The following is a 72089-nucleotide window of genomic DNA, read 5'->3' as shown; positions in this document are numbered from 1 at the left end:
TGGGACCCTTTAAAGGCATACTTGATTTCACATCCAATTGACGCCGCTTGCAATGCCCAAATCCCTGAGAATGAAGAGGGTTGACAACCTCATATCCACACATATAGGTTGCTTACATATTATATGCTGAAATTGTAGTCTTCACCTGCATGGATATGTCCCCTGGGGATAGTAGGGTCCTCCCACATATGTACTTGACCGCAATGCCTCTTACTTGAATGTTGATGTGCACGATGCTCTGGACTTAACTACTGATGTGTGCTCCTTGCTCTCCTTTTTTTTCTTTTTTTTTCCCTTTGTTTATTTGCAAACCATGGCTCTACCTGTGAATAATCCATGCTGTATTGGCTATTTGTTCTCGTAAACCTAAATACAGATTGGAAAAAAAACTATTAATATATTGAAATATTAAATGAACAAAGAATTAACATTAAGCAATTAAAAATATAAATTTCAGGCGTGGCTTGGCAAGCCAACATGGTGGACATGGGCTGAGAGCGCTCCGTCCAGCCCAACTGAAAATCCTGCATTATCCTGCCTCTCTGCTGATATCCTGCCCTCTAAACATACCCACTGCTGCGCTGCCGCCGCAGCCCTTACCTTGGCGAAAGTTGGCTGTGTGGGAGCCGCTGGGGAAGACGATTTGTATGCAGAGACGTGGTGAGGCCTAAGGAGGACGCGGTCTAGTGTGAGGCCGGGGGCGTCGCCTGGACTGCCGGCTGACTGGAAGTGGGGCAGCCTTGGCAGTGTGATCCCAGAGCTGCGGGACCGGATCATTGCTGGTACCGTTGGGCGCTCCCGTGCTGTGGCCTCGGGGCAGGTGGCTCCTCACGGTGGCGGATTCAGTGTGAGCTGCGCAGCAACTCGGCGGCCGTGTCGGGCTGCGGTGGAGGCAGAAGAAATCAGGCTGCCGGCGGACGATCTCCGGAGCAGGCGGTAAGGGTGGGGGCCTGTTGAGTTTTCCTCCCCCCCTGTTCTGCATCCCCTTGATTCGGTGGCAGGCAGAGGCGCTTCCACGCATTAGCGCGGTCCGGTCACTTCAGAGCCCCTCTCCTCCTCCCCCCCTTGAGCATTCCTCTGGCGGCACCAGCAGTCATATCGGACTGCGAGGGAGTTGGTGGTGGCATTTGGGGAGGAGCGATTCACTGGCGGCTTGTTTGGATCAGAGGGGACCGTGGTGATGCGGCTTTCCTTCCCCCTCTATTTTTCCAGTGATCCTCGGGGGGTATGTCAGCGGCCGGCCATGTGGATTATTCTGGTAGTGGCCAGAGTGCATCGACCGCCCCATCCCTGGTGAAGAAGGGGCCTTCCAGCATCAGGGGCAAGATTGGTTCCCATGGTTGACGTTGGTGGGGGCCAGCGCTGAGTACTGGTGCACAACGCGCCGGCCGGGATTGACGCTGTGGCTCCTCTGGTCTCTTCCCCCTCCTCCTCTCTTCCCCCTCTCTTGGAGAGGGGTTCGGCAACCTGGTCGGGCCGCGAGGGGGCTCATCGGTGTTGTCAGGAGGTGTGCAAGCTGATCTGGAGGGTGTTGGAGGGTATACCCGTGGACACCTGCTGCCTGGTGGGTGGACCTTATCCCCCGCATCAGAGGGGCATTCGTGATTGGCTTATTGGTCCAGGTGGACTGCCGTCAGGTCCTTTAGCAGGTGCCCTGGACAGTGGGGCTTCTGCTCGATTTCTGGTCCCTGGTGGTGATCTTTTGACCTTCTGCGACTGCCCTGATGGGGATGGGCATTATTCAGAGACGGTCATGACACGAGATAGGGTCCGTGGAGGGCCGTATAAACAGGGCCCTATAGACAAGTTCACAGGCCTGGGGGCCACTGGAGGGTCCTCTGGGGATCACAAGGAACTGTGCCAGACAAAGCAGCACTTATGGCAGCCATTACACAGTCCAGGGATATATTGGACGCTAAGATTGGGGCGGTGGGGTCGGACGTCATGTTATTGCGACAGGACCTGCGGAACGCTGTATCCCGTATTACGGAGGCCGAGACTCACATCTCAGGGGTGGAGGATGATGTCACCATGCTGAAAAAGCGGGTGGCAGTGCTGGAGACCACCCAGAGGGGCCTAGCTTCGCGAGTGGAAGACGCAGAGGGAAGGGCAAGACGCAATAACCTCCGCTTTGTTGGATTTCCGGAGGGCTGCGAGGAGGACAGCATGGAGCAGTTCCTCACACAGTGGCTGGAGAGTTGGCTTCCACCATATTCTATGTCTCGCTGCTTTGTGATTGAGCGTGCCCACCGAGTGCTTATCCAGAAACCTCCCCCTGGGGCCCGCCCAAGGCCAGTCATCACAAAGTTTTTGAACTATCATGACAGAGATGTTATTCTAAAGCAGGCACGTTCCAAAGAACCCCTACAGTATGATAATGCTTGTATCCAAATCTTCCCAGACTACACTGGGCTAGTTCAGCAGCAGTGACAGTCGTTCCTGGTGGCCAAGGACTCCTTGAGGGACCTCAAGCTCCAGTATGCCCTACTATACCCTGCTCGCCTGCGGTGGTCTATCGCTCCCGTACCCACTTCTTTGACTCACCAGAAGAGGTGTTTAAATGGACTGATGAAACGGTGCAGGTGCGGGCCCATACGCCACCTGGAAGAGAGTCTGATTCCTCCTCATCGGAGGTTGCTTACCTGAATCGGAGAGGCTTAATTAAGGGCACATTTGCACAAAATATGTATAAACTTTGTGCATGGTGTCAAGGTAGCATGATAGTGTTGTTGTGAAGTTGATTCTGTAAGCAAGCATACTTTCTAGGAGCTTAATCCAGACTTTCACAGATGCAGATTGGTGTCAGAAGTCATCGTGTAAAAGTGAAGGCAACTTTAGGAAACACAGTTTATATGTAAAATGGCAGTGATTCCGTCCAGGCCTAACTGGGACATATGACAGCACTTTTGAAGTAACTTACACATATAACTTACACTTTTACAGTAGCTTACACTTGCAACTTACACTTTTGTAGTAACTTAGACATGTAACTTACACTTTTGTGGTAACTTACATTTTTGTACTATGTCCAGCACTACACATGGCCAACCACTGTTATTGCACCACCCTCTCCAAGAAAATAACAGAGGTAGGAACTTACAATAAAACCCCATAAGAAATAATATTAAATTAAATTAGACTATTGAAAATAGTTAAAATATATATACCCTATCAGACTCCTCAAGCAGGCACGCAAGCGTGCATGGCATAATCATAGGGAACACCTCCTGGCACCTAGACAAAGTAGGAACGAGAATGAGGAACGCATAGTATGTGTCACTACTTTCTCTACAAAAAGCAATGCCGTGAAGAAGATCATTAATCAGCACTGGCACATGATTTCAGACTAATTGGGTAACATACCTCCACCTCTTCACGCATTTAAAAAAGCCAAAAATGTGAGAGACCATGTCTCTAAATCTTTGCTACCGACGGTGGGCATTGCACGCCAAACGGTCCTATGGGCCATCCCTTCGGTAAGAGGCCACGTAAAATGTGGACAGTGTAAAACATGCCCGATGGTACAAGAAACGAAACAATTCACTCATAACAATCAAACACACGAACTGCAGGACCACAGTAACTGCAATACCTCGGGGGTCATTTACACTATCACTTGCCCATGTGATTTCATGTATATAGGCCAGACTATCCAGAAAGTCAAGTGCCGCATTTTACAACACTGCAGCCACATTCAATGCCAAACACAGGGGTCACCTCTTGTGGACCACTTCACTACTTTTTGGCACACACCAGATAGCCTCAAATGGTGGGTCATAGAAAAGGTGGAACCGAACCCCAGAGGAGGAGACTTTAACAATGTCCTGAGCACCCGTGAATGCAGGTTCATACATTTATTTGACACTATTAAACAAGGCCTCAATGAGTATGAGGAGATAAGCAAACAGGTCTCGGTACTTAATAATGGCTAAAGCACCACCAATACGGGCCATCCTTTGATTCGTTGAGTGAGGCCCGCGTAGCCACACACCACCATGTACCTGCTACACTGTTAACTCACCAATTTACTTGTGAACTATTGTTTAACTATGCCTATGTATTATCCTTGACTCTATTCCATATGATGTTTTTTTAGGCTGCCAGATTAACCAGGGTACACGGAATTGACACTACAATATGAGGCCCTCCTATACCATACTAAATGCCCCAATATGCTGGGCTGCAAAATACAAGACCAACAGTTTTTATCTTCTCTATATTATGCGATTGTTAATTCACCAACTCACCCTGTACCCCTGTTTTTTTGTCTAAACTGTACCAATGTTTTGTAAAGTCTCTATGCACATACGTGGCGCTATTACTGAGTACACAATTTGTATTGTGGATAATATAATGAGACCTCGAACACATGTGAAGGTGCTCACTGTGCATTCTGATTATCACAATGTGTTCAATTAAGTGACATGTGAATGAATCGTCTTAGTGTAAATAATGTATATATTGTTTTTAACCTGTCACAACTAGTACACACAATTCACGGTTGTCATTATACTTGAAATATCCAACTTGATATCTATTCCTTGCCGCTGCCACCGGCGGGCAGTCTTTCTTCCATGTTGAGCCATCGCCCAAACCGGTGTGAGTCTCATGCTAGCGGGACATCCTATTTAACGTCCTCGCAGTCCAGCCATCAGTCTGCAGTCTTCCCAAGCGAACCTTGGACGCCGGTTTTTCGCATTTATGAGGTAAGACCAGAGATAATTCAATGGAAACCGCTCCCCTCTCGCATTAGGCCACTTCCCTAACCATGGCCCTCTTTCTTTTCCAGCAGCAGCATTTAATGCTTTAATATTGAAATCAGCGCATTTCCCTTCACTTATGAGTAAGTGCACTTCCTTGTTTCACGTACTTTTGAAGACCCCGTACTTAGATGCTAATGTTTTAATTCTCGAGATACGTACCTAAGATCTAACAGCCCCCGTAACCAGGGATGAGTAGGCTCAGTACTTTGACTTGTCCAGCTCGAGCTATTAACCACTAACCAACCTGCCCCCTCAACCTATGATGAGGAGGCGTTCTGCCCTTTTTTAATGCTCGGTAAAATACTGATTTATTCTTTAACACTAGCTCCTCTGAATTACAGATGAGTACGCTATCTGCTATAATTAGACGGGACGAATCCCCACTACCCACGAGAGCTCACAGGTAAGCCTAACCTTGATTGAGTATACTACAACCTTGCCTGAGGAGCGTAGTTTTTATAGTTGTGCACATCCTTGACCCCTTCCATTTTACCCCGTAGGTATGTGACTCTGACACTACACCGGTACGCAGGTTGACCACCCCGTCCTGAGGAAGACCCACAGGCTGAAGCCCCCATTCACCCCCTGAGCCCCAAGTCGGGTCGAAACATCGACACCCATTTACACCCTACCTGGACCACGAGTCCCCATTTACAACGTGCCACACAAGAATTTAATTGTGTACTGTTTAACAAACAAATGCAACCTGATTGGAATTGAAAGTAATGTGGCCAGGTAGAAAGAGGACTGAGATTGTATGGTCAGTCCAGCTAATGAATAAACTGTCAATTGTCCTTCTATCACTACTTTTGAAACTTCTACTCACCCTCTCAATACAGAGCACTCTCTCTTCTTGCATGTTCCTTGGTGCAACCTTCTCTTCTGTACCTCACCTGTCCAGTAATTACTTTACTGATGTTTTTGAATATGATGGAATTAAAAAACCTTGTAAAAAACCTCTTGGTTGTTGCACTTTAGTGGACTGAGTGTAATTATTATCGTGAGCCGACAGTGTTGAGGCTCAAAAAGATTTAACAAGTAACGATTGTAGGCTGTGTTTAAATCATTTACGAATTAGGTTTAGGACCATTGTCTTCCGTACCAAACCACAGGGTGGGCACAGGGCGGGCAGCAGGCGCAACAGAAGCCAAGGCCGCAGGCCAGCACAGCAGACAAGTAACCGCTAGGCAGCATGCACCAAGGGGACCACAAAGGACCGGCCGCCCAACAACGCATTTCCTGGCAAGCCCGTCAGGCCAGGAGACCGCGGGATAGGACGTCGAGGGCAGCCCAGTAGCCCGATGAGACATCCAGGAAGACATCAGCAGGTAAGAACCAGCAATCCACGTCCCATTCTGTTGGAAGACAGAAAAAAAGAACAGGCTGCATGCTGGTCTGGTAACGCTTATATACTCCCAGTGGGAGGGAGTGGGCTGGGTATCCCAGCATGCTCCTGTTCTTTTTTTTCTGTCGCGGAGATAGTCATCTCCAATTAGTTATGGAATGGGACGAGGACAGGAGGGACCTGGGGGTAATGACCCTTTATCATTGCAAGTACAGACATTGCTCGGATTAGCTAAACATACATCTCACCCAGATAACAGTTGAGTAGATATAGGAGAACAACTAGGTAGATTTTGACAGAGATGTTAACAATATTTAGAAAGCAACAAGTACTGCAGGAGTGAAGTACTGAGGTTACAGGCACTACACAAACACTTGCACAGAAGCAACTGTCATTAATCCTCAGAATGAACTTATGTGCAGCCCCCAGAGAAATAAACTGAAATCCCATTTTAGCCTGCCAGAAAAATCTATCACTTAAAAGTAATTTATGTTCACTCTGCACCATGGGATAAACACCAGATAATGAAAATATACCACTCAATGGGGATGGTACCAAATCCAAAATTAAGCTAGCCATGGGGACTCATACATGCAACCTTCCATAGCGGTGTCATCTGAGGCATTGAAGTAAATACAGTAAGAGCATGGTGCTTCTCTTAAGATAGACCTGGTTATAAAACTGAAATAAATCATTGGTAGTATAGTTGAAATATGTTTTGATAATATAGGAAGCGGTGCACCTCTTTTGGCCATATACCAGATATATTCTCCAATTGCATAATATCACAAGGAAGTGAAGTTACCAAACCTCTTAAGTTTCTGTCTCTGTGGAAAAGATGCCTTGTGAACAAAACCACAAAAAAAATCTAAATCTGAGAATGAAACAAGCACAAAAGTAAAGAAACAGGATACACAAATGTCCTGTGGGGGAACTCTAAAAGCTGGCATTGATTTTGAAATAAGAAATTTCAATATGATCACAAAGATGAGGAATGTGGGGCTATAACTTGAAAGACAGGAAAGAAATAAAGGCTCCAGTGAGGTATATTTCCTTTGATGATTACTAATCACACTCTTCATAGGATCATGGAGATAAAGACCAAACTACTCAAAAATGCTCATAATTCCTAAGGACTCAGAAGGGACAAACCAATCAGCAGGGGTGAGGGCATTGAAAAGAACCAAAACAGAGATAGCTCTTTCAAATAAAAAGAGCCACAACCTTGAGACAGGATGCCTCACAAAGAGAGAGGGTCCCTGTTGAAGAGCGGGGAGTGATAAATAGCTGCACTCGATATTGTAACAGAAATCACAACAGTCCATCTGGGGCTTAAGCCCCTCCCGATTAAAAAGGATACTAAGGAAACACCCCAAATGAGCATTTAAATTAATCACATTTTATTTATGAAAATCAAATCTACAAGGGGCAAGGAATGGATGATTTCAATGACGTTTTGTGGACGGAATTATCGGACTCCTATGATATTGTACTAGCTGAGGTAGATTGCCCCCCACAAGTTATAACAGACGTAACAACATTGTAATGGCAATCTTTGCCTCACTGTGCCCTAGCCACTAAAGGACCAGCACAACACAAAATGGATGTCACAAATGGTCTAGTGCTAAAAAAATAATTAAAGGATAAAAAAGCAGCTCCACACATAATGTTGTTATAAAACTAACCCCAGAATAAGAAATAGTACGCCATGAAACTGGAAAGTAAATGAGATTTTAAACATTTTTTAGGTTTTAGATGGATTGCAATATTGGTAAAATATTGCATGTTCATCAGCAATTTACACTCCTATATTGTTTGGCATAAAACAAAAAACATTTTTCAGATTGGTTATGGACAATTAGAACTTGAATCAACATTGAACATCCTATGCAGTATAGAATGTTTATACTATGGGATTTATACCATAAATTACACACAAAAGATACAAAAACATAATTGGTATAGCAGATGAATTTGTTTTACACAAGTTATAGCTGCTAAATCATATTTCTTAGCAGCTTATACATTTGGTGGGATACAATATGAATTTAATCTGTAGTATCTTTATTGTTGATTACTTTGGTTTAACTGTTAGATTACTTAAAATAATAAGAATATAGTTTAAAAAGCAATAAACATTAAGAGCATTAATAGACAGTGATTATCTAAATGTGTCCATGGGAAAGAAATAGAATCCTTATAATTCCTCAATATCTTCCATTTAAATGAGCAATATATAAAGTAAAACGAATATTTATTCAAAGTAAAGAATGTAGAAAATTACATAGGATTACCTGGTATTTGAGCATTATAATTTCTTTCACCACTGTGACAAATTAAATACTGCTGCAGTTCAATTCAAGATTTTCCCCTTTGAAACATGCTATCAAACCTCGGCAGCATGTGTGATTGTCCAATGTTCATTCATTTAAAAAAAGGCCTTAACAGATTGCTTCGGTTATCAACAAGAATTAGTCATACAAACAATAGATGCAAGATAGTTTTCGAGTGATAACCGCACAATCTACAGCTTTCATCAACATACTCAGTTACCCAAGGTGGGGCCTAATGTTTTGTTGTAAAAATATCATATCGATGCTGGATGAATTTTATATTTAATTTTAGCTGAATATGTTTGCCCGATTTATACTTGGCTTTTGACTTTGATATGGGAGTCGATCACCAACCATGCATGAGAGATTTTGCAGAAGAGGTACATTTCTTGGATGAATGAAATGTACCTTGGCTTTTTATGTGGCACTTTGTTTTAAATATTCTGTGGTATACACATATCTCTATTCGATCTTCAAATTTCCCAGAGATGTTTACAGTAATCCATTTCATGGGCTTCTATACGTCAGGTTATACCCTGTTATGTCAAATCGGATATGTTGGCTTAACATATGCTCCTTTGAGATTTTTATTTTATGAAACAATTTGACAAAAGTGAATTGTCTTTCTAATGTACACTTAATCAAGCCAAATTTCAACTATATCTAGGCTAGCGATGTATTTGAAGGGAGGCATGTGTATGTGTATATACATTGAAAGTCATCTTATCCAGAAAAGGAACCTAAACGTGACTCTAAGCCATAAGTTAAAGATGGTAACATCTTGTTTTCCTTGCTTTTAATATGGGATCAAAGGTGGGTCTCACCGTTTTTGCCTTAAGTGCTTTGAAAGTGTGGCCTAAAGAGTTAGTCTTAATTCACAATATTTGTTCCTTTTGTTCCTTAAAAATTCTTAACTTGTGAAATATAATGCCAAGGTAGCTGTAGCTCCTTACATTTTCTTTTTTTCTGTTCATTGTAGAAACACAGAACCTTTTTATTTTTAAACAAATCTTTATTATTTTCACATTAAAACAAATAAAAAGCAGCTGCAAGGATTTGATACAGAGAATAAATAGTGCACTTAAAATGCTACAAAGGTCAAGCAAATATATAATAAATAAAGTAAAATTGACATGCAAGCAAATACAAATTCTAAATACATTAAAAATGTCAAGCCAGCAAATACATACAATCAATAGGTTGAAAATGTCAAGTAGGCAAATACATCTAAAAAATAAGTTTAAAATGTAATAAATAGAATAAAAATGACCAGGTATCAAATACATTTAATAAAAGAGGTTACAAACGACAAGTAAACAAGAACATCTATCAATATGTTATGTTTAGCAAGCAAGTATATATAATAAATACTGCAAACACCTATCAAATAGTTTTTAAATGTTTTGCAAGTGCATACAATAGATATATTCTTAGTGCAAAACATAATCCAACAACCCACTAGATCCTTACAGCTTCCAACTAGCAGTCATCAACAACCTGATCCTTCTCTTAGCCCTTGTCAAACTGCCAAATATTGAACACCATAATGGCCACCACAGTGATACCAAATTCCTCCCAAACCAACCTCGGGCCTGAGTATGAGTTTGCCAGTCTCGCTGCTTGCTGTCACTGCCAGCCCCCTGCTGTGAGACTGTCAAACCTGTAGTCATGTCACCTGCTAGATTACGAGTGAATCCTGTGCAGGTGGTCCTGCTCTGCCGGTCTCATGGTGGTGCCTTTCTAAGGCTCAAAGGAGAGCCATAGAATGGCAGCGTCACAGCATGTTCCTGCACAGGGAGAAATGCACCATGTTGTGCATTTCTTCCTGTGCAGGAACTGGGGGTACAAACATGCAGGGGGGCACAGCATGTACCCCCCCTGCATGCACCCCGGCACAGAGTGGACAGGGGTGAGTTGCCTCACCACCACCCTTTCCATGGTGGTGCTCACTGCCATGGATAAGGTCGCAGTAAGGAAACTCATAATATGCTTGGCGGTGCCGCATCGGCACTGCCAGTATATTGCGCCCTCACACCGCTGTGCACCACTACCACAGGATCCGTGATCCCGGCAGTGGCAGCGGTCCTGTGGCAGTCCCACTGCTGCACTCAGAATACGGCAGTCGAACTACCAGTGCGGCAGTGTGCAGACCACCACCATGGGTGAACTTCTAATCGGGTCCTTATTTCCCTCCATTAGATCCCCTGGAAATACCAGGTGAGTCAGAGTCAGTATCCGGGTCAAAAAGCAGTCCACCGGGTGTTCTCAAACATGTGCCCTTTCAATCAATCACAGCCCTCTTTTCAACTCCCGAAACGACACAGCACTGTCAAGTCCCACCAATGTAACCCATTCTTTTCACCATCTGGACATGCTAGGACCATGTGCTGACTTCCAGTGCATAGTGACTTCATGCTTTGCCAGATCCAGTGGTAAGTCAGTAAATCTGGTAGTGATCTTCCTCTTTTTGGGCTGAGGATATCTCCCAAGGAGGCAGGCTGAGGGAGTACAAGGGATCGTCCGTAAAGTTATTTCATTTACACAGGCCATTACTGCTTCCAGAACCTGATTAAGAACGGTCATCATCATATGAAACAGTTCTAACCCCAATTCTCCACATCTTGGACACTTCGCTGTTGTATTTGCATATAAACAGTTGATCCTGACAGGTATAAGGTAGGTCTATGCAGAATGAAAAAATTAATTAATTAGAACTAACCTGAGACCGCTTATATGCGCTAAAATCCTCTCCCAGTTCATATCCTCAATCTGAAGTTCTAGGTCTGCTTCCCATTTCACTTTCAATTCATGAAACAGACACAAAACAGCCTTTACACAGCCCGTTGCAGTACAGAGAAGCTGACACATAGGATGTGTTGCTGGCTCGGTCTCATCGATTACCCAATGACTTCTAATTGTGGCAGTCACTGCTCTGTGTAACAAGAATTGGCCATCTGGAAAACCATAGTCTTCTGCAAAATCTTCAAACTGGAGTAATACTCCATCCTGGTATAAGTCACCTACACAGTTAACCCCATAGTCAGCCCACCCCTAAATGCCCACCAACGCATGTACGTGAGCCACCATCTTCATCCATTTAAGTGGGAGATTGGGTGAATCAGGCATTCGGATCTGAGTCCACTGAAGGTAGTGCCGCCAGCACTGTTGTATTACCTGGAGTTCCTGTGAGGTCTCGAGCAGCTGCCAACGGGGAACCAAAAGGACCTGCAATAGCTCCCAGAAGACTGGTGGTGAGCCAACCACACCCTCCCCCTGATTCATCATACTATAAATCCCCATTTTTAACCACTAGCTGGGCTGCTAACCCACTAGCCCACCTTCACCACAGGGTGCTCAATTTTAAACAGAACCACCCTACGCCGACCTGCCCCCAGATCAACTCCAACAGTAGTCTCTCCAGATCCCATTACCACCAGCGAGACACCAGCAGTGGCAGTGTGGAAAAGAAATAAAGCAATCTCAGGAGAGCCACCATCTTTGCCACTACAATTCTGCCAGCCACAGATAATGACAATGTCATCCAAAAGCTTATTTTAGTTCTAAGTGCTCTGACAGCTGCCCTAACATTTTCATTAAGCAAGTCTTGCCAGCTATGGTATATTTTAACTCCTAAATATTTAATGCAAATAAGGCTCCAGGCAAGACCTCATTGATTCTGATGAGGGTTGGCATCCCAACAGAGAGGAAACAAATGAGATTTCTGCCTGTTATTATGCAAGCCCGAAACAGCCCCAAAGCACTCTAACAAGTCTATTGCACCAGGCTGTCCACTCCAACATCCAGGAGATAGAGTAGCATATCATCAGAATATAATGTCTCATAATGGGATTGCCCTCGAACCTCTAACCCACAATAAAACCCCCCAGTGTGAGCACCGCAGGCAAGGGGCTCCATTGCGGTAGTGAATAATAAAGGGGAAATCCGACACTCCTACCTGGTATCACACACGACATTATAAGGTTCAGATACTGTACTACCAGAGCACACCCATGCCAAGGGACCCATGTAGAGAGGCTTGATCCATTGAATAAACCCAGTACCCAGTGCCATTCGATCCATTACTTGATACAGGAAGTCCCAATTCAGACTTTCAAAGGCTTTCTCAATTTCTATTGCCATAATAGCTGCCACCCATTTATTTCGAAACTCATCATTTAGGAGTGAGATGGGTCCCCAGACATTTTGCACTGCATTACGCCAGGAATAAAACCTGCTTGATCTACATGAATCAAAAAGGGCAAATGAGGCTAAAGGCAACTCACAAGGATTCAACTAAGAATTTCAAAGTCCACATTAAGCATGGACAATTGCCGGTAGACTTTGACATCCTTGTAAGGGCACCCAGGCTTGAGGAGTGAAATGACCATAGAGTCGCATGTAGATACCGACAGATGACCTAGTTTCTGAGCTGCAGCATAAAGCACAACAAGTTTAAGTGTCAAACTATTAGTATTAGCCACAAAAAACTCCACAGGCAGGCCATCAGCTCCAGGAACCTTCCTGCGTGCCATGCTTTTAATTGCAACTCTCACTTCATTTATAGTGATATCACCTCCCAAATCATCCACATCCTCCTAGGAAAGTACCCACAAGTGGCTAAGGGCCAGGAAATCCTTAATGGCCTGAGTAGGTAACCGGGGCACAGGGGCATAGAGAGAAGTGTAATACTCCCTAAACCTTGCACTCATGGCAGCATGGGTATATAAGGCTTTACCAGCGTCCAAGTCGAGCTACAAAGCCAAGGAGTCCCTGACATTCGATTTAATAAGCCACACCAAAAGAGTGCTTGTTTTTTTACACTCAACATGCACGCAGTCAAATATTCCCTATAATCAAAACAACAGCCTCTCAACTTGGGCTGCCAGTAATTCCCTAGCCTCCAGAAGTGGATACTTAAGCACTGGATCATCTGGTCTCCACTACTCTTGAGCCCAGAGTTTCCTTTCCTGAGATTCTACTTCACCTACAAGCGTTTTAATCAATCAATCAGCATTTGTAAAGCACAACACTGTCAACCCTAGGGGTATCTGGGTGCTGTGCCTCAGTCAAAGAGCTAGGTCTTGAGTCTCTTTCTGAAGTCTGCCAATGAGGGTGCTGTACGGAGCTGCAGGGGAAGGTCGTTCCAGGTCTTAGCAGTGATGTTGGAGAAGGAGCAGTCACTGCTGCAGTTGTGATGGATGGAGGGGTTGTGTGCAAAGGCGAGTGAAGAGGAGCAAAGGTGTTGGAAGTTCAGTCGATGGTTGATTTAGGCCAGCCCTTGGTCACGGAGGGCTTTGTAGGCATGTGTGCGGATCTTAAAATAGCATCTCTTCTGGATTGGGAGACAGTGGAGGTCTCAGGTGGAGGACAAATCTGGCTCCGGAATTCTGTATGGTCTGGAGTCTTCTAAGGAGCTGGGTGGAGATGCCAGCATAGAGGGCATTGCCATAGGCAATGCAGATGGTGAGGAGGGCCTGAGTGACGGTCTTTCTGGTGTTGGCTTGGATCCATTTGAAGATTCTGCGGAGCATGTTAAGTGTGTGGAAGCAAAAGGAGTGGACTATATTGATGTGTTGTTTCATGGTCAGTTGGCTGTCGAGCATGATGCAGAGGTTGCATATATGGACGGTCAGTGTGGGTGTAGGTCTGAGTTCTGCAAGCCACCAGCTGAGGTCCCATGCAAGGGTGTTCTTCAGGAAGATCAGTACTTGTAGTAGGGGTCTGACATCTGCATGTTACCCTCTGTGCAGGAAGGATGCTGTGGAGATGGAGGTGCTGAGGATGCTGGTAAGTTGCATGCTGATTGGGTTTGTTGTAAGGTTGTAGAGGTGGTGGGAGCAGGGGTCGAAGGGCGCCTTGGAGTGGATGGAGAGAGAGAGTTAGCACCGACAGAAGCGGAATAGAAATCGAGGAGATAGTTGAGAAGTAAGCGTGTAATCATCCCTTGACCTTAGAACACGAATAGGGGGCGCAGTTGATTTTCCAATAGGAGATGGCATAGGGGTCAGACCCCCGGTGCCCTACTCCTTGCGAATACACAATACTCACGCTTGTTATGCTGAGTTGAGGAATCAGCCGAAGATTGCTGCTGTTTTCCTTGTCCTGAAGAGGCCAAAAGGAATTGATTGGCTGAAACACGTCCGCGTCGACATTTTGGTTTTACAGAGGGATCCTAAATAATTTGAGTGTGTGGGGATTTAACAACTTTGCATTGCTGTTGAGTTTGTGGAGATATTGATTTCCTTATGCAATGTATATGCCCTCTGGGATGTCCACATTATTGAAAGGTGGATCCATAGTCATATGTACAGAGGTGTTGTTTTGTAAATATATATTTTTTGTATATGATCAGCAAAAAAACGAAGCAAATGAGATGTGAATTCAAACACATATGAAGGGATAATTAAAAGTGTCCTTTTTCAAAAAATACTGTTCTATTTTTTCCTCCATACCACGTTTCCTTATATTGGAGTGGATGGAAGACACAATGGCTGAGGTGGTCAGGATGGCAAGCGGAGACCAGGTGGTAATGGTTTGGCTGATATTCACTGGTTGGTACTATTCACTGGGGTTGAGAGTGTTAAGATGGAGGTTGATATTGTTGTAGATGTTGGTGATCTTGCTGTGGAAGTAGTCTGAAAGGGAGTCACAGAGTTCTTGGGTGGGGTGGATGGTGTTATATGCCCAAACCACTTCCGCAATACAGCAACCCCTGACCACCACCTTAAATGCATCCCACTCAATCAAAGGGGATGTTGCAGTCCCCGCGTTGTCTGCAAAATATGCATTCATGACTTCTCCTATATTGTTTTTAAAGACCAGATAATCCAATGCCTCTGCTCACAGCCACCAAACTGGCATTCGAGCAGGTTCGCGCTCCTAATTCAGAAAGGCCAATACTGGGTTATGATCTGAAACAGTTCAACACAAGTATTCAATACTGTGGACCGCACCATGTGCTGTCGGGGAGGACAAAAAAGTATTAAGCTGGACATGAAGTTCATGCAAGCCTGAATAAAAAGAGAAGTTGCATGCCACAATGTGTGGTTGCCTCCAAAAGTCCACCAGACGCCACTGGCACTGCCATGCAGAGAAAATATGAGTCAACCGGGACACCAGGGAATCCCCCAAGGGCGGATGTGAATGTTCCAGTTCAGGATCTCAACACACTTCAAATCCTGTCCCCCAACAATAAGGTCTGAGTCAGAAAAAAGGTGCCAAAGACCAGGACAACTCTGCAAGAAGCCCCCTGATCAATGTTTGGAGCATATATTCCAACAATAGCAAGGTCATGACCAGCTAATCTTCCTGAGATGATCATGTACCTACCCTCCGGATCTATGAGTGCAGCTGTTTTATGAAAGGGTACCCCAGGTCTGACCCATAACAAAACACCCCTGGCAAAAGCAGATACGTCATGGCATACACCTGGCCCACCATGTCTTGTGCAAAGCCAATCCTTCAGATCTAATAAGATGGGTCTCCTGAAGTAGGGCCATGTGAATACCTCGCCTCTTAAGATAGGAGTACAGATTGTACCTTTTAAACATGCCATTCAGATGCCAGATGTTCTAAGAGATGAAGTTGTTCCTCTTGGGGGTCACCATTCTGAGCAAGCAAGGATGGATACCACTGAGCCCACACAACAGAGTCCCACCTTACAGCTCATGCCATCTGAGAGCAGCAGGCAACTTTATCTAAAATCTAAAAAAAAAACACCCACTCCTTTCTCCAGGACCAGAAGCAAGAAATTACTCCATGTTCAAACCTGTTGGATATCATCCAATGCACGTGCATGTATAGCAAGCAAAACAACAACAAAAAGGGGGGGACTCCAACCAAGGCAATTCCCTGCCTCGAAGCACAACATCTGCCAGATACAAACACGATACCCATCTCCAATTTGAGCCCTTCCCACACAAATCACAAACAATCACATCAGCATTCCACCAGTTTTAGATTATCTCATCCCATGTGTCAGGCGTAATCTTAGGCAATGATTCTGAAGAATCCCCAGAAGAGACAGATGATTGATCGGAGTCCGAGTCACGCAAATCACAACCACCACGAACAGATGGTGCCGCAGAACTCCCTCCACTCAAAGCAGCCACAGTTTCCATGATCTGTCTTTGTTCATAATGCTCTTGCAACAAAGATGGTGAAGCCTCATGTATATCCCTAGTATTCTTCATAGGGCCTCTACTGCTACATTGACTTCTCCTGAGCTTGGACTCCTATTTTCAATGTGGAAGATGGACCATCAACTTCCCAAATGGACTGCAGAGACAAGAAGAACTGAACCTTCTCACCACTGTTCACCCGCAGCCTGGCAGGGTGCAACATGGCATACAAGATACTAAGTAGACGAAGGGGCTTTTTGGCATCAGTAAAATATGCCCTCTGCTTTTGCACTTCATGTGTGAAATCTGGGAAAAACATTATGCTATTATTCTCAACCTTAATGTCATAACGTACCCTTGCCTGCTCCAGGATATGATCATGATCCTATAGTGCAAGAACCATGCCACTATCAGACAGGAAGTTGCTCCTGGCAGATTGGGTAGGGAATCAACACGATGAGCTCGTGGAGAAAGACCCTCTAGAGCCACATTTTATTTAATCCAAACCTCTAGGAAACTGGTAATATTTGCAGCAATGCCCTCACTGCACTCCGGGAGCCCAATGATTCTGATGATATTTCAGCATGGTCAATTTTCAGTCTCCTCTGCTCTGGATTCCAAAACTTTTAACTTCTTATCCACAATCAAAAGCCTGGATTGCACTGAGGTATTTCAGGTGAGAGGTCACCTATTGCATGTTCAGTATTGGAGACGTGCTCAGCCAACCATCTCTGGTCATTTTGTAACAGGCCTATATCTTCTACCATGGAATCAATCTTTAGCTTGAGTGACTCCCTAGAGGCAGCAATAGCCTATAGTGCAGTCCAGAGTAGGCGCAGTTCACTCTCTGCCCAAGGACACCTCATCTTCTGGATTTTTGCCCAGAACACGAAAGCCCAACACCAGAGAGGGGCCAGGTTCGAATTACTCCTCCTGCTTACTGACTTTACCCACATAAATGTCTTCCAATTGAATAGAAGTGCCCATTTAGGGATCAGACACCACAGGCTTGCTACAAGTCGGATGAGGCACAACTGTAGCTATAGCAGCTAATCAATTCCATCACTTTCACAGTCCACAGACCCCCCAGGCAGGCGAATAACCAAGTTGTGGTGAAAACAAATTGCAGCATATGCAGCTGTGGCCTCAGGAGCCGGTCAAGTCAGATGCAGACACCCCTCACAATTTGGGTCTATTGTCTAGGGGCCCACAGCGACCAAAAAGTAGATTGAATATATGATTGAAGGGGCCCCAGTCATCACAGGCAGCTCGCTCCCCACCCACCTGCCATCTTGTGACAAAGCCCTTAATGTCAGCAATGTGAAGCGGGATGCAAGCAGACAAAAACCAATTCAGGGGCAGGCATCCCTCATAATGCAGCAACCCAAAAGCAGATTGAAGCAATGATTGAAGCCTAAGAAGGGGCCCGGAGTGATCACAGGCAGTTCACTCCCTGGCTATCTGCCATCTTCAGGCAAGGCCTTCACACTGTCACACTACAAGCAACCACTTCAAGGGGATTTAGGATGCCAATTCAACCCAGGCGCAGGCCCCACATACTTTTCTTGTCAAAAACATTCAAAGTTATGTTTGAAGCCAGAGAAGGGGCCTGCAGTGATCACAGGCACTGGCTGTCCACCATCTTGTGACAAGGCCTGAACACGACACACTACAAGCGGCAACTTCATGGTGATGGAGGATGCCAATTCAACCCAGGCGTCGTTCCCCCTCACAGTTCTTGTCTAATAGGATTTAAGTTATATTTGAAATTTGAGAAGGGGCCCGCAGTGTTCACAGGCAGTTTACACCCTGGCCGTCTGCCATCTTGTTACACGGCCCGCACACCAATACACTACAGATGGCAACTTCAAGTTGATGCAAGATGCCAATTCAAATCAGGCATCGACCCTTCCCAATTCTTGTCAAAAAGCTGCAAGCAGACTAAAGATAATGAAGCCTGCAGAGCAGCTCAGCCCCAGGTGCGGGTACAGGGGGCAGTTTCATGCCCATCTGCCATCTTACAATGCGGCCCCCGCTCAGCGGCAAACTGACACACTACAGATGATGCATTAGGGCCAGCAGTATGGGCAAATGAAATCAGGTGCCACTCCCCTGTTCCAGCAGTCAACACACTCATCCCTCCTGCAAATGCTCCTCCAGCAGGCCGGATGGGAAATGTTTAGGGGCAGATTTACAAGCTCCTTGTGCCTCCTTGCACCGCCATTGCATCACTTTTTTTGATGCAACTGCGGCACAAACAATGCAGTCTATTTACAGCGTGACACATCTAGGGAGATGCATCAAGTTGTAAATCCCTATGTCACATTATACTGTCAGGTATAAAGTATTCAGGGTGGGCGTTCCCACGCAGGAATGCCTCCTAAAAGAGAAGCAGTAAAATCTACGCAGTACAGTAAGTATAGGCCTCAAAATACATTGCTGGAGTTGCATCGTGCTTGCGACACAACTCCAGTAATGTGTGACTTTTGGGCCAACAGATGCAACAGAATTTCTGACGCATCTGTTAATCCTTGCGCCATGGAGCACTGTCTTGTAAATACAGAGCATCCATGGTGGCGCTAGGACATTTGACGCTGGCGCAAGGAAACTGATGCATCTATGCAGATGCGTCAGTTCCTTGTAAATCTGCTCCTCAGTACATACGGTCCACCATCTTAATAAAACACCCACTGAATGGGCTAGAGCTCAGAGTGGCCGATCATTCACAGGAAATCACAAATGGTTCAAATTAGTACATCCACACGAGCTCTCTGTTGCGCAGGGATCCAAAATAGCTACAGATGAGGTGGAAAGCAGTCAGGATATATCAGATGGTGGCATGCAGATGGGAGTTCCCTCACTCTGTGTCTGTCTCCATTGGCGCCTGGCCACACTCCCCCCAAAACACAGTACCATGCTTTCTTATCTTCCATTCACCTATCATTATATTTGTGCTATCCAGGTTTATTTCCATTTGTTTTTTCACTGTGCCAATTTTAACCCATACCCACTTATTAATGTATAATAAATGAAATGCCTCTAGTATATGTGGATGTATGTCCAATTGATAGAGCAGATTTCTTGACACCTTATCAAAAGCTACTTTAAAGTCTACAAAGCATGTACAAAGAAGGCTTTTCAAGCTTATTCCCTTCTCTATAAATATGGAAAGAGCTAATATTTTCAGATTTGTGCCTGAGGGTGGAAGCCACTTTGTGAGATGGGGATTCAGATTTACTGAGATAACCACAACTCAAGATCTTGCAAAATTAAATTTGCTAAATATTTGACTTTGATATCCAGGAAGGCAATTAGGCAGTAAATAGCGGGATTTGAAGTGTTTCCCTTTTTGTGAATTTGCTTGAGAATCTATCCGTGCGAAGACTCTTAGATGGTCGGAGTTTGTAAACATTGATTAAAAAGGAGAAGAGATATTAAGCCAAAAATCATAGTTATAGTTAATGAGTGTAGCAGGCAGTCTATTGAGGCACAACATCTTAAAATCATTGAAACACTGTGTAGGAAATCAGCCTTTTCTGTGTGGCCAATCCCAATTTTTCACCTTTTGCTGGACCTTATGTTATTGTTAGTTTTTCGACTGAAAATTTAGGTACTGCTGCCTAGGGACCAATGTATATGTTTTGCCCCCAAAAAACATAGAGAATTTGGATAGTCCCAGGTTGGCATATTGCATTCTCCGAAATGACCATAATATGTGATGTAGAAACTGTATCCATGGCATGGAAAGTTAAATGTCACCCTTGGACTACAGCACTTATCATGCCATTCACTAGAGTGACAAGGAAAACATGGCTGCTCGGCTACCACTGGTTGTTAAAGTAACCACGCATGCATTTACAATGCATGCCTTTACAGCACATCCAATACCACAAAATTCCTTTATCATGCATTGCCTTTACAATACAATCTTTTTCCATACATATGCCTTTACCATACATGCCTATACAATGCAATGCACAAATATAAAAGGTAAGTGAGTATATAAATATATCTATATATATATATACTAACAGAACTAAACCTAATATATATACATACATATATATATATATATATATATATATATATATATATATATATATATATATATATATATATATATATATATATATATATATATATATATATATATATATTACCTACTGGCGGTCGCCAGTAGGTAGTTATAGTTAGGACCCTGTTTCCATATGAAAAGCGCAACATTCTATTTTGAATAACTTTGGCGCCGGTTGACGAATCCTCGCCAAATTTTCAAAATAGGTGGGGCACTGAGCTCCGCTCCTACCCTGAAAGTCTCGGGGGGATTCGTCAAGCGGGGACTGAGATAAAAGGGGGGTCCCAAAACGCGTTTTTCCCATGCATTTTTCCATAGGACCTTTAGACACAGCTACAGCCCGAACGGCTGAACAGAGTTCCTTGAAATTTGGCAGAGAGGTAGTCCTCAGGTCAAGGAAGTGCCTTTTGTAGGTCTGGTGTAAATCTGTTCAGTAGTTCCTGGGAAAATAGCCTTTAAATCAATATATATATCTGAGCCAGCTTACGGTGCGCTTACGGTGCGCTTACCGTACGCGTACGGTGACGTGCGCGAGCGCGATTCTGATTGGCTGATAGATCTTAGTAAACATTCGAATCGGTCGAAACCAGGAAGCGGCGGCCGCCATTTTCTCTCTCGCACTCTGACAGGGGATTGAAAAACAAAGGGCAAAAACATGTAAAGGGGCTGTTTAGACAGCTCCCAAGCACCTAGCCATATTGAGGGAGTCCCCAACGATCCCCCAAGTGAAAAAAGGCAATTTCTTTTTTTCGTAAATTTCGCCGATTACGCTTACCGTACGCGTACGGTAATAAATAATAAAAAAAATAAAAAAATATACACATTCTCACCACCCCATGTGCAAATGGTGCACGCAGTGCACCATTTGAGCTTGGCATATCACAGCAAAGCAAAACATATATTTTACCTGTCACAACGATGCTCATCATATGTCCTCCATGTGCGCACGGTGCGCGAAGCGCATCGTGCGTTCATGGCCCATCTAGCGTAACGTGGGCACGCGGTGCGCAAAGCGCACCGCGTGCTCACTGTGCGCGCACGGTGCGCGAAGCGCACCGTGCGCGCACGGAACGAACTGCGTTAAGTGGGCGCGCACGCCACGAATGGCGTAAAGTAACTTAGCATTTAAAAAAACGTACAAATTCACTGAAAAAACCATAGGTTTCACACACGTTATAGTTTGGAATTAGCATTTAAAAAACCTTGCAAATTCACTGAAAAAACCATAGGTTTCACACATGTTATAGTTAGCTGGACATTTTACTGATAAAAAACCAATGAAATTCCCCCGTTATAGTTACTGTAGGCAACTATAACTCACGCAACCGTAATCCTCTGCTGATGACATATGTGTCTTTATGAAAAAAAAATATTTGTAATATATGTATAGCTAAAATTTAATGGAAGAAGACATGGGCAAATAAGTGTCTAAATACAGTATTAGCATCAGCAGAGGATTACGGTCGCGTGAGTTATAGTTGCCTACAGTAACTATAACGGGGGAATTTCATTGGTTTTTTATCAGTAAAATGTCCAGCTAACTATAACATGTGTGAAACCTATGGTTTTTTCAGTGAATATATATATATATATATATATATATATATATATATATATATATATATAATAATAATCCTTCTTCAACAGTTTCTTTATAATTTCTTTATTCTTTTGGTGAGTCACTTTTTACAGCAATACAGCCAAAACGTGTTTCGCGCACATTTGCGCTTCTTCAGGGCTTTCACATAACTCCGCGTAGGTCAACGAAATCTCTCTAGTCTTGTTGCTTCTATTTCCAATCTGGTTTATCTGCGATAATACAGCACAATTATCAACAAAGACTATGTTCTTGACTAGTCTTAAACATGACTCTCAAGTGAACCATTCATACGAGCTGAACTCAAAATTCGAATATTACCCTGTGAAGTATTTCTACACATCACTCTTCATAATGTCAACAATCATAATGGTTTCATACTTGTATGACCCCCTTGATAAGGGTCACGCCAGTTCTTTTTCCTGTCGTCTATCTCCCCGTCCGGTTCAGAGTGCATGAAGAGTAATTTAGTTTATTCTCTGCCATGGTTTTTATGGCGGTTCCTACTCCATGAAAACCATGGCAGAGAGGAAACAAAGAGGGCCCTACAGGGTCCCCTGTTGCCTCAGGGCAATGGGATGGATGGAGAGGTGCACATGTTGTGCGCCACTGTGTGAATGCACTCCAGTACCTGCATGGCATGGACTGCACCAGTCCATGCGGTGCAGGTACTGCCTTTGATGTTCCCATTGGGGTGCCTATTTCATAGGCACCACTGTGGGAACGCCAAAGAACCATCCGCGAATGCTTGTAAAAGTTGTAATCTGGAGGGCATGCGCACTTGGGTTTGGCGGTGCAAGAGCGGGGCAGCAACCTGGCGGCCCTGCTCCCATACCGCCAAACACAAAATCAGGCCCTTAAACCCTAAAAGCACACTTTCTACCCAATACTCCTAACCTCTAAAAACACCCTTACCCACCCTAAACACTAAAAACACCCTTGCCACACTATACCTCTATCCACCTCTAAACCCTGAAAACAACCAACCCATCCAATACCCTTACCCACCCCTAAACCCTAGAAAACACCCTTATAACCCTTTACTCCTACCTACCCCCTAAACCCTAAAATGCCCTTACCACCCAATACCCCTACCCACTCCTAAATCCTTAAAAAAAACCTTACCACCTAATACCCCTACCCACCTTAAACCCTAAAACCACCTTTACCACCCAATAACCTTACCCACTCTTAAACCCTAAAAAAATACCCTTACTACCCACTGCCCTTATCCTCCCCTAAACCCTAAAAACACCCTTCCCACTGTATACCCCTACCCACCTCTAAACCCTAAAAACACCCTTACCACCCAATAACCTTACACTCCTCTAAACACTAAAAACACCCTTACCACCCAATACTCTTAATCATCCTCTAAACCCTAAAAACACCATTAACGCCCTACCCTCGCCTACCCCCTACATTATAGTTAAGCCTTGTTTCCATAGTAAGAAAATGTGTTCTTCTGCAAAAACATTGGCACCGTTTGATGAATATTCGTGACATTTTCGAAATTAGTATACGGAGATCCATCAAGCAGGGGCTGAGAAAAAGAGGGGTCCCAAAAAGCATTTTCTATGCAAATCTCATAGGGGTTTTAGACATGATTACAGACGGAACTGCTGAACAGAATTATACTAAATTTGGCACAAAGATCGCTGTTGGTGAGGGGCGGCGCTTGCCTGGCTCCAAGATGGCGGCTTAGCGAGAATGCTCGGTGCACGCTATTAACACTATCCTAAAGGAATCTTTAATTCCGACCAAAATTCACCAATTCATTGAAGTGCCCCTGATTGAGCTGTGCGGCAGAAGTGGGAAGATAAGTTTGGAAGCGATCGCCTCGCTGGAGCTCGAAGCACATCGCTGAAATCATTCTAGGCGGAGCTGCGGCCTAGTTGTTGCCGTGTGAGGCGCATCTGGGCCAACATCGCAGAGCCTAGCTGAGATGATTCCTGAGCCTCGGTGGCCAAAGACGTCGCCTACCGAGTTGTGAGTGGTGAGTGGGTGGTTCTGCTGGCGGTCGAGGCCGTGGACCTGTGGACTGCGTGCTGCGGAGAGATCGAATGAGCCTAAACGGCTGCGTTGCCCACAGACTCACCGCGGGGTGAACAGAGAAGTCCCCCCCAGGACTTGGACACGGCTAGTCTGCGGGGTGAAAACACAAGCCGAGAGTAATTGCCCTCAGCTGCGGGATAAATCGCATGCCCCCATGACCCCCCCAACCTCGCAGAAGTTGTGCACTCTGGTTGGGCCGCAGGACAGGCCCGGCCCTAATCACTGGCAGCACACAGCTGGGGGGACACGGCCCGACTGCGGAGTCTGCAGGTGAGCGTTGTGTGCTTGCTCGAGAAGGCTTATGCGCCTGCGCATCCCTGGGTCCCTCCGAGCCCGCAGACTGAGATCCGGGCCCAGCCCCACTTGTTGAATCACTAAAGCAGAAGCCTGAACTGTGTGGGGGTGATGAGGACAGGAAGAGTGCTGTTCATATGCATAGTGGGTTATAGTACTCCATTGGCAAAGAGCAGAGAACGGCGCTGAGACAAGAGACAGCTGCTGGATTACTGGTGGGGTTACCGAAGCGGAGAGTCGTTCACACAATCAAGTTGCGAGGCCTAATGAGAGGGCAGTCTGTTGCTGAGGTAACACCTGTGATAACCCCTAAACGGACATAGCGACTGCAGGAATAGTGCGGCGCATATACGAAGTCCAGTGCTGAGATCGGGCATGGGGGCCCAGACGGCAGCTGCGGGTGAACTTCGGTCCTAAAGCCTTGAGAATCATAATGGGGAAACCAGATAAAACGCAATCCAGATTGCAATTTGAACAATGCAAGTCAGTCAGAAATAGAGATGAGGATGCCGAGAATGAGACAAGAGTGGGGAGCCTCGGGATCGGAGCTGGGAGAAGACCTGCGGAAAATCTTGTAAACAAAGCAGCAGGGCCTCTCAACGATTGATGGGAAAATAGACTCGCTCTCCTACCGCATGGACCGTATGACGGAGCGATTAGATAAACATGCGGAAAGAATTGACATGGTAGAACGCAGTGTTTCGGAGGTAGAATACCAACAAGCGGAAACTGTGAACGATCTAAGACAGATGAGGAAGCTCCTGGCCACTTTACAACTCAAGACTGAAAACTTGGAGGCACGCTGTAGGCATAACAATTTGCGCATAGTTGGACTGCCGGAGTCCACTCCAACAGTCAACATGGAGCTATTTGTGGAGACTTTACTTACCAATTTGATGGGCCGGGACACCTTCTCTGATATTTTGTCGCAGAGCGGGCGCACCGTTCCCTTGCGCCAAAACCTCCACCAGGGGCCTCTTTGCGGCCGCTCATAGCTGGAATACTAAACTACCGGGACAGGAACTCAGCACTACGGAAAGCAAGAGAGTTGAAGTCGCTCTGCTATCACTCGACCCGGATTTCACTATTAGGGTGCAAGAGGCAAGGCAAAATTTGCTCCTATGAAGAGGAAATTGCGTGACTTAAAAATTGAATATGAAATGCTCTACCCTGCTCACCTGAAGGTCACAATTGACAGCAAAGCGAAGATATACTCGGATCCCAGCAACCTGCAGCAAGCTTTGAAACATATGGCTAAGTACAAACATGACCGACGACCACCCGAGGTGGCTGAATCTGAGGAGCATAGTACTAACACACTGGATTAAAATGACTGACAGCATGGAGGGTATTATTTTCACAAAGTAATGGCTGTTTGAACACAACACCAGCAGGCAGGCAGCAGTAAACAGTGATATGAGTACAACCTAGCAAGTAAGGCGGAATTATAGATTTTATAACGCATAAGAGTAAGGTACATTCCCAGTAAAAAAAAGGGGCACTAAAGTGTTTGAATGCAACATGTCCTAACACCTAAGACCAGGAGCTGTGGGAGGCATGTAGACACAGGACTTGATACAGTACCCTAAATATGGAAGTTGCTGACATAGATAGAGTAAAGTTTGGAATTATGGCATTGATGGCGTGTGCTCCAGGGCTCCACAGGGCTGCTTGGCATCTTCCTCCCCAATGTGTCTCACATACTTGGATGAGAAGTTAAGTGGGGTTGATTTGCAGGGGGGGTTATGGGTGGGTACCATAAAAGCATGTCAAAGTTTGGGGGACTTGCCGTGGGTGGGGGAGGTGGGCATTATGGATTTGCAAACATGTAATGAAAGTAGCCTGTGGAGTATGTCTAGGACAATGATGGTTAACCCCTTCGATGCTCATGACGGAGCGGTTCCGTCATGAGCATCGGTTGAGCTGTGCTCATGACGGAACCGCTCCGTCATGAGCACAGCCCCTGGGGGAAGTGCTGGCTCTCCCCCCCTGGGGCATCGATCGTGCCCCCACAGAGGGGGATGGCAGCAGAAGAGTTTCCGCTGCCACCCCCGAGCCCCCCCACGCTTCCTGATGACGTCAGCGCGCACAGCACGCGCCGGCGTCATCAGGAAGCGTTGGACGCGCTGGAATTCATTTCTTCCAGCGCGTCCAACAGGAGCAGGTAGGTGTTTGGCTCCGGTGTGGCGGGGGGGGGGAATTGCGAGGCCTTGAGGCATCGGGGGAGAGGAAAGAGTATTTCTTCTCCCCTGATGTCTCAATGCTGGGCATTCCTGTCCCACGATCGCGCACAGCGTCGCGATCGTGGGACAGGAATGCCCCCACTAGACCCCAGGGATCTCTTATTTGGCCATTTTGGGAGCGACCCCTTGGGCAAGGGTCGCTTCCCTGGGGGATAATTACTACGCAGACTTTTCTGCCCCCCCTGGGGGCAGATCGGTCCACTTTCGGTCCGTTTCTGCCCCCAGGGGGGGCAGAAAAGCCCACTAGACACCAGGGAATTTCGATATATTGATATGGGAAGCGACCCCTTGGGCAAGGGTCGCTTCCCTGGGGGATAATTATTGCTCAGACTTTTCTGCCCCCCCCTGGGGGCAGATCGGTCCACTTTCGGTCTGTTTCTGGGGCAGAAAAGCCCACTAGACACCAGGGATGTCGTTATAGTGAGATGGGAAGCGACCCCTTGGGCAAGGGTCGCTTCCCTCGGGGAATAATTTTTGCACAGACTTTTCTGCCCCCCCTGGGGGCAGATGGGGGCAGATCGGTTCACTTTCGGTCCGTTTCTGCCCCCAGGGGGGGCAGAAAGGCCCACTAGACACCAGGGATGTCGTTTGTTTGATATGGGAAGCGACCCCTTGGGCAAGGGTCGCTTCCCAGGGGGAAACATTTATGCTCAGACTTTTCTGCCCCCCCTGGGGGCAGATCGGTCCACTTTCGGTCCCTTTCTGCCCCCAGGGGGGGGGCAGAAAAGCCCACTAGACACCAGGGATGTTGTTTTGTTCATTTGGGAAGCGACCCCTTGGGCAAGGGTCCCTTCCTTGGGGGCATAATTTTCTGGAAGACTTTTCTGCCCCCCCTGGGGGCAGATCGGTCGACTTTCACTCCGTGTCTGGCCCCGGGGGGGGGAAGAAAAGCCCACTAGACACCAGGGAATTAGTGTAAATAAAAATGGAAGTGACCCCTTTGGCAAGTGTCGCTTCCAAGGGGCAATTTTTGTAATATGTATTTGGCCCACCGGCCCCGGGACAGAGTAGCCTTTTTTTTTCGTGCTGTTTTCTGCCCCACCTGGAACATAACCCGATTGACCATTTGGGTAGTAACATAGCATGTTGTAATGTTTATTGTTTTATTTTTTGTGAATTGCAATAGTAATGTTTTTTTTTTTTACATTTTTGTTCTAGGTGAAGGCTTTTGCTCTTTTCAGTTTGCCGTGTTGTTATGGTGGTTCTGCTGTTTGTGTAGTTTGGTAAGAGACTCTTTTTTGTACAATGTAAATGTGTTTGATTTCTCTGCATGAATTTCTTTTGCAAATGGTGTAATAATAGCAGTAGGTTTGTTTTTTGAGTGTCAAAAACTTTTTGCATTGGTGCTCGATGTGTATTTTGTTGTCTTGTGAGTAATTTTTTTTTTCTTCTTTCTAGTTGGATATCGTTGGTTTTTGCTGTGTCACTGCAGAGTAGGTTTCTGGTGAGTGCAGCTGTCTCTTGTAATTGAATTGTATAGTTTTTTAGTACATTGATCTTTGTGATAAAGGTACACATTTCTTTACTTACTTGGTTTGCACATTGTTGGTTGTTGTTGACTTGTTTGTGCAGTCTTCTATCTTAGTAAGTATAATGGCTAGCCGCAGGATTACTGCTCAGCAGGTTGTTGGTTTGCTGTTTGAGTCTTCCTCTGATATTGGTTCAGAGACTGACTCTGCATCTGAGGGAGAGGAGGCAGGGGACGATTCTGGCAGTGAGTTGTCTCTCCATATGGAGTCATCGGATGATGAAGATACTCTTAGTGCGGATGAAGTGCCTGTGTTAGAGGAGGAGACTGATGTGCCGATAGTGCGGCAAGAGGCATCTGGGCTGCAGCCTGGTGCTGCAAGGCTTCCCGTTGGTGTAGTGCGGCAAGAGGCATCTGGGCTGCAGCCTGGGACTGCAAGGCTTCCCGTTGGTGTTGTGCGGCAAGGGGCATCTGCAAGGCTTCCCTTTGAAAGTGATGACCTCTGGGTTGCCCCTGGCATGGTGCAGCCGGCATTGCCAGAGTTTACTGGTGTTCCAGGGTCTAGAGTGAATACTGAAAACTTTTTGCCGGTAAATTTTTTTCAGTTGTTTATGGACGATGTGTTTTTGGCAGAGATTGTTGAGCAGACTAATTTGTATGCCGAACAGTTTTTGAGGGACAACAGTGCCAGTCTTAAGCCACACTCTAGAGCTACCCGGTGGACTCCCACAAATGTTGAAGAGATGAAGAAGTTCTTGGGTTTAACTTTTTTGATGGGCTTGCTAAGGAAGCCATCAATGTCGTCATATTGGTCTAGCAGTCCCTTGATGGCAACGTCTATTTTTCCGGCAGTCATGACTCGTGACAGGTATTTGCTTCTGCTTCGGATGATGCATTTTGTTGATAATGGTTTAGCGTTGCCACGAGATCACCCTGACTGTGACCGTCTTTTTAAGATTAGGCCTGTCCTTGATCACTTTGTTGATCGATTTTCTGAGATTTATGCCCCTGGGAAAGAAATTGCAGTGGATGAGTCTTTGGTGTTGTTCAAGGGCCGCTTGGTTTTTAGGCAATACATTCCTAGTAAGAGGGCACGCTATGGAATAAAGCTGTATATGCTGTGTGACAGTAGGACTGGATATGTCTCTAATTTCAGGGTGTACACCGGTAAGGAATCTAGGATTAACCTCCCTGGTTGTCCGTCCACTTTTGGAGTGACTGAGAAAATTGTTTGGGAACTTGGTAGAGGATTTTTTAACAAAGGCCACCATTTATATGTAGATAGCTTCTACACTGGTGTGCGGTTGTTCAGGGAATTGGCCAAAGTGGACACTCTTGCTTGTGGCACAATCCGCTCTAACCGTAAAGGTTTCCCGAAAGAACTTGTTTGTCAAAAGCTTGTGCGGGGACAGTGCAGTGCGTTGCGTTGCCAGGAGCTTCTTGCTGTGAAGTTTACAGACAGGAGAGATGTCTACATGCTGACTACCATCCATGATGAAAGCACTGCACCTGTGACTGTTTGGGGTCAGGTCGCTGAAGCACGCAAACCTGTGTGCATTTTAGACTATAATAGGCACATGGGTGGTGTTGACAGAGTAGATCAGAGGTTGGAACCTTACACTGCTCTTCGTAAGGCTTACATTTGGTACAAGAAGTTGGCTATCCATCTTTTCCACTTGGCAATGTTTAATGCTTTTGTTGTGTTCCAGGATTCTTGCCCTGAGTCAAAGATGACTTTTGCTAAGTTTCAGGAGTCTGTAATAGGCAGCCTTGTTGTAGTGGAACAGGCAAGTGTTCCTAGAGTTGGATTGGTGGAGGATGTTGCTAGATTGAAAGAACGCCACTTTCCAGATCACATTCCTCCCACACCCGCAAAAGATTTTCCCAGTAGGAGATGTAGAGTCTGTTGGCGAAAAGGTTTGCGGAAGGAGAGTCGTATGTACTGCCCCGACTGTCCTTCTCATCCTGCACTGTGTCTCCCTGCTTGTTTTAGAGCGTACCACACGCGAAATAATTTTTGGGAGCATTCATGAGTGGTAAAGTCAACTGCCTGGTCTGTATTCTTTGGATAATTTGATTCTGTTTCAAGGTTGGTGTTAGTGCAATATATTTAGTTGCTGTTTTTCTGTTAGAAGATTTGTATCTATTTGCGATTTGTTTTTATTTTTTTCTAAAAAAATCCTAAATGTGATGGCGGTGTGTGTAGGCTTGCGCTTGGCTGTTGGTGTGTGTGGACTGGCACTTGGTTGGTGGTGTGCGTGGAATTGTGCTTGGCTGGCGGTGTGCGTGGTCTGGCGGTGTGCATGGACTGGCAGTCTGCGTGGACTGGTGCGTGGCTGGTGGTGTGCGTGGAATGGTGCTTGGCTGGCAGTGTGCGTGGAATGGTGCTTGGCTGGCAGTGTGCGTGGACTGGTACTTGGCTGGCGGTGTGCGTGGACTGGTGGTGTGTGTGGACTGGTGCTTGGCTGGTGGTGTCCGTGGACTGGAGCTTGGCTGGTGGTGTGCGTGGACTGGAGCTTGGCTGGCGGTGTGCATGGACTGGAGCTTGGCTGGCGGTGTGCGTGGAATGGTGCTTGGCTGGCGGTGTGCGTGGACTGGTACTTGGCTGGCGGTGTGTGTGGACTGGTGGTGTGTGCGGACTGGTGCTTGGCTGGTGGTGTCCGTGGACTGGAGCTTGGCTGGCGGTGTGCGTGGATTGGCGATTGGCTGCCGGTGTGCCTGGACTGACGATTGGCTGGCGGTGTGCCTGGACTGGCGATTGGCTGGTGGTGTGCCTGGACTGGCGCTTGGCTTGCGGTGTGCGTGGACTAGTGTTTGGCTAGCAGTGTGTGTGGACTGGTGCTCGGCTGGCTGTGTGTGAGTAGTGACTTTCTGCTGGTCACTACACACACTGCTAGCTGAGTGCCACTCCACGCAATCCATCAGCCTGTGTAGTTGCTGTGTCTGGATTGTGGGCGTGTGAAAGTGATGGGCCCTTGAATGGCGCTGTGTGCTGGTGTGAGTTTTGTTATGTGATGGGCCCGCGGCTGGCGGTGTGAATGGTTTTGTATGTCTCACACGTATGAAAGGTGTATGAATGGCCTGTAAAGAGGTTGGTGCCTTGTCGTGGCTTTACAGCTCACGAGCTGTGAGTCAATGGTTCAGTTTCTCGCCCTTTCAATTATTACCAGTGCATTTCTTTTCTGTGAAATCACTTGCTAATACAATTTTATCTACTGAACCATCACTCACCCTCGTGCCAAATCCAACCAGTATGTGTGTGTGCTTGCGGATTAGATGGCTGTGCAGTAATATTTGTCTTTCTGAAGCAGGGTGTACCTTGTCCCTTTTTGGTGAATTTTGTAATGTGTTGCTTTTGTGCCTGGTGGTGCGATTGGTCTTGTTTGTATCACGTATGAAAGGTGTGTGAATGGCCTGTAAAGTGGTTGGTGCCTTGACGTGGCTTTACAGCTCACGAGCTGCGAGTCATTGGTTTGGTTTTTTGTGAATTTAATTATTGACAGTGCATTTCATTTTTGTGAAATCTCTTGTTAATAAAATGTAATACACTGAACCATGACTCGCCCTCGTGCCAAATCCAACCAGTATGTGTGTGTGTTTGAGGAATAGATGGTTGTGCTGGAATCTTTGTCTTTAGTTTCTCTGCCAAGGTACACTTTCCATGCAAGAATAACCCACCAACTGTAGATATTGTTGAAAACCCATGGGAGTTCATGGTGATGTCTCTCTTGTGAATTCAAAAATATTTTTTATCCCCAATGTCCTGCAAACCTCAAAATGTCTGCCACATTTTCTTTGCAATATTATTCCAAAATTCTCACGCTGTAGGAACAATAGTTAATCTGGTTTTGCAAGGGGGGTCACTTTGGTTTTTGTCCCGGTGCTCGGCGGCCATCTAGGGAAACCTACCAAACCCCCACATTTCTGAAAACTAGACACCCGGCGGCTTCCAGGGAGGTATGGATTGCGTGGATCCCCCAACGTTTCCTTACCCAGAATCCCCTGCAAACCTCAAATTTTGCTGAAAAAATCACTTTTTTCACACATTTTGGGGTGGGAAAGTAGTGGCATCACCGGGCTCACACAAATTTACCACCACCCAGCGTTCCCCCAGGTCTCCCGGTAAAAATGGTGCCTCACTTGTGTGGGAGGCCCAAGTACCCGCGGCAGGCAAGGGCCCAAAACGTAGTGAGGCGACATCAAAATGGCCTATCGCAAAACCACCTGGTTTTGCAAGGGGGGTCCCTTTAGTTTTTGGCCCGGTGCTCGGCGGCCATCTAGGGAAACCTACCAAACCCAAGCATTTCTGAAAACTAGACAGCCGGCGGCTTCCAGGGAGGTATGGCTTGCGTGGATCCCCCAACGTTTCCTTACCCAGAATCCCCTGCAAACCTCAATTTTTGCTGAAAAAATCACTTTTTTCACACATTTTGGGGTGGGAAAGTAGTGGCATCACCGGGCTCACACAAATTTACCACCACCCAGTGTTCCCCCAGGTCTCCCGGTAAAAATGGTGCCTCACTTGTGTGGGAGGCCCAAGTACCCGCGGCAGGCAAGGGCCCAAAACGTAGTGAGGCGACATCAAAATGGCCTATCGCAAAACCACCTGGTTTTGCAAGGGGGGTCACTTAGGTTTCTGGCCCAGTGCGCGGCGGCCATCTAGGGAAACCTACCAAACCCACACATTTCTGAAAACTAGACACCCGGCAACTTCCAGGGAGGTATGGCTTGCGTGGATCCCCCAAAGTTTCCTTACCCAGAATCCCCTGCAAACCTCAATTTTTGCTGAAAAAATCACTTTTTTCACACATTTTGGGGTGGGAAAGTAGTGGCATCACCGGGCTCACACAAATTTACCACCACCCAGCGTTCCCCCAGGTCTCCCGGTAAAAATGGTGCCTCACTTGTGTGGGAGGCCCAAGTACCCGCGGCAGGCAAGGGCCCAAAACGTAGTGAGGCGACATCAAAATGGCCTATCGCAAAACCACCTGGTTTTGCAAGGGGGGTCCCTTTAGTTTTTGGCCCGGTGCTCGGCGGCCATCTAGGGAAACCTACCAAACCCAAGCATTTCTGAAAACTAGACAGCCGGCGGCTTCCAGGGAGGTATGGCTTGCGTGGATCCCCCAACGTTTCCTTACCCAGAATCCCCTGCAAACCTCAATTTTTGCTGAAAAAATCACTTTTTTCACACATTTTGGGGTGGGAAAGTAGTGGCATCACCGGGCTCACACAAATTTACCACCACCCAGTGTTCCCCCAGGTCTCCCGGTAAAAATGGTGCCTCACTTGTGTGGGAGGCCCAAGTACCCGCGGCAGGCAAGGGCCCAAAACGTAGTGAGGCGACATCAAAATGGCCTATCGCAAAACCACCTGGTTTTGCAAGGGGGGTCACTTAGGTTTCTGGCCCAGTGCGCGGCGGCCATCTAGGGAAACCTACCAAACCCACACATTTCTGAAAACTAGACACCCGGCAACTTCCAGGGAGGTATGGCTTGCGTGGATCCCCCAAAGTTTCCTTACCCAGAATCCCCTGCAAACCTCAATTTTTGCTGAAAAAATCACTTTTTTCACACATTTTGGGGTGGGAAAGTAGTGGCATCACCGGGCTCACACAAATTTACCCCCACCCAGCGTTCCCCCAGGTCTCCCGGTAAAAATGGTGCCTCACTTGTGTGGGAGGCCCAAGTACCCGCGGCAGGCAAGGGCCCAAAACGTAGTGAGGCGACATCAAAATGGCCTATCGCAAAACCACCTGGTTTTGCAAGGGGGGTCACTTTGGTTTTTGGCCCGGTGCTCGGCGGCCATCTAGGGAAACCTACCAAACCCATGCATTTCTGAAAACTAGACACCCGGCGGCTTCCAGGGAGGTATGGCTTGCGTGGATCCCCCAACGTTTCCTTACCCAGAATCCCCTGCAAACCTCAATTTTTGCTGAAAAAATCACTTTTTTCACACATTTTGGGGTGGGAAAGTAGTGGCATCACCGGGCTCACACAAATTTACCACCACCCAGCGTTCCCCCAGGTCTCCCTGTAAAAATGGTGCCTCACTTGTGTGGGAGGCCCAAGTACCCGCGGCAGGCAAGGGCCCAAAACGTAGCAAGGCGACATCAAAATGGCCTATTGCAAAACCACCTGGTTTTGCAAGGGGGGTCACTTAGGTTTTTGGCCCGGTGCTCGGCGGCCATCTAGGGAAACCTACCAAACCCATGCATTTCTGAAAACTAGACACCCGGCGGCTTCCAGGGAGGTATGGCTTGCATGGATCCCCCAACGTTTCCTTACCCAGAATCCCCTGCAAACCTCAATTGTTGCTGAAAAAATCACTTTTTTCACACATTTTGGGGTGGGAAAGTAGTGGCATCACCGGGCTCACGCAAATTTACCACCACCCAGCATTCCCCCAGGTCTCCCGGTAAAAATGGTGCCTCACTTGTGTGGGAGGCCCAAGTACCCGCGGCAGGCAAGGGCCCAAAACGTAGCGAGGCGACATCAAAATGGCCTATTGCAAAACCACCTGGTTTTGCAAGGGGGGTCACTTGGGTTTTTGGCCCAGTGCTCGGCGGCCATCTAGGGAAACCTACCAAACCCACTCATTTCTGAAAACTAGACACCCGGCGGCTTCCAGGGAGGTATGGCTTGCGTGGATCCCCCAACGTTTCCTTACCCAGAATCCCCTGCAAACCTCAATTTTTGCAGAAAAAATCACTTTTTTCACACATTTTGGGGTGGGAACGTAGTGGCATCACCGGGCTCACACAAATTTACCACCACCCAGCGTTCCCCCAGGTCTCCCGGTAACAATGGTGCCTCACTTGTGTGGGAGGCCCAAGTACCCGCGGCAGGCAAGGGCCCAAAACGTAGTGATGGGACATATGGGATAGGCCATTTTGATGTCGCCTCGCTACGTTTTGGACCCTTGCCTGCCGCGGGTACTTGGGCCTCCCACACAAGTGAGGCACCATTTTTACCGGGAGACCTGGGGTAACGCTGGGTGGTGGTAAATTTGTGTGAGCCCGCTGATGCCACTACTTTCCCACCCCAAAATGTGTGAAAAAAGTGATTTTTTCAGCAAAAATTGAGGTTTGCAGGGGATTCTGGGTAAGGAAACGTTGGGGGATCCACGCAAGCCATACCTCCCTGGAAGCCGCCGGGTGTCTAGTTTTCAGAAATGCATGGGTTTGGTAGGTTTCCCTAGATGGCCGCCGAGCACCGGGCCAAAAACCTAAGTGACCTCCCTTGCAAAACCAGGTGGTTTTGCGATAGGCCATTTTGATGTCGCCTCACTACGTTTTGGGCCCTTGCCCGCCGCGGGTACTTGGGCCTCCCACACAAGTGAGGCACCATTTTTACCGGGAGACCCGGGGGAACGCTGGGTGGTGGTAAATTTGTGTGAGCCCGGTGATGCCACTACTTTCCCACCCCAAAATGTGTGAAAAAAGTGATTTTTTCAGCAAAATTTGAGGTTTGCAGGGGATTCTGGGTAAGGAAACGTTGGGGACACTAGGCCGACCCGCACAAGTGAGGTACCATTTTTCTCGTAGGACTTTGGGGAACGCGGGGTGGGTGGAAATTTGTGGATCCACGCAGGTTCCAGAACTTTCCATCCCAGAAATGTGGGGAAAATGTGTTTTTTTTGTCATTTTTTTACGTTTGCAAGGGATTCTGGGTAACAGACCATGGTGGGAGGCAGTCAAGTCACCCCATCCTGGATTCCCCTGGGTGTCTAGTTTTCAAAAATGTATAGGTTTGCTAGGTTTCCCTAGGTGCCGGCAGGGCTAGGGTTAAAAAAATACAGCTAGTCACTTTGCCAAAAAGGGGTCATTTTTCACTGCAAAATTGAGGTGTGACCACGTTGCGTTTTGCGCCGTTTCCTGTCGCGGGCACTAGGCCGACCCGCACAAGTGAGGTACCATTTTTCTCGTAGGACTTTGGGGAACGCGGGGTGGGTGGAAATTTGTGGATCCACGCAGATTCCAGAACTTTCCATCTCAGAAATGTGGGGAAAGTGTGTTTTTTTGTCATTTTTTTACGTTTGCAAAGGATTCTGGGTAACAGACCATGGTGGTAGGCAGTCAAGTCACCCCATCCTGGATTTGCCTGGGTGTCTAGTTTTCAAAAATGTATAGGTTTGCTAGGTTTCCCTAGGTGCCGGCAGGGCTAGGGTTCCAAAACTACAGCTAGTCACTTTGCCAAAAAGGGGTCATTTTTCACTGCAAATTTGAGGTGTGACCACGTTGCGTTTTGTGCCGTTTCCTGTCGCGGGCACTAGGCCGACCTGCACAAGTGAGGTACCATTTTTCTCGTAGGACTTGGGGGAACGCGGGGTGGGTGGAAATGTGTGGATCCACGCAGATTCCAGAACTTTCCATCCCAGAAATGTGGGGAGAATGTGGTTTTTTTCTCATTTTTTTACGTTTGCAAGGGATTCTGGGTAACAGACCATGGTGGGAGGCAGTCAAGTCACCCCATCCTGGATTCCCCTGGGTGTCTAGTTTTCAAAAATGTATAGGTTTGCTAGGTTTCCCTAGGTGCCGGCAGGGCTAGGGTTCAAAAACTACAGCTAGTCACTTTGCCAAAAAGGGGTCATTTTTCACTGCAAAATTGAGGTGTGACCACGTTGCGTTTTGCGCCGTTTCCTGTCGCGGGCACTAGGCCGACCCGCACAAGTGAGGTACCATTTTTCTCATACGACTTTGGGGAACGCGGGGTGGGTGGAAATTTGTGGATCCACGCAGATTCCAGAACTTTCCATCCCAGAAATGTGGGGAAAATGTGGTTTTTTTTTTATTTTTTTACGTTTGCAAGGGATTCTGGGAAACAGACCGTGGTGGGAGGCAGTCAAGTCACCCCATCCTGGATTCCCCTGGGTGTCTAGTTTTCAAAAATGTATAGGTTTGCTAGGTTTCCCTAGGTGCCGGCAGGGCTAGGGTTAAAAAACTACAGCTAGTCACTTTGCCAAAAAGGGGTCATTTTTCACTGCAAAATTGAGGTGTGACCACGTTGCGTTTTGCGCCGTTTCCTGTCGCGGGCACTAGGCCGACCCACACAAGTGAGGTACCATTTTTCTCGTAGGACTTTGGGGAACGCGGGGTGGGTGGAAATTTGTGGATCCACGCAGATTCCAGAACTTTCCATCCCAGAAATGTGGGGAAAATGTGTTTTTTTTGTCATTTTTTTACGTTTGCAAGGGATTCTGGGTAACAGACCATGGTGGGAGGCAGTCAAGTCACCCCATCCTGGATTCCCCTGGGTGTCTAGTTTTCAAAAATGTATAGGTTTGCTAGGTTTCCCTAGGTGCCGGCAGGGCTAGGGTTCAAAAACTACAGCTAGTCACTTTGCCAAAAAGGGGTCATTTTTCACTGCAAAATTGAGGTGTGACCACGTTGCGTTTTGCGCTGTTTCCTGTCGCGGGAACTAGGCCAACCCGCACAAGTGAGGTACCATTTTTCTCGTAGGACTTTGGGGAATGCGGGGTGGGTGGAAATTTGTGGATCCACGCAGATTCCAGAACTTTCCATCCCAGAAATGTGGGGAAATGTGTTTTTTTTGTCATTTTTTTACGTTTGCAAGGGATTCTGGGTAACAGACCATGGTGGGAGGCAGTCAAGTCACCCCATCCTGGATTTCCCTGGGTGTCTAGTTTTTAAAAATGTATAGGTTTGCTAGGTTTCCCTAGGTGCCGGCAGGGCTAGGGTTCAAAAACTACAGCTAGTCACTTTGCCAAAAAGGGGTCATTTTTCACTGCAAAATTGAGGTGTGACCACGTTGCGTTTTGCGCCGTTTCCTGTCGCGGGCACTAGGCCGACCCGCACAAGTGAGGTACCATTTTTCTCGTAGGACTTTGGGGAACATGGGGTGGGTGGAAATTTGTGGATCCACGCAGATTCCAGAACTTTCCATCCCAGAAATGTGGGGAAAATGTGTTTTGTTTGTCATTTTTTTACGTTTGCAAGGGATTCTGGGTAACAGACCATGGTGGGAGGCACTCAAGTCACCCCATCCTGGATTCCCCTGGGTGTCTAGTTTTCAAAAATGTATAGGTTTGCTAGGTTTCCCTAGGTGCCGGCAGGGCTAGGGTTCAAAAACTACAGCTAGTCACTTTGCCAAAAAGGGGTCATTTTTCACTGCAAAATTGAGATGTGACCACGTTGCGTTTTGCGTCGTTTCCTGTCGTGGGCACTAGGCCGACCCGCACAAGTGAGGTACCATTTTTCTCGTAGGACTTTGGGGAACGCGGTTTGGGTGGAAATTTGTGGATCCACGCAGATTCCAGAACTTTCCATCCCAGAAATGTGAGGAAAATGTGTTTTTTTGTCATTTTTTTACGTTTGCAAGGGATTCTGGGCAACAGACCATGGTGGGAGGCAGTCAAGTCACCCCATCCTGGATTCCCCTGAGTGTCTAGTTTTCAAAAATGTATAGGTTTGCTAGGGTTCCCTAGGTGCCGGCAGGGCTAGGGTTAAAAAACTACAGCTAGTCACTTTGCCAAAAAGGGGTCATTTTTCACTGCAAAGTTGAGGTATGACCACGTTGCGTTTTGCGCCGTTTCCTGTCGCGGGCACTAGGCCGACCCGCACAAGTGAGGTACCATTTTTCTCGTAGGACTTTGGGGAACGCGGGGTGGGTGGAAATTTGTGGATCCACGCAGATTCCAGAACTTTCCATCCCAGAAATGTGGGGAAAATGTGTTTTTTTTGGTCATTTTTTAACGTTTGCAAGGGATTCTGGGTAACAGACCATGGTGGGAGGCCCACAAGTCACCCCATCCTGGATTCCCCTGGGTGTCTAGTTTTCAAAAATGTATAGGTTTGCTAGGTTTCCCAAGGTGCTGGCAGGGCTAGGGTTCAAAAACTACAGCTAGTCACTTTGCCAAAAAGGGGTCATTTTTCACTGCAAAATTGATGTGTGACCACGTTGCGTTTTGCGCCGTTTCTTGTCGCGGGCACTAGGCCGACCCGCACAAGTGAGGTACCATTTTTCTCGTAGGACTTTGGGGAACGCGGGGTGGGTGGAAATTTGTGGATCCACGCAGATTCCAGAACTTTCCACCACAGAAATGTGGGGAAAATGGGTTTTTTTTGTCAATTTTTCTACGTTTGCAAGGGATTCTGGGTAACAGACCACGGTGGGAGGCACTCAAGTCACCCCATCCTGGATTCTCCTGAGTGTCTAGTTTTCAAAAATGTATAGGTTTGCTAGGTTTCCCTAGGTGCCGGCAGGGCTAGGGTTAAAAAACTACAGCTAGTCACTTTGCCAAAAAGGGGTCATTTTTCACTGCAAAATTGAGGTATGACCACGTTGCGTTTTGCGCCGTTTCCTGTCGCGGGCACTAGGCCGACCCGCACAAGTGAGGTACCATTTTTCTCGTAGGACTTTGGGGAACGCGGGGTGGGTGGAAATTTGTGGATCCACGCTGATTCCAGAACTTTCCATCCCAAAAATGTGGGGGGAAATGTGTTTTTTTTGGTCATTTTTTAACGTTTGCAAGGGATTCTGGGTAACAGACCATGGTGGGAGGCCCACAAGTCACCCCATCCTGGATTCCCCTGGGTGTCTAGTTTTCAAAAATGTATAGCTTTGCTAGGTTTCCCAAGGTGCTGGCAGGGCTAGGGTTCAAAAACTACAGCTAGTCACTTTGCCAAAAAGGGGTCATTTTTCACTGCAAAATTGATGTGTGACCATGTTGCGTTTTGCGCCGTTTCTTGTCGCGGGCACTAGGCCGACCCGCACAAGTGAGGTACCATTTTTCTCGTAGGACTTTGGGGAACGCGGGGTGGGTGGAAATTTGTGGATCCACGCAGATTCCAGAACTTTCCACCACAGAAATGTTCTGTAATTTGTTCCCATTTCAGAAATACAAAGGTGTTTTTCATACCAATTTTTCCATGTTTACATTTTCACACTATAATTGCTATATACCCAGAACTAAAAAAAAAAACATTACAAAATGCTGCTCAGTTTTTTACTCTGGGTTCGTTGGGCTCTTGGTGAACCTACAAGTCCTATATATCCCCACAACCAGGAAGGTCCATTGGATGTAACGGTACATTGCTTTCTAAGAGATTTCATAATTAGAAGAAGTTACAGGTGAAAACGTTGACTCAAAAGGCTGCTTTTTTCAACTAATTTTTAATTTTTTCTATATTTAACTGTTAATTTCTATAAAGAAACCTTGATGGATCTACACAAATGACCCCTTGCTAAATTCAGAATTTTGTCTACTTTTCAAAAATGTATAGCTTTCCAGGATCTACCCATTTCTACCATTAACTGGAAGGAGGTTGAAAGCACAAAAAATAGCAAAAATAGGGTATGTCCCAGAAAAATGCCAAAACTGTGTGAAACATTTTGGTTTTCTGACAAAATTCTGTCATTCCCTAAAAGCTGGAGAAATGGTGATTTCAGCCCCACAAACCCTTTTTTGATACCATTTGCAGAGAAAAACCCAGAAGCTTTCATTTGCATCCCGTTTTTCCCATTTTTCACAAAAAAAAAACAAATTTTGCTATATTTAGACTAATTTCTGGGAACCATCTAGGAGAATCCACAAACCCTGGGTACCTTTAGAATCCCCATGATGTTGGAAGAAAAGGACGCAAATTTGGCGTGGATACCTAATGTGGTGAAAAAGTTACAGGGGCCTAAGCGCGCACTACCCCAAATAGCCCAAAAAAGGCTTAGCACAGGAGGGGAAAAGGTCTAGCAGCGAAGGGGTTAAGCAGCAAAGACACAGTGATAAAGAGTTTGTGGAAACAGGGACAGGGGGCAATCTAGCTATGCACGAGGGACAAAGGTACATTTCTTAACATGGAACGTCAGAGGGTTGAACGATACATGTAAAATACGAAAAGTGGTGTCATATTTGCACAGGCAGCAAATTGATGTCGCAATACTGCAGGAGACCCATCTCGCACCACACACAGGGTTGCTAACGCAGAGAAGAATGAAGGGGAACTGTATAGCAGCTGGATTCACTTCACACATATGAGGTGTATTAATGTGGGTTAAGCAGGGTTCATATATTAAATTACAGCCATTAGAGACTGACCCGGGAGGCAGATATGTGATAGCTCACTGCCGCAGCAGCAATTTCCGCTTAAGGCTGGTTGGGATATAAGCACCTAATTATGACGACCCTCAATTCTACCGGACATTGCATAACAAAATTGCTAAGTATACAGCAATGCCCACACTCTGGGGGCGGGGGGCGATTGTAATCGTGTGCAGTCCCCTGAGATAGACAGGTCAAGAGGCCCAGTCCGGCAGCACTCAGTAGCGGCTAGGGCCAATGGGGCAATAGTGGAGGCAGATGATCTACTTGATGATTGGTGCCATTTCCACCCACAGGGGAGGGAGTACACTCATTATTTATCGGCCTACGATATATATACGCGCATCGACTACTGGTATGCTACCCATGAGTTAATTCCGCACATTACAGAGTGCACGCACTTAGCCCATACATTTTTGGATCATTCCCCTGTTAGGTTACAGATAACATTAGATGAGTTAACGTGCAGGACCCGGATGTGGCGTTTCTCCCAGTATTCGCTGTTGGATACAGTGTTTAGGGAAGAACTCTTGCAGGAAATAGATCATTACTTTAATACTAATCTTGGCAGTGTCCCTAAAATGGCCACCATTTGGGAAGCATTTAAGGTCGATATCCATGGGCTGGTCATATCCAAACACTCGGGAGTACTTCGCTCTATTAGGGGTATATTACAAAAACTGGAAGCCAAAATAGCTGATCTGGTGAATGCTGCATTGAAGGCTTCCACGCTGGAAGTGTTGGTCCTCATTAAAATCAAGATAGATGAATATAATGAAGAATCTTTAGCAGAGGTGAATCACTTATGTAAATATGCAACTGCCAGGGTATATGGGGTGGGCGAAAGACCCAGTGCCACACTTGCAGCACTGACTCGTCCAACAAAAGGCGCAACTGAAGTAATTGAAATAATAGATGGCCAAGGAACTCTGACCCACGGCGCAGAAAAAATAGCTGATTGGTTCCAAGTATATTATACAGAACTTTACGCTTCCCGCCCCGTGTGCACAGAGATAACAGCAAAAGAATATCTAGAGAATATTAAAATGAGTTGGCTGACAGATGCTCACAGGGAGAGGCTGCTAGCCCCCCTGTGTCCAATGGAGATTGCCGATGTGCTTAAAGATATGCCCAGTCAGAATGCTCCTGGCTCGGACAGGCTTACGGAAGCTTTTTATAAGGAATTTCAGGACCAGTTAATACTGCGCCTGGTGAACCTATTAGAAGAAATGGCCAGAGACGGTGTATTGCCCCCAACTATGAGAGAGGCAATACTGATTACATTGTTAAAGCCCGGTAATCAAGCGGACCAGTGTTTATCATATAGACCACTGTCATTGCTGAACACTGATATGAAAATATATGCCAAGATGTTAGCAAATAGACTTGCTCCCTTGCTGCCCTTAGTTGTCGCGCCAGAACAATCAGGATTTGTTGATTACTAGTAATCTATGCACAATATTTTGCACAATAAATCATCTTGATCCAGCCATTAGTGCTGCAGCTATATTCTTAGATGCCAAAAATGCTTTTGACTCGGTGGAGTGGGGGTTTCTGATGGCAGTGCTTTGGCGTATTGGTGCCAGGGAGGTGTTTATTCAACTTGTTAAGGAATTATATACCGGACCTACAGCGCAGATACACGTGAACGGGCTGTTTCCCTCCCCATAAACATCACCAGAGGTACTAGACAGGGATGCCCACTTTCCCCCCTACTGTGTGCCCTCACAGCTGAACCACTGGCATGCGCCCTAAGGGAATATCACAGCCATTGCTTTTTACGGTTCCCACAAAACACACTATTCATATCTGCAAACACAGATGACACCTTGACACATGTGCACAACCCTGTACGTAATTTAACTCCTATTTTACAGGAGGTGGAACAATTCGGTTCCCATTCTGGCCCTAGAATTAATTGGAGCAAATTGTTAGAGTGCCCCCTGACTACAAATATCACCCTGCACCAGGGGGATTATCCAATAATATGGACTTCAGATCCAATACGATATTGTTATTGTTAGTTTATTTTTATAATGGCCACACAGCTACCCAAAAAGGATTTCCTAGCGCAGGGCCAAAAAGGAAACTCAGAAAAAAGAAAACACAACAGATTAGACAGGTTATTGATTAAACAACCAAGTTTTTAGCTGTTTACGAAAATTTAAATACAAAGGTTCTTTACGCATCGACAGAGGGAGAGAGTTCCAGAGACGTGGGCCAAGATAGGAGAAGGAGCGACCGCCCATTCTTACCAGCTTAATCCGAGGAATCTCAAAAATTTCCTGAGCAGAGGAGCGCAATGAACGAACCGGTTGGTAAAGGCGTACCAGATTTAGCAGATATTTAGGTGCCATGCCATTCTTGATTTTAAACATATAGCTCAGGGCCTTGAACTTTGTTCGATTTTCCACCCTGAGCCAATGCAAATCTCTCACGGCCTTAGAGACAGAAGACATTCTGGGAATTCTGCAAAGCAGTCGTGCAGCAGCATTCTGCACCATTTGAAGCTTGCGCATTACATCCCTGTTGATGCCCAAATAGAGAATGTTTCCATAATCCAGGCGTGAAGTTACCAGTGCCTGGACTACAGTCTTTTGGGCATCAGCAGGGAGCATCCAAATTATTTTTTTTAACCACTTAAGAATAGTAAAACATGTGGCAGCAGTTTTTACTGCATGTTGTCTCATTGATAGTTTATTGTCAATGATAAAGCCGAGGTTACGGACATGAGAAGAGGGCACAGGTAGGGGTCCCATTTAAACAGGCCAATGTTGAGTACTCCAAAGGTCTGCATTCTTTCCAAAAATAAGGACCTCCGTTTTTTCCCCATTGAGCTTGAGCAATTTAGATTGCATCCAAGATGCAATTTTGCGCAAGCCCACTTACAGGGTAGATGGTCCAGAACTACTTTCTGCTGATAAAGAAAAGATGATCTGAGTATCATCGGCATAAGAAAAGAATGACAATCCTGCTTCTTCTGCGATCACTGCCAGAGGTTGTACATAGATATTAAAGAGAAGCGGGCTCAAAACAGAACCTTGTGGTACCCAATGCTGCGAGGAAAACAACATTGGAAGAAGCCCCAGAGGAAAAGACTTGAAATGTACGGTTAGATAAAAAAAGAGGACAGCCACCCTAATGGTGATCCCGAGATGCCTAAGGATTGTAGAGACTTAATTAATACAGTATGAGAAACTGTATCAAATGCGGCACTTAGGTCCAGCAATATCAATGTCACTGTATTGCCTGCATCCAGACGTTGACGTAACATTTCAGTTACGCCCAAAAGAGTGGTCTCAGTTGAGAATCCTGCTCTAAAAGCAGACTGTACAGGGTGCAAAAAATTTGAGAATTCAACAATCAGAGACAGTTGAGAATTTACATGTTTTTCCAGGACTTTTGAAAGAGAAATAGGCCTGAAATTAGCAGGCTGGGAGGGATCCGCATTGACCTCTTTTAACAAGGGAAGGACCATTGCATGCTTCCAAATTGGCGGCATCACAGCCTCAACAAGAGAGGCGTTAAGTACGTCCATAACGAGATTCAAAGATGGCTGTTCAAATTGCAGAATCACAGAAGCCAGAAGAGGATCAGCTGGGGAGCCCGATTTAATGCTGGCTAGGATTTTTTAAAAACAACTTATATTAAGTGGTTCCCATTTTTCCAAATTTGTAAGCGGGACAGCCCCAACAATGGGATCTGCGACCAACATGGCCGAAGTTGGGGAAGATAGCTTACTACCCTCTAATGTCAGATGAATTTGTTCCACCTTATTTATAAAGAAGTTAGCAAGAGTGTTACATTGCATTTCATCCAAAATAGGAGAAGAGGGTTGCGTACCTGAGCCCGCAAGCTTCTTAACCATAGTGAACAAAGTACGAGGGCAATTCTGCGCACTTGAAATAGTAAAAGCAAAATACTCTGCTCGAGCTATTTTGCATAAAATTTGATATTTTTTTATGCAATTTTATAGGTGCATTTGGCTTCAGAGGAATAGTTCTTGCGCCATCGTCTTTCCAAGACTTTACACTTACTTTTTTCAGTTTTTAATGGCTCTGTGAACCAGTGGGCCGGGGGACGATGATTATTCAACTTTTTTGTAGACAAAGGAAGGCAGACATTAGCTGCCTCAGTAATCCAGTTGTAAATACTCCCCACCGAGGTGGGTGATATAGAATCAAGCAGAGGAACGCTATTAGACAATGTTAAATTAAATTTTTCCACGTCCAATTTCCCCTAATTCCTGAATTGACCTGATTTGCCCAACAATGGCAGCATCGGGGTATCTAAAATTGTAAATTCAATTTTAACAGCAAAATGATCAGACCAACAAAGGGGAAGTGCTGGAGGGCAATTAATATGGGACCAATTCGAAAAAAAAGGGGTCTAAAAAATGTCCAGCTATATGAGTAGGGCCATTATTACAAAGAGAAATATTCATTGCAGAGAGATCAGCAATCAGTGTCTTACTTGCAGTACATTCGTCATTTTCCAGATGCAGGTTTAAATCACCCAATACTGAAAAATTTGCCATTTTAAGTAGCAAAGGGGCTATCAAGTCAGGGAGTAAAGATCCCAAGGACCAGCTGGTCCCAGTGGTCGGTAGATGAGTACCTCAGACATAGTAAACTGAGCTGTAAGAGTCAGTTTGAAGAGCGCAGCCTCACAGTCAGCTAGAGGAAAATGCTCAAATTTACAGGCATAACGTCTTTCAAAAATTATTGCTATGCCACCTCCTTTTCTGGAAATTCTATCTTTTCTCACTATGGCATAGTTATTTGGTAAAGCAAAAGCAAAATCAAATATCTCTTCCTTATGTTTGGGTAGAGAACGACAGTTGATATTCCCAAAATTATAACTTTTAATGTTACTTGAAACATATCCAAGCTTTCGCTGGGCAGTAGGGCCTACCGTATTACCATTACCATTAATACTCGAGTTCAGAGTACTAAAGCAGTACTTGCAACATTCACATACGGTGTTTTCCTCCAGGGGGCAGAGTATAATACAGTCTATACCCATCTTACCTCGTAATTCAATCAGTTATTTAGAGGAGTAATGTATCACATTTGTATGGAAAGAGGTGATTTGGGCATGACTCGTGGCCCCTGGTCCTGGTCGGTCTCGGATGGTCGCAGACAGTCTTGACTTTGTCGCGCCTTCGTCGCGACATTGGCGCGCCCGCTTCCCATATCCGCTGCGCGACCGGCCCATGGCTTTTAAATGTAGTCAATGAATGGGCGGCGTGCAGCGAGTGGAGCGCTGACCTCCGTCGCGTGGCAAGTTAAAAATGGCCACCAGGGACGATTAGTGTCCCGAAAAAGTAAAGTGCAAGCGCGATTTTCACTTAAATATTAGTAGCAGAGTAAAACGTTCCCGAAAGTAAAATAAGTTTCCTTAAAAAATTCCTCCAACAATTAAAAAGGTTCTTAGACTAAATAAAAAGCAGCTATCAACATTTCCCCCCAAACGATTATAGATTTTTCCGTTCCCCCTTCACAATCCGAGTATGGTGCAAAGTTTAGTCAAAGCTCCCTAGGTGTGCAGATTCACACAGACCCTGAGGTGGTGATTTGGGAGAACCACAACCTTGCTATACAGACCCTTTCGAATGCAATTGAGAAATGGATCAGGCTGCCTTTGTCGTTATTGGGGCGCGTATAGCTCATGAAGATGATTGTTCTACCAAGACTGCTATTTTACTTTGTTTAGATTCCAATCCCATTACCAAAGACATTTTTCCATACATTACACACCTTAATGATTAGGCTTGCTTGGGCTGGTAAGCAACCGCGACTGCAATGGGAGAAACTGATTAAAACATATTCAGAGGGGGGGCTAAATGCACCAGACTTTGAAGTATACTATAGTGCGGCACAACAAATGCATGCTCTGCATTAGATCCATGGACCACACGATGCCCCGAACTTATACATACAATGGGAAGAAGTGTCCCCGATGACATTGCCATCACATCTACCGGGAGCAGCAATCATGAAATACCATGTTATAGACCCTGTAGGAACTACAAGATAACAGTTTCATAGAATGGCAAAAATGCAGAAGTCCGACCTGTTATATTCTCCGAAATTGCCTATAGAATGGTGCGAGTAGCTGAGGAACCAATGAGACAAGGCATTCATTTATGTGATGCATAAGCTAAAAATAAGAAACACAGGAGACTACTTGACAGAAGGGGTGTTTAAAAAATGGGACCAAGTGCAAGACATGATGGAGGTAGCTACCCAACTGGAGACATATTACTTTTACAGGACGAGACAGGCACTCCGGGAAATGCTGAGGCATAGCATGCAGGAAACACCGTAATAGGGGGTGTTGTAAATTGAAACAGCAATGTGATTAAGCATTTACTAAAGACATTAATGCTTCCCCTTTAGATCATGTTTTCTCCGTTATGTTGACCGAAGTTTGGACTCCATTTTGTATTGACATGCTGCCACGTGTTCCCCACGAGGAGAGTCCGACCTCTGTGTTAGTTGCTCTTGTAATCTGCCTAGTAACAGTTTATAAATAGCTCTCTCTTGTCCATCTGGCGCATGCCCAGACTTGACCACATCTGTTATAATTAGCCTTGCTTGACCATGTGTTTTCGCGGGCTCAAGGAGTGTGTTGGCTCTGCCCATGTATTGATTCAGTATCGAGAATGACCATAAATGGTAATGTTCTTCGGCCTCATGTTGTATCCACCCACTTATGAGCCCCTCTGTTGTGTATAAAAGGGGACTGTGTACGAATGTTCTGTGTGCTACTCCATGCAATACTGAAGAGTGTTGTGTGGATTGTAGGACCACTCTTAAGGGTTAATAAATGCTGTTTTTGTACTTTGCAGTTTCCGTGCCAACTTCCTTATAGATTCCGTTACAGGAGAGCGAACCCTTGTGCCTTGCGGGCCTAGCTGGGGCCTGTATTCATCAATTGGCGCCCGTCACGTGGGGCTCATCGGCGACTCGGATGCTCGAAGGACTGGTCGCGACGAAGGTGAGGAGTTTGGCCGGGGACGTGATCACTGCCAGCGGCGTCTTAGCCCTGGCATCCCGAGGTTTTTCTTCCTTCCCTTCCGAGCTGACCGTCTGGGTGGCGCCGGTCATCGACTGAGACCTCTTCTGTCGGTCCTGCCGTGAGAGCCGTTTGGGCGATTGTGGAGCTTGGCAGTTGGAACCTGGACTCTTGATTGGTAAGAACCGTTGTACGGTACTTGCTCCGAGTTTTTGAAGCCTGGGTTGGCTATTTGAGTTTGATTGATGATGACTAGTCATATTTTGAATTTGTCTTTGTGAAAATATATGCGTTGCAACACATATAGGCAGGTAATGTGGAGAGATTTCTCCAGAGCTGTGTAAACTTTGAACGGCGCAACGATTAAGTGCCATTTTTCTTATAATATTGCATATTTTGCATTATTCCTAGCATGCCTGCTTTTAGCGCACTCCGTAAGTGGTGCTGTTGTTTTGGTAACCGGTTGAACCTCGAGGAATCTGCTCCGGCTCCCCCAGAGGGGACTCCTAATAGGGATATGTATGTGAAGCATGGTCTTTCTTCCATAATGTACAGCACGCTATGGAGGAAATACACGAAGAAGGATCCTGAGTTGCGATGGCCTTTGTATGGATCGTTTGATATACGTAAGATTGAGTATGTGGAACAGTGTATGTGTAAGCGACGTGCTCGTCAGGATATGTTTGAGTGTGTGCGATTATGGGTGAAGGAAGTGCGTGAGCGAGAGAAACGTGAGAAAGCGCTGTTTGATAAAGAGCAACGGAAGAATGATCATGTGCGAGCGCAGGAAGCGAAGCGTCGGGAGGACAAAGAGCAAACGGACAGACAAGAGAAAGAGCGTAGGCTACAGGTCTCGGGTCAATATGTTGTTCGTCAGCCACTTTATCCTGTCCTTAATAATCCTGATGATGATTTTTATTTACTAGATCGCTCTCCGCCCCCTTATGTTGGCGCATCCGCTCCGCGGCCGCAAGATTCTGGCCCGGCTTCGGGTAAGGTAGACACACGGTCCATGTTATCGGCCGAGCATATGGCTGAGCTTCGGAAACTTTCCCTCCGTGCACTTAAGGGCAAGATGTCTAAGGAGGAGTTGTTCCATACTTGGGGGTCGTGGCAAGATAGAGAGAGGGTGTATTTTCTGTCTCATTTCGCGGATGAAGTAATTGCTGCTTTCCGAAAATATTCTAGTGTCCTTGAGCCTGACGAAGTGTCTTCGGATGCTGGAGCATTACGTAATGGTGTTTTTTCTCCCCCTAAGGCTCCTGAGACGGCTCGGCGGCTGTTCGCTTTGCGGGACGAGGTGCTGGCCCTTAGAGAGAAAGCACGCCAACAAACGGAGGAGGAGAAGCAGTCGGATTCGTCTGCAGCAGGGGGCCACCCATCCACCTCCCAGTCAGATAAGGATGACGTAGTGCATGCTAAACCAATGCGAGAGGCGGCGCCCTTGTATGTTCCTCCTAAAGGAGCGGGGACTAGCTCGGACATTACCTCCGCCGATGCTAAGGGATACTTTGTGTATAATTGGGTTTATACTCCATGGCATAGGGCCGATGTTATGGCGTTAAAGAATGCATTGCCTGACCCCCGTAAGAATCCAGCGGCCTTCTATGAAGAAGTCGAGGGGGCCTTGAATTCTTGCGTTATGACTTTAGCAGATATAGACCTGTTCTTTGGCCTTATTCTACCACCGGATATGTGGCGATCTGTACGAAAGGTAGATGATATAGTTGCCTTTAAGGCCCGGTGGTCTGAGCTTGAGGATGAAGACAGGGAGAGGAAGCCTGCGCAGAAACCGCCGCAGAGTATTTTAGATCTCCCCGCTGCTATTGTGACTAAGTTAAAGACGATTATCCCCCCTAAAAAGATTGACTGGAATATGTTAGCTGCATGTAAACAGAAAGTTGACGAGTCAGTTGCGGACTTCTTTACGCGCTTTGAGGAGACGTTTCATGATTTTAGTGGCCAATCGCTTACTGACGACACGGGCCGCCACCTTTTCGCGGACAAATATGTGGCTAATTTGCTACCGGCAGTTGCGGCCCGTTTAAAGGCGAGCGAGAGTTCCTGGTCCTCCGCGACGCCGACGGCCCTTCTGACTATCGCTCAGTATTATGAGCGTCAGGAGCATGAGGCGAAGGGCCAGGAGGAAAAGAAATCGAAAGATCTTAAGACTAAGGTAATGTTGGCACAAGTATATGGCCCGCCCCGACGGGGTAATATTAGAGGAAGGGGAGGATCTTATGGTCCCCCTTCGGGCCGATCTGATTTGAATAGGAACCAGTGTGCGTATTGTAAGCAATTGGGCCATTGGGCCAGGGATTGCCCAGTGTTGCGTGCTTCGCGTCAGGGGCATACTCCGGGTGGCCCGAGAGGTAGAGGGGGTTCCTCGAACTTTAGAGGGAATTCTAATAATAATGCCCGTTTCGATACTGCTGGGCAGCACCGAGATAGCTCAAATGTTTTCGATCGCCAGCACCAGTATCATGTGTCGGACATCGATCGATCGGGATATCACGATTCGCAGCATGCATAGGAATGCGTTGGATGGGGGTCTGAATCAGTTGAGGTGCCGGTCGATCAGACGGGTCCTTATGTATCGGCTGAAGTTTTAGGTTCTACTGATCAGTTCCTAGTAGATACAGGAGCGACCCGTAGTGCATTGTCTAGGTACTTGGTTCCGGGGGCTCCCCCATCCGGCTCAGTGGTTACATCGGTAGGGTTTGACGGTACACTCTCCCGAAGCCCTCTTTCACAGCCCCTTACATTTAAGGTTGATTCTTTTTCTGCGCCCTGTCCGTTTCTGCTTGCTCCGTATACACCGGATAACATTATGGGCCTTGATATGTTAAAGTACTTTAGGGCTACAATCCGCTGCTCCCCTGAGGGTGTGAGGGTGATATTAAATGACAACTACCCCCGGTCTGGGCGGATGTGTACGATATCAGAGGATGCGTTGTTGGCTACCCTCCCCCGAGCTTTATGGGCGACTTCGGACACAGATGTGGGACAAATGGTGATTCCTCCGGTCCACATTAGCGTCCAGGAGGGGGCGGTGTTACCACGCCTCCCGCAGTATCGTATTTCCCAGGAGGGCGAGGAGGCTCTCATACAGATTGTGCGAGACTTGATCGCAGTAGGAGTAGTGGAAGAAGTTCCCTATAATATCTGTAACAGTCCGATTCTCCCTATTCTGAAAAAGGACACGGATGCAAAGGTCTATCGGTTCATAATTGATTTGAGGGAGGTAAACAAGATCGTGATACCTCAGTACCCGGTGGTTTCTGATATCACGACGTTGCTTACCTTGGTCCCGCCTACGGCGACCATGTTCTCAGTGATTGATTTGAAAAATGCCTTCTTTTCTATTCCCATTCACCCTGATAGCCGATTTCTTTTTGGGTTCACATTAAACACTAGATCTTATCGTTTTTGTAGAATTCCCCAAGGTTATACAGAAAGCCCTAGTATTTACAGTCAGGCTTTGAAGCGACAGTTGGATTCCTTTGTTTTACTCGAGGGGGTCGCCCTCATTCAATATGTCGATGACATCTTGTTGGCGGCTGACACCCTGGAGTTGGGTGAGACAAGCACGTTATCCTTACTTTCCTTTTTGGCATCCCACAATCATAAGGTATCTAGGAAGAAATTGCAATTCTGTAGACCAAAGGTGACTTATTTGGGTCACCTTTTGTCTAAGGAGGGACGTGCACTCACATCAGATCGTATCCAAGTAATTTTGGACACACCGAGACCATCCACGCAGAAGGATGTGCGTGCATTTTTGGGCCTTGTTTCTTTTTGTAGACAGTGGATATTGGGGTTTTCACACATAGCTAAGCCATTACTAGCTCTTTTGACAAAAGACACGCCTATCCCAATCCCTTGGTCAGATGAGTGTGATGCTGCTTTTCGGCAACTGCGACAGGCCCTTTGTTCAGCACCAGTGTTAGGGACCCCTGATTATGCAAAACCCTTTTCGTTGTATGTGCATGAGAAAGATGGATGTGCATTGTCAGTTTTAGTGCAAATGCACGGCGATAAGCAGCGCCCTTGTGCATACTTTTCGGCTGTGCTTGATCCTGTCGCCCGAGCATTACCAGGGTGTTTTCGCTCGGTAGCGGCGACAGCTGTGTCAATACGCCAAAGTGAAGGAATTGTGTTGTCCCATAAATTGTTGGTGTTAGTTCCCCATGCTGTGGATGCCCTGCTTAATCAAACAAAGACGCAGCATTTGACCAGTGCCCGTTTAACGGGATATGAGCTGACGCTTTTGGCTCCTCATATTACGTTGAAAAGGTGCGTGACATTAAACCCGGCCACATTGTTGCCATACCCCGAGACCCAGCCTGAGGCGCAGAAAGCGCATGATTGTATTCTTGTGACTGAGGAACAAACAAAGGGTCGTATTGATCTCCAGGATACGCCCTTTTCAGATGTAGATGGAGAGTTGTGGGTAGACGGATCATGCCTGAAGCTACCAGATGGTACGACTTCAGCAGCGTATGCAATCACCACGTTACAAACGATAGTGGAGACAGCACGCATACCACAGAAATCAGCTCAAGCAGCGGAACTGATAGCATTAACACGGGCATGTGAGCTCAGTACAGGATTGTGTGTGAATGTTTACACAGATAGCCGCTATGCCTTCGGAGTAGCGCACGATTTCGGCCTACTCTGGAAGGAGAGAGGGTTTTTAACGTCACATGGGGTACAGATAATGCATGGAGAGTTAGTCCACAATCTCTTAACCGCATTGACATACCCGAAGAAAATTGCCATTGTTAAGTGTAGCGCCCATAGGAAAGTGGTTGATAAAGTTGGAGAAGGGAATGCGTTAGCAGACCGAATAGCACGGGAGACTGCGATGCAGCCCGGCGCTACTGCCATGTATGTAGTAAAATCACAGGTGGAAAGATGGCGTGATGCGAAGGAAGAAGTGCGAGAAATGCAAAGGACCGCCTCTGATAAAGAGCGGGAACAATGGGCTAGCGAAGGAGAGCTGGATGATGAGGGTTGTTGGAGAAATAAGCAGATGGATAGATGGAAATTACCCACGGCCTTTGTACAACCTGTGGTTCAGATGGCACATGGGCTAGCACATGTTGGAGCTTCCGCAATTGTGAAATTGCTTACCCAAGTCTGGGAGCATCCAGAGATTGCTAGCACGGCAAAGAGGGTGGTGCAGACCTGTATGATCTGTCTGAAGTATAACCCAGGGAAAGGCACTCGAACTCCAGCAGGAGGATTTGCGACACCTACTGCACCCTTTGAGGTTCTGCAGATGGATTACATCCAGCTTGAGCGCTGTAACAATTTAAAGTATGTTCTAGTAGTGGTTTGCGCTTTCAGCAAATGGGTTGAGGCGTACCCTACGAAAGATAATACTGCAATGACCACGGCGAAGCTACTGCTAAAAGAGTTTTTCCCTCGATACGGCGTCTGTAGACTTCTGTGGAGTGATAATGGCCCTCACTTTGTAGCGGATGTTATAAAGTATGTCTTGAAGGGCCTAGGCATCACTCAATCATGCCATGTTTCACCCCCAGTCTGCCGGACTAGTCGAGAAGTATAATGGTACACTGAAGCTTAAGATCGCCAAAATCCAAGCTTCAACGTCTTTGACTTGGCCAGACGCCCTGCCACTGGCGTTATTGTCAATTAGGTCAGTGCCACACTCTCGAACCGGCCTTACGCCATACGAAATAGTATTCGGACGCCCAATGAACATTTGGGGTCCACCAAGGCCTAAGGCTGTGTATGATGTACCTTGTGTAATGATGAGCGATTATCTGGCACAGTTAACGGATAACTTGGTTTCTATTCATCAACAGGTCCGAGAGGCGCTCCCTGATCGGTCTACCGGCGAAGGACATGGTCTCTGACCTGGAGATCATGTTATGGTGAAAGTCTTCGACAGAACGAACAGTTTGGAGCCCAGATGGGTGGGCCCTGAGCAAGTCCTCCTTGCAACGAGGACGGCTGTGCGAGTTTCGAACAGGAAGAATTGGATCCATTCCTTGCACTGTCGAAAGGTACCGCCCGGATTGGTGGAGTCTGCCGTGCTGACCGATCAACGAGAAATCCTGGCAGCAGAGACAGGCCGTGCTGCTGAGCCACGAGACACTGAGGAGCTCTTTCCGGACCACGAGACTTCTGGGGGAAGGCGATATCATCTTCGACCCAGGAAGTGAGGTTTCCAGTACCGGGACATACTGTCAGAACGGCCCTTGGGTTAGTGAAACGGAGAGCCGATGAGGCAAGGGGGGGGGATCAGCCCTGCATTAGTGTAGCGACACCCGTCTTGGCCCGCTGGTGAAGAAATCAACCGCTGCCCAAGGGGAAGAGTTCTGACAGACTTTTTAGTTTCAGGAAGATATCAGGGTATTGTTTCTTTTGACATGGAGAAGAAGAAAATCCTTTGTGCGTTGGGGTTCATGCTAACAGTAGCTATTGTTGGGATAACCACATGGTTTGTGGAGGAGGTAACTCCTGCTCGGAAAACACTTGTGTTGACAACTCCGGTGCCTAAGGAGCACTACTTTTATACATTGCCGTATCAAGAGTTGAAGCATCGACAATCTTACTTGAACAACACTTTCATCCAGATGCTGCATCATACCCACGTTGCTACGAATGCTACGAACTGTTGGATATGTGGGATGATGCCGGCCCATCAGAAGAAAGGAGGAACGCCATTTATACCACTTCCTTTCTCTCATAATGGCTCTTGTAGAGCATGGTACACTTTGCTTTTTGCCACTCGGAAACCGACAGTGGGACGATTGCTTTTCAGACTTAATAGAGAATGCCATCAAGACCAGAATGGGTATCCACAAGCGAATGGGACAATTTGGGAATGGGAAGAGTACCGACCGGACAATGAATCCATTCCCTATATCTTCACGAACACAAGAGACACTGCGGGGAAGGACAAATTCGTGATCCAAGTGGCACAAGCTCAAGCGGACCTGTGTGTCCAGAGTGTGGGTTTTATCCCTGTTGGTGTCAGTGATTGCATAACCGTATTGAACATTGACGGGTTGAATAACAGTACCTTCCTAGCGTCCCATAATACCTACTTTGTGTGTGGAAATAAAGGTTATTACCGTTTGCCGGCTGGGTGGTCTGGGGTATGCTATGTATCCTTCCTATTACCTCCTGTATTCCTAGCACCTGCATTGTATCATAAAGACTTGAAATTGTTGAATAATGTGACAGTAAATAGGTATAAACGTACTCTATCAATTGATGATGTGGATCAGACCGATACCAGCTTGCAACAGTATATTGATTTTAACTTAGGACTGTTTTTCTTTGTTGGAGCCGCTTTGAATAGTAGGAAGATCCGAAGATTAACTAGAGTGGTAGAAGCTGTGACAAATCAGACTGCTGCTGCTCTTGGGAATCTTACGGAAGAGTTACAAATAACTAGGATTGTTGCATTGCAGAATCGTATGGTATTAGATGTAATGTTAGCTGATCGAGGTGGAGCTTGTAAAATTATTGGAAGTAGCTGCTGTGTGTTCATCCCTGATCATACGCCATCCGTTTATAACGCCATTAACAAGCTGCATAAAATAGCAGCTGAAATCCACACAGAAAACGGCACTTGGTCCTTTTCTGGATGGTTTTGGGCATTGGTTTCTGCCTGGGGATGGAAGGTCTTAACTGGTCTCTGTGTTATTATAGCAATTCTGTTCTTTTTCTGTATGTGTGTTCAGTGTGGACCATTGTTCTGTTCCGTATGCATTTCATTTTGTATCCCGGATAAGAAAGCTATTGCCGATGTTGCTCATCAGAAGCGTCTAGCCAAAGAGGTCAAAGGAATGATGATAATTGACATATATGATGATTTTTGGAAACCGGATGTCTTCAGTAAATGCTGAAAGGGTCGTCTGTTGTAAATTGAAACAGCAATGTGATTAAGCATTTACTAAAGACATTAATGCTTCCCCTTTAGATCATGTTTTCTCCGTTATGTTGACCGAAGTTTGGACTCCATTTTGTATTGACATGCTGCCACGTGTTCCCCACGAGGAGAGTCCGACCTCTGTGTTAGTTGCTCTTGTAATCTGCCTAGTAACAGTTTATAAATAGCTCTCTCTTGTCCATCTGGCGCATGCCCAGACTTGACCACATCTGTTATAATTAGCCTTGCTTGACCATGTGTTTTCGCGGGCTCAAGGAGTGTGTTGGCTCTGCCCATGTATTGATTCAGTATCGAGAATGACCATAAATGGTAATGTTCTTCGGCCTCATGTTGTATCCACCCACTTATGAGCCCCTCTGTTGTGTATAAAAGGGGACTGTGTACGAATGTTCTGTGTGCTACTCCATGCAATACTGAAGAGTGTTGTGTGGATTGTAGGACCACTCTTAAGGGTTAATAAATGCTGTTTTTGTACTTTGCAGTTTCCGTGCCAACTTCCTTATAGATTCCGTTACAGGAGAGCGAACCCTTGTGCCTTGCGGGCCTAGCTGGGGCCTGTATTCATCAGGGGTGTTGACATATTTGTTACAGACATGATCGCTGGAAAGGGCAATATCGATGCTATACCTACTCATTAGATTGGGTATAAATCATGCACATGAGAAGACCCTACAGGAATACGAACCAAGTTGGGGGTAGACATAACAAAGGAGCAGCGGAAGTACTACTTTACTAGCACCAAAACGGTATCACAGAATGACAGACACCGCCTTGTACATTTTAAATTCCTACAGAGAGCGTGCTATACACCAGTTAGGTTACACAAAAATGGGTTGAGAGAAGACGACAAATGTGATAGGTGTGGAGTGGTAGGGGTACATTTTACACACTTGGCATGGAACTGCCCAGCAATTCATACATTTTGGAGTTAGGTAATAGGTACATTGCAAGATATGGTGGCGACCCATACACCTATGACACCATTAGTGGCACTTCTCGGGTACATTAAGGCATTACCTAAAAGCACTAGGAAGCTGATAGCAGTGGGCATTTTGTTAGCTAAAAGAAGGCTGGCCATGAGATGGATGCGAGGACCAGTTCCCACATTTGCCACGTGGTGCACTGATTTCTCCTTTCGCAATACTCAATCCGACAATTACAATGAACTCATACCCACACGAAGTAGACCGTAAAATATTTGAGGACCATATCAAGCATAACTCACTCATAGAGCCACCGCAGAAATGGTCACTGAGGTCAGAGCAACACTGGAGTTGGCTAGAAGTGGCCGTGAAAACACATAATGGGGGCAGGTAGAGTACTCCAATGGGAATGGATGCAATTCAACAGACAGTAATTTGCGGACACTAAGCGAGGTAACAGAGGGAGGTTAACCACTGCAGTAACGAAGGCGGCGAAAGATGGAATTGTCCAGGTGCATCGTATTGGGGCTGGTATCATCATTTCTTACTCATGCATTAATTGCAATAAGAACTGTCACTAAAGATGCTAAGTAATGCTGTCTACTGTATAAGGAAAAGAATGTAAAGACATGGGCTACTGTATCGATTGATTTGTTTATAAAAGTGAAAATAAAAACAAATTAAAATTAAAATTAAAAAAAGATCGCTGTTGGAAAGTGGCATTTTTGTGAATTGGTGTAAATATGTTCAGTAGTTTTTGAGATATTAAAAGAAATATAAATTTGAATATATAGGGACGCGGATCCTCTGAGGATCCGTCAGTCCCCGTGGTGAAAACTGGTTGGCTGCCAACACTTCAACCATGAAGTGTTGGCAGCCATCTTGGGATTCAGCTTCAGCCGAGTCTCACAAAACAAGCTTAAAAAAAAAAGAGGCAGGGTAGGAATAGTCTGACCCCCTAACTGTGGTCCTGTGGTACCCTTGTGATCCCGACAAGCCCTTTCTTTAAACAGAATGGCCGCTGAAACACGACGGAGCCGCAAATTCACACCAAAGTTAAAAAACCTCTGCGGTCTCCCACGCTTGATTACATTATAACCCACGGGTGGGCCAGGTCCCGAGGGCATGCAGGCATTTAAACAAATTAGGATGGGGCACACGGGGCCCCACTTCAAGGGCCTATTTTTGCCCTGGGGACCACCACCTCTCTGAGGCTAATGCTTATATTTAGCGTTGCCACTTGGACCCTCCTTTGCGGACCACCACCTTCCTTGAGCTATTGTTAAAATTTAGTAGGAGGGTCGCGCATCCCCCCTCGGGAACCCGGTAACTCCCTGGGGCTAATGGTAAAAATGAACAGGGGGCTGCATGGACCCCCTGACCCCCGGAACCATCACCTCCCTGGGGCCAATTTCTTTTAAAAAAGAGGGAGGGGGTCCATATGGTCCCCCTCCTGGGCCATATACGCCACTGGGACATCCAGCTTCCAGGGGCTGTCCCATGCAGATGGAAGGAGGGGGGGCGTGCGGCCCCCCTCGTAGAGCCAATGATGGCTCTGAGGACCACCCAGGGCTGGCATCTGCTATGTCCCAGGGCGCCCAACCTTGGCACATAGCTGTTTGCTTTTGCTAAGCAGAAGCTGTAACAGCCCCCGCCAATCAAAAGCAAACAATTCGATTCCAGTGGGCAGGAACTGTCAAAGTGCTCCTGCTCACTGGAAGCAGAGGTGTCTCTTTTCCTGCCCGCAGACATGCGGGCTGGGGAAGAGATGAAAGATTGCTCTCGCATGCAGTGAGCTTCATTTCCAGCAGCTTCTTTCATGTGAAAGCAATGCCGCTCCAGCAGGAGGGGGGAAGCTTCCTGAGACCGGGCGGGGGGCCTTGAGGCTCACCCACGGTCCCAGGGCAAGCAGAAAGAGGCAAAATAAATGTAAGACAGAAGCAGAATAAAGTTCAGAAACAAGCAGAAAGAGGCAGAATAAAGGTCAGCAATGAGGAGAAAGAGGCATGATAAAGGTGAGAAGCGAGCAGAAAGAGGCAGAATAAAGTTCAGGAACCAGCAGAAAGAGGCAGAATAAAGGCCAACAACAAGCAGAAAGAGGGAAAATACAGGTGAGAAACAAGCAGAAAGAGGCAAAATAAAGGTCAGAAATGAGCAGAAAGGCAAAATAAAGGTCAGAAACGAGCAGCAAGAGACAGGGTAAAGGTCAGGAATGAGCAGAAAGAGGCAAAATAAAGGTCAGCAACGAGCAATAAGAGGCAACATAAAGGGGGGAACTAGCAAAAAGAGACAGAATAAAGGTCAGATAATAGCAGAAAGAGGCAAAATAGAGGTCAGAAAGAGGCAGAATAAAGGTCAGAAAAGAGCAGAAAGAGGGAAAATAAATGCCAGAAACAAGCAGAAAGAGGCAAAATAAAGGTCAGCAATGAGCAATAAGAGGCAAAATAAAGGTGGGAAACAAGCAGAAAAAGCAGGGTAAAGGTCAGATACTAGCAGAAAGAGGCAAAATAGAGGTCAGAAAGAGGCAGAATAAAGGACAGAAAGGAGCAGAAAGAGGCAAAATAAAGTGCTCCCGGTACAGGATAAATAGGAATCCCAATTGGAGGTGCCTTTAGACACTCACACTTGGGAACTTATACACGAAGGGTTGATGTCCACCCCCACCAATTTCCAATTTAAACTACTCCAATACAATATAATACATCAGGTATACCTGATGCCTAAGGGGCTTCACGCTATAAACCCTGAGAAATCATCCAGTTGCCCCAGATGCGAGGATCAGGGAGCAGATTTCCTACACATGCTCTGGAGGTGCCCAGATTTATATGGATTCTGGGGATCTATGGTCTATAGACTCCACCTGGTTACAGAGTGGGAGGTCCCCAGGGAGATGTCTCACTGTCTTTTGGGCCGATTCCCTTTTTGTATGAAAAGAAAGTTGAGTAGGAAATTCCTCATCAGGTTAGCAATGGCTAAACGCAGAATCGTTATGGGGTGGTTGTCTCCTCGAAGCCCGAAAATAGACGACAGGCTGAAAGACATGGCGGAATAGATTAATGCAGAGGGGTGTCATATGAAGCTAGCAAGAAGGAACAAGATGCTTGAGGAGGTAAGTAGAGCATGGGCAGGGATGCTCACCGAATTGCTGACACCACTGGATTTAACTACCTCCATAGGCTGTGGGGTCATGCGCTCCAGCTGAGTCTGATGAATTTTATTGGAACAGGACACATAAGGCCGGTAACTCCTGGGTGAGACTGGGGAGGCCCTTGATTTCCAGGAGCACTTGCACTGTTTTCACCATACTACTGTATTGAAATGTAAAACTCACACATTAGGGGACCTGAGCAGGGGATGGGAAGGGAGGAGGGTGAGAGTCGAATGATTAGTGAAGTGTACAAATAGGTGCGCTGGCACCATCAGCTACAGTTTGTTGTATAATGCGTAATGTATTTTTCACTGAAATGGCAATACAAATTATACTTAAAAGAGACAAAAAAAAGCTTACGCCCCCACAATGCACTGCTTATGACCTCACATATTACATCAGTCATTACATGGTCTGTGACGTTTCTGATGACATCTCAAATGACATCACTCATGACATCATCCAGTGATTGTGAGTGTTTAACATATATACTAAGGTATCACAAAAGTTAGATTAGTTTACTTAGTGAACTACTAGGAGTGATTCTATTTTAAAACATAGATTATGTGAGTGTCTGTATAACTGTATATCTCCGTGTGTGAGTGTGAGTGTGTGTATATGTTTGTGTGTGTGGCTGTATGGGTAAATAAGTGGTTGTGTAAGGTTTTGTATTAATGAGCGAGTGGCTGTGTCAGTGGCTGTATGAGCATGTGAGGGGCTGAGTAAGTGGCTGTATGGGTGAGTGAGTGGGTATGTAAGTTGATGTAAATGGTGAATGAGAGGGTGCATGAGTACCTTTGTGAATCACACCCTAAGATTTTATGTACCAAAAGTAGTAAACATATTACTTTATTCAAATGAAAATCCTATCCTAGTGCATGTAATATATATAGTAGTTTCTATGAAGGCAAACACGATAGTGGCAACAATACTGGCGAACAAGCAGAAAAGTAAAAAAATATTGCAACACTATAACACCAACTCAGAATGTTTCTGCTTTGGTACTCCAACCCCTCACTTCCTTTCTCCAACTAAGGTAATCATAGAACTAAAGGAGACCATGAGAATTTCTTAGATGGCTTTGCTCTAACCTTCACACCTTGTAGGAACAGCAAAGGTAGACAGGTGTTGTTTCTGTATCTGTTCTCAGCAGCTATGGTGTCTTTAGCCATGCTGATAAGCCTGTCTAACAACTCAATGCACCTTCCTTTGGTATTCAGAAAGGGAAAGGGGTACTGCTAGGCGTACATGGTTGGGGCAAAAAGATTGGCAAACATGGCAGTAAATGATAAGATGGGGTGAAATGAGAAGGATGTTTATGCATTTTTCAAAAAGTTACATAAAACACAGACCTTGCATTTGCTAAAATGGTCACTGTTTTGCATGGGATGCATTGGAGTGTGTGATGTAAGTACTGCCTGGAAAACAGGCTAATAATTCCCATTTAAATTATGCTACTATTAAAATATGTGAATTTGATCATCTTGTTTTGAGGCTCGTTTTAACAGCCCAGAGAAAAGAAATTGCCATTCCCTGAAGCTCATTTAACAAGCAGGTCAATTGAAATGCAACTATGAGGTCAGATGACTTTGCAAGTTTTATCTTGCAAAAGTAGTAATAAACTTCTGTGCACTTCCTATATTTTAAACAATAATATTTCTATACGGTTCTGTGTATCAAAACTGGAGTTGAACACAAGCTGATCGCTCATTCCTCTGTGGAACACCATGCATAAAAGAGGTATACATGTTACTGGAGTAGGTGTACATACATGGACCGTTTGTTGGAGCACACTCAAATTTGGAGTTCTGACTTCAAGCCTGGTGACACAACAGATGGCAAGGAGAAAAGACCTTTTATGTTCTAGCTTGTAGAAAGAAGGAAGAAAAGCAACAGTAAGCTTTGGTGTATAACTATATTTTGAGCAAGAAGCATTGTTCAATATTCTGTGTAATGAAATACAAACCAAGCATGAGTCAACCCTCCTTGCTCCATTAAACACCATGCCAAGAAAAGATATAAAAGGTACTGATACAGGACTGATTTTGGACACATTGACTTGTAGCTGGAGGAGATCCTGAAATATTGAGCCCTGACTTTAGGCCTGAGGGCTCCATATGACATAGGGCTCCACGAACTGGAATATTAAGAAAAATGAATACAGCCATGCCTTTAAACAGCTGGTTATAATTTAGATATAATTTAGGAAGGTGTAAGACTAATAGGATAGTGCTGCGTGATGAAATATGGTTGGGGCATATCTAACTATTGTACTTATTTGTATAATAAGTGTTACTTGTTTGTAATGTTTACAATCATTCCAATGCACATGATTGAATGACTGACTGTCGAATAATGTATAATAAATCAGCATATAGTGTGTAATACCACACATTTTGCGTGTTCATACTGTTTGTGGGGCTTCGTAGATATAACCTGCAGATGAGAGATTCTCTGACTCCTATAAATACTACCTAATGGAGCATTACTCAGTAGGGAAGGAGTAAGAGACACCTGCCAAATTTCCATTTCTCTGAAAAGGTTACATTCCCTTTTGGGGCTTAAATAATCTAAAAGGTTATGACAACAATAAATCCGGGCCAACACAACAACCTAATCAAACTATAGATGCCACGTCACTCTTTCATCCCCAAATGACACTTCCTTTCAGCTGGCCCAACCATCCTGAACAGCATTCTGGGAATTTTTGCAGATGGCAGAGTCAACCAAGCGCAGGAAAGTCCACCCCACTGAGCCTGACTTCTCCAAATCCAAACTGGGTTCTTTCCCTCAAGACTTTAAAGGAAACCCCAAGGATGAGTGCTGCCAGAGGTCTGTTTGCCCTATCCCTTTCAATTAAATGATCATTGTACCCATGCTTATGAGAGGGAGACAGTTAAAGACTTTTGGGGAATTGTTCTCCCCATCCTCTTTCTTTTCCACGAAGATGGTTAATCGCCCAAAATTAGCCTATTAATCAGACTGAGGTTTTGAACTACCAGCTGACCAGCAGAGTAATTAATGTGGTCAAGTTGGGTAGTTCTAAACCTGAATCACATTAAGGACGATTGTCCTATTAGATAATGAGGCCAGATACTTTGCAGGGCTTTTACTTCGTAATTTGAACAGTTAAGCGGATAATCCCTTACAATCAGACAGGCTTTCACCTTGGGATGGGTAACCTGACTGACTATTATGACAGTTCCTGCCTTGACATTAAATAAGCTCAGAAATCCCAAACCTCCCTACCTACCTGTTTTGTGAACTTGAACACCTCCTTTGATTGAGTTGACAGGACAAACCTCTGGTTCAAACTTCAGCTTGAGGGATTCCAGAGAAATTACCGAAGACAGTCCAAGGGTCTCCCATACGATCCAGAATTCAAAAGGTCTCAAACATGGACATGTGCTCACCCTAGCACTGGCCAATCTTTTCATGGTGGCTCTCATCCAAGATCTGAAACAGACGATAGCCCATGCACCCAAACTAGGAGGAAAACCAATAACATGCATGCTATATGGAGGAGACATTATCCTCAGAAGAACCAATGTCGACCTAGAAAGGCTGTTGCATAAATTGAGCAATTACACCTCAGCAAATAAATTGGAAATTAATCTCAAGAAAACAAAAGTCTTAACGTTTAGCGATAGACTCATGAAAGCAGGACATTGATACTTAAAAAATCATAAACTAATCCAAGAGCAGGAGTACAAGTATCTAGGGGTCATAATTGACACAAAAGTCATCTTTCTACGAGACAACGAAAAAATGCAAAAGAAAGCTGGGTCCCTTTTAGCTGCTTTTCTATCTCTTCAGAAGAGGCTAGGTGGTCACTTGCTCCTCCCCATATTGGAGGTCATTAGAACAAAGTTCTTATCCACCATAGCCTATAATTGTGAAGAACTTTGGGGCTGTGAATCTGAATGCTTAGAAATGCTAAATCCCAATATATACAGCCAGCTCTTTTGAATTACCCAGTAAAGCTTCACCAGCCCAAATTAGGTTGGAGTTTTGGCTTGTGAGGCAACATTATGCAAGACAGCTTGCCTTTATCAAATTGTCTCACAAACAGAAATTGCCAAGGAAAACTCCTTAGATCAAAGGCTCTGAACTGAAATATCCACAGACACTGCACCATGTTCACGCAGATAGTATCAAATAAATCTGAACGGAAGGCCCCCCCTAGGGTAATTGAAGGTCCAAGAGAAGGGGGGAAGAAACCAAAAAATTATCTGGGAAAACTCTTTCTGGACCTATATTATTTTATCAGAGACTTAAACAAGTTCTCACCTGCCAACATAACACAGAGAATTAAGCAAAGAAAGTTATTTATTTAGTAACCATTTTTATTTATATTTTCTCACTTTTATCAATTTGAGTACAAACTATTTAAAAAATTCTATCCATTATTTTGTAAACACTTCACATGTATGTTCATTTAATACTATCCAAAACCTAAAACATAACCCCGTGGCTAGTAATACACAAAACAATTCATACTCTCACGCATACATCAGTCATACTCATATCCTTAAAATAGCAACAAACATTTAGTGGTTTGGCATAGTCTCCGAAAAAGATTTGAAAGAAAAAGACAACAGTAAGTACAATTATTTCTAATAGTACTAGGTCTCTGGAGACCTCTCCTCTAGATGGAAAGGGTAGGTTTAAGTCTCTGATAAAATAATATAGGTCCAGAAAGAGTTTTCCCACACAGATAGTATCTGCAGTCTACTATAGGGTCTCCACAAATAAATGAGTATGCAAGTTGCCACCGTCATTCCAAGGTTTTAGGAACCAAATTAATATAAGTCACATAAGTAAGTAATATAAGTTTGCTTTTGGAGGACATAAATACCTTTTCAAAGTTAGATCAATTTGTATGGTGCAACTTATCATCCGTGAGGAGCTTGTTCAAGCTTGCCAACAATGTAGAGCTTGATATAAGGCCTTATTTAGAGTTTTGTGGATAAGGTACTCTGTCAGAAAGTGGAGGATATTTCTTCTGCTGTATTGTAAATGGCATAGGTTACATTGCACTTGTAATATGTGGATGATACGTTTACCATGCTTGTGATGGAGTATTCCATTTGCCAAACTGTATGTCTAGCCTGTAGATGAGGCTTGTACTCGTGGTGGTGGTCCGACCACTGCCACCACTGCAGGCCCGCAACCAGAATTCTGAGTGTGGCAGTCGGACCGCCACCTTCTCCAGGATCCAGGATCCCACGATGGTGGCACAGCAGAATATGCTGGCGTTGCGATCATATAACGAGTTCCCTGTCCACTGCCCATTTCGTGGCGGTGAGCTCACCATGAAAAGGGTGGTAGAGAGGCAACTAAAGAAGCCTTAACAGGGCCCACTGCCACACCTGGTCCTGGGGTTGCATGCGGGGGGGGGGGCACATGCTGTGACTCCCTGGAATTACACCCCCAGGAATGTGCTGCAGGCACTATCACAGCGTTGGTCTGCTGTTAAGGTTCTTTTATGGCCTCACACTTCTGCCACCGTGAGACTGCCGCATCATTGACGTTCCAACCTGAATTCAACTCTGAATCCGGCAAGTGGGTGCACCACAGGCTTGCATTGGCAGATACGCAGGAGCAACACCATACTCGTAATCGGCTCCAAAGTCAGCACCCTACGGGGTGATTCTTGTGCCCTGATGGTATTGGCATAGAAATACAGAAAGCTGAGAATAGACTGACGCTGACAATGCTAGTATAAGGGTACCATTAACAGTTTTGACAATTATGATGATGCTGGATCTGTTGTTTGTTTGCCTTCAACCTAGTTCAGGCTTTGTCCGGTTCAGTAACAACAATGCTGGATGGGCATTTATAGTACCTCTAATACAGCTGCCATGAAAGGCATCTGTTAGTGTCATTAAAGTATGATTTGTTTTGACAAGAACCTTAAAGGTGAATCTACATTGCTGAGACTACCTTGGGAAAATTAAACTTAAAGATAAAACACTGAATGTTGTTAATTAACGTGCATTTTTCTGACTTTTACCCCTAGAATCTTGGCAAAAGGTGAATATCTGAAATTCAACCTCCAACTGAAAAGTTTAAGGAAAATGTGACTTTCAGAGTAAACAATCGTAGGAATATCACTAGGCTTGAGTCCATATCCTTCGTTAAATCACTCAAGGACACATCATCATATATTATTAATACGTGAGTATGCCGAGCTATTTGAGGGAGACGTACTGCAGGGCAGTGGTAAACCACAGACGTTTGCTGAAAACAAAGCAGGTTGAGCAAAACATCAACTTACTGGCTTGTCATAGGTGTTTGTTCAAAAAAGGTCCCCAGTGATGTCGTCCTAAATAGAACACTGAAGTACTGGCTCCAGCCAGGCATTGGAGAAACATTTTAAAGCAGAACATCTGTTCTCTATTGGTAATATTCCAAACCAGTGTGGATGTCTGTGGAAATACAAGTCATGGATTGAGGTGAGTCCACAAAAGATAAGTCAGAAAAAAAAATAAGCAAAAAAGTTGAGATTAAAAGTCAATGGCCAGCCCTGCATGCGCATTTCATGCACCGTCTATATCTTTGCAAATAGAATGACGATCAAAGGTAGATAAATGACAGGAACACGCAGATTTTAAGTAGCGGGGTATTGAAAATCATAAGACCGTACTTTCTTCTAAACTGTAGTCCCCAAATTAGAAGGATGTCCTTCAGCCACAACGTTGCTTCATATAACTTACATGGGAACGCCCTACTCAAATGTTGTATCTGGGCATTCACAACAGGCTCTCAAGATCGCTCAAACTATAATATTAATAATTACAAACATAAAGCTTTATTGCACTCAGGAGCTGGGCTCTAGCTAATAAATGTACTATATTTGCATTGGTGCTGCGTACATGAGTGAAAGTGCCCCACTGCACCCCAATTATAGCTGTTTTTTGCTTCCAAACCAGAGATGGTGGACCCATTTCCCTTGCTTGCTTGAAGACCCAGGTCCCCCTTGCTGAGCCACTGCACAGATGAGTGCAATGATGGCTGTCATTTGACCTTCCGGTGATTGAGGCTATGATCGAAAGGCAATGATGAGGGCTCCTATCCTCTGCAGGACAATGCAATCCTTAAGGCACATTTACCAAGCATAGCCCTGCATTGCTTGGTAAATCTGGAGTAACGCAAGGCTTGCGTCACTCTGTCCTGGGAAGGCATTACATGGGTGGGTCATGGGTGTTCCCACACATCCACCCATGGATTTTGGGGCATTCATAGGTGTACCAACACTGATAAACCTGGGAATGCTTCAAAAAGCTACACCTTCCTAGGAGAGGGGAAACTAGGAGAAATATCTTTTTTCTCCTTGTTGTTTCCTTTTTTAATGCAGCACACTTAGAAAGAGGAAAAAGCTTCAGAGAATTGTTTTTTACAGGACAGTGTCCCTTCCTGCACAAAAGTAATCCTGTCTGCAATGCAGGCACCCTTCCACCATTACACAACGGCACCCGCATTGGTTCGAGGCAGCAGACCGTGCGTCACTGAAGGCAGAGAGCTGGAATGCGCCTAATATTTGCAAACATGGGCACTCCTGCCCTTTCCCTTTCACGCAGTGCTGCAAGTGCAGAGCAGCACAGCAAGTTATCTTGTGCTGCATTGCATGCTCTAGTGATAAATCTGACCTTATGTTTCTCATAATTTTCTATTGGATGAAACATAATCAATGGAACAGCAGCGCATGTTCACAATGAGAAATGCAGGATCAGCCTGTTATGCTGAGGTACCCTTGTGATGAACACATGGAGCTGAAAATGAGGTCTCAAACCCTCCATTTCTTACTCCTTACAAACACCTGCACTAAGTCAGGGTATTTTAAGGGATACAAAACACGTCCCCTTTCTCTCCCGACAACAACAATAAATGGACACGCTACAGTTAGGAACCAAAGCCTCACCTCCCCTGCACAGCAGTAAGAAACCAATGCATCACCTTCCCTGGGGCTAAGGAACCAATGCATTGCTTTGTTTTTCCGGCACCTCATCGGCGCCTGTTTCGTCTTTCAATTTTGATGCGTCCAAGGTACTTTGTGCTAAAAAAGACGCATCCACAAATTTCTATAGACTGAACTTACTTAACCTTTGAAAAGTGATATCTTTACTTGAGTATGTTGGATTTTTATCAGTTCAGCTCAAAACTTTATTCGGCAAGTTAAAAACAGCCATAAAAGTACAAAAAACATTAATGATAAAACATTGATAATAAAAGAGAAAAACATAAAACATTTTCCCATGGTAGAGTAAATAATTAATAGTCCAGCATTGACTCATAATTTACTTTTTTCCAAAGCCAATTGAATCTAAAACATGATACTTTCCTTCAAATTGATTGCCTGCAAGATAAAAAGAGAGATATTAAAAAACACTAGATGGTCATTTAAAAATAACAAAAAATACAAAGTCACTTCGTAGTTCCTAATATTCTGTGCAACAAAAATAGGTTTTAGATGATAATGCATATAACGTGAGTAGAAACTACAGACCAACATAAAGTGCATCGTGCTCTGCTTACTGACACCATCACATGGGCGAGGGATCAACTCAGTGGGGCACAATCTCATTGTAGGAAAGACTACCAGATGGTGCACAATACCAAGCCTAAACATTGCCTGCACATTTTGGTGTTGATTATTAGTTACTCGAGACAAATAGGTGCCGATCACGATCCGGCAAAAACCGGGTACGAACCGTCGGACGGAGCACAATCTCCGCCCGACGCGTACCCGGTCGTCAATTTTTACAAACAAGGAATTACGATTCGCACGGGTACACCATTACCGTACGAATCGTAAAAAAGGCCGACCGAACAAAAAAACACCTACCAATGCGATCCGGGAAAGCGCCGACCTGACGTCGGGACGCTCGCAGCCAGCCATTCACGACCCAGGAATCACGATTCGCACCGACATCACCCCGCACGGTGAATATTTTGCGGCAGCCAAAAACTGCCGGGAAATCAGGACGACGCGAACAAGGACCACCAGTACGCGACGGACAGACGACGACGCGAACAAGGAGGACCAGTACGTGACGGACACACAGGACGACGCCACCAAGGAGGACCCGTACGCGACAGGACGACGCGATCAAGGAGGACCCGTACGCGACAGGACGACGCGATCAAGGAGTACCAGTACGCGACGGACAGACATGGACCCGAACCTACGAGTCATCCCTGCCCTCATAGCAGTCCACCTCCTCTACAGGTTACGACGCAGACGCCGCAGAAGGTCAGAATAACTAAGGGAGGGGGGAAAGTGGGGTGGGGTGGGGGTGGCAGGACCAGGGCAGGCCACAAAACAACCACATAAGTCACACACCACACATGGCCTGGACATACCTGACTCCCATGCCCTGGTCACCACGAGGGGGTGGGGGCGTGTCCTGATAAGCCTGCGACCGCCACAACAGAAGTCCGTCACCACGCGAACCGGCAACACAACCAGACAGGTACGTCCCGTACCCACGCCTGAAGAGCGTGGGTACGAGTCGGACCACGCCCACACACGTCACCCCAACAATGGCGGGACGGATCGCACCCACGTGGCAAAGGCCTGGGTACGGGCCGCACAAACATCACATAGCGTGGGGACGGATATGTACGGACCCTACCCCCACCCCGTATGCAAGGAGTGCACCCCCCACCCCAACAGTGAAAGTACGACCCGTACCCCCACCCGCGTATGCATGGAGCGTACCCCCACCCCAACAGTGTAAGTACGACCCGTACCCTCACCCGCGTATGCATGGAGCGTACCCCCCACCCCAACAGTGTAAGTACGACCCGTACCCTCACCCGCATATGCAAGGAGCGTACCCCCCACCCCAACAGTGTAAGTACGACCCGTACCACCACCAGCGTATGCATGGAGCGTACCCTCCATGCCAACAGTGTAAGTACGACTCGAACCCTCACCCGCGGAAGTACGGACTGTACCCCCACCCCCACCAGTGTAAGTACGACTCCTACCCCCACCCGCGGACTCACGGACCGTACCCCCACCCCAACAGTGTAAGTACGACTCCTACCCCCACCCGCGGACTCACGGACCATACCCCCACCCCAACAGTGTAAGTACGACCCGTACCCCCACCCGCGTATGCATGGAGCGTACCCCCCAGCCCAACAGTGTAAGTACGACCCGTACCCTCACCCGCGTATGCAAGGAGCGTACCCCCACCCCAACAGTGTAAGTACGACCCGTACCCCCACCCGCGTATGCATGGAGCGTACCCCCCAGCCCAACAGTGCAAGTACGACCCGTACCCTCACCCGCGTATGCAAGGAGCGTACCCCCCAGCCCAACAGTGTAAGTACGACCCGTACCCCCACCCGCGTATGCATGGAGCGTACCCCCCAGCCCAACAGTGTAAGTACGACCCGTACCCCCACCCGCGTATGCATGGAGCGTACCCCCCAGCCCAACAGTGTAAGTACGACCCGTACCCCCACCCGCGTATGCATGGAGCGTACCCCCCATGCCAACAGTGTAAGTACGACTCGAACCCTCACCCGCATATGCATGGAGCGTACCCTCCATGCCAACAGTGTAAGTACGACTCGAACCCTCACCCGTGGACGTACGGACCGTACCCCCACCCCCACCAGTGTAAGTACGACTCCTACCCCCACCCGCGGACTCACGGACCGTACCCCCACCCCAACAGTGTAAGTACGACCCGTACCCCCACCCGCATATGCAAGGAGCGTACCCCCCAGCCCAACAGTGTAAGTACGACCCGTACCCTCACCCGCGTATGCATGGAGCGTACCCCCACCACACCAGTGTAAGTAGACTCGTACCCTCACCTCGAATGCATTGAGCGTACCCCCACCGTGTATGTTCCAAGCGTACATATCCTGAAATCGGAGGTGTGTGTGCAGAGTCCACCCAGCAGTGCCCTGAGACAGGAGGGGTGGGTGTGGAGTCCTCCCAGCAGTGCCCTGAGACAGGAGGGGTGTGTGCAGAGTCCTCCCAGCAGTGCCCTGAGACAGGAGGGGTGGGTGCCTATCACTCCCAGCAGTGCCCTGAGACAGGAGGGGTGGGTGTGGAGTCCTCCCAGCAGTGCCCTGAGACAGGAGGGGTGGGTGTGGAGTCCTCCCAGCAGTGCCCTGAGACAGGAGGGGTGTGTGCAGAGTCCTCCCAGCAGTGCCCTGAGACAGGAGGGGTGGGTGCCTATCACTCCCAGCAGTGCCCTGAGACAGGAGGGGTGGGTGTGGAGTCCTCCCAGCAGTGCCCTGAGACAGGAGGGGTGTGTGCAGAGTCCTCCCAGCAGTGCCCTGAGACAGGAGGGGTGGGTGCCTATCACTAACAGCAGTGCCCTGAGACAGGAGGGGTGGGTGCCTATCACTCCCAGCAGTGCCCTGAGCCAGGAGGGGTGGGTGTGGAGTCCTCCCAGCAGTGCCCTGAGACAGGAGGGGTGGGTGTGGAGTCCTCCCAGCAGTGCCCTGAGACAGGAGGGGTGTGTGCAGAGTCCTCCCAGCAGTGCCCTGAGACAGGAGGGGTGGGTGCCTATCACTCCCAGCAGTGCCCTGAGACAGGAGGGGTGGGTGTGGAGTCCTCCCAGCAGTGCCCTGAGACAGGAGGGGTGGGTGTGGAGTCCTCCCAGCAGTGCCCTGAGACAGGAGGGGTGTGTGCAGAGTCCTCCCAGCAGTGCCCTGAGACAGGAGGGGTGGGTGCCTATCACTCCCA

This window comes from Triturus cristatus, chromosome 9, assembly GCF_964204655.1.
Source record: "Triturus cristatus chromosome 9, aTriCri1.1, whole genome shotgun sequence".
Classification (NCBI taxonomy): Eukaryota; Metazoa; Chordata; class Amphibia; order Caudata; family Salamandridae; genus Triturus; species Triturus cristatus.
The sequence above is the reverse complement of the archived record's forward strand: the minus strand, read 5'-3'. Positions refer to the sequence as shown.